The sequence below is a fragment of the Tamandua tetradactyla genome, chromosome 20 (assembly GCF_023851605.1).
Source record: "Tamandua tetradactyla isolate mTamTet1 chromosome 20, mTamTet1.pri, whole genome shotgun sequence".
NCBI lineage: Eukaryota > Metazoa > Chordata > Mammalia > Pilosa > Myrmecophagidae > Tamandua > Tamandua tetradactyla.
The window spans coordinates 19500540-19569193 of NC_135346.1; the positions used below are offsets into that span (position 1 = coordinate 19500540).

The window sequence follows — 68654 nt, forward strand, 5'->3', positions numbered from 1 at the left end:
GGGCGCCGCACGCTGCGCCCTCCGCCAGCCGCACCGCGCTCCGCTCGGGGGTTGATTAGTTGCTTTTTGTTGTTTTTTAATTTGGGCCGCGGGGAGGGGGAGGAGGGGCAGGTGCTGTAGGCTCCCCCCCCCCTCCCCGCCTCCGGCCAGCGGCGGCGGCGCGACTCGGGCTCCGGACCCGGGCACCGCGGACGGCGCGGCGGGAGCTGAGCGCACGGCGGCGGCGGTGCCCAGAGCGGAGCGCAGCTCCGGGTGCAGCCCCTCCCCCTCGGCCTCGCAGCGGCGGCGGCAGTGGCGGCTTGGACGACTCGAGGAGCCGGTAGGTGTCGGGCCACGGCCCTCCCCCGAACCCCCCCGGAGGCCGGCCCCCTCCCCTTCCCCGCCTACCTCCCTCTCCTCCCCCGGGGCCCGGTGCGCGGCCGGTGCCGGAGTTCGCTGCAAGTCGGCGGAAAGTTTGGCGGCGCCGGCTCCCCCGAAGTTCAGGTGCGGAGAGCCGGGGACGGGAAATGAGGGGTCCGTATCTGGGAGGGGCGGAGGACACCCGCAGCCTGAGCCGCGGAGCCGTGCAGGCGGGGAGCCCTAGCGCGGGTGATCGCTCGGTGGCCGCAGTTATCCCCAAGCCTCCCCAAGCCGCAGTCTGCTCGGTCGCAGATCACTGAGTTCAGACAAAAAGAGGGGTTTTAGGGTCGGGGACGACGGGTTGGGCGCGGTGAAGTAGGGCTGGGGTTCTCCCCGCGGGGTGCCGCCCCCTCCCCAATTACCGAGCTCGCGGGCGCTGGGCTGGCGGGAGCCCGGGGTCGTCACCTCCGGGTGTTGGGCGGGTGCTCCGCCTGCGGGGGCGAGTGCCTGGAGCTCTCCCGCGCGCACTCCCCCCATCTGAACCCCGCTCGCAGCCGGGTGTTTTAGGGGCAACGATAACTGCTTTGAGCGCCCTCAACCTCCTGGAGGGGGCGGCGGCCACTTCTGCATTTCCCCTCCACCTCCTCGCCCCCGCTGCCCATGGGGTTCCTGGCGGGCTGATCAAGTTTGACCTTTTTTTCCATCAAAGTATCACGCCCCCCCCCCCCCAATCGCGGCCCTGCCTTTCCCTTCCTCCCCCTGCCTGAGGGAGTCTTTCGGGCAGTCTCCCGATCCTCGCGTGGGCCAAGCAGCGTGCACAGCCACAGAGCGAGGATTGGGGTGTCCCCCTAGGTGAGAACGGGTGGCGGGGTCCCAGGCGCCTGCCACGTTGCCCTGGCCCTACATTTACCCCTGAAGTTCGGCCCCAGTTCCCCTCCCTTTCGCTTCCCCGGAGCGAGGGACTGAGCCGCCGCGAGAGGAATGTGTTAATTTTCTTACTGGGGGAAGTTGTTCTCGCTCGGAATGGGCTGCTTTCCGGCGGGGAGCGCGAGGTGCGCCTGGCTTTGTTTATTTGTAGGATGGACAGAAAATTAGTGACCCCAGTTTTTAAATGGGGGAGCATCTACTGTACCTGTCAGAAGAACTGAAGCGTCCAATGAGGGCGCAAGATCGCAAATCACACCCCCCCCCCGGGAACTGAAGGGGTGCACGGAGTTGGGCTGGTGCCACCGGCTGCACGGAGACACCCGCAGATTTGGGGGGGCTCTGTAGTGACTCATCCCAAGAGACCCGCGCGCCCTCTTCACGTCCCTTGCGACAGGGGTCTGAAGGCTTGGCAGCCGCGCCGTACTTTGCCCCTGGCCCCTGGGTGGTCTGAGCGCTGCGTGCTGGGATTTTAGGGGTGGGGGGCACAGAAGGGGGTCCGGCGGCCCAATTTCTCGACCCCCGCCTTTCCCTGCGCCGCGAGCGCTGTTTGGGGCCCTCGGTTTAGTGGTGGGCGCCGCAGCCCCCTCTCCCCCCACTCCCCGCCCGCGATTGCCCAGGAAGTGCTGGGGAGGGGGACGTGTGTGATCGCTCGGCCCTCGCCCCCGCCGGAGCCGCCTCGGGGCCGCCAGCAAACAGAGTCCCTTTCAAGTTTTCCGCTGGGGCCGCCTGGCGGGGGCCGCGAGCGCGGTGGCTGCGGACTTGTTTGGAGCGCGATTTGAACGCCCGGCGCCACCTCAGCTGCCCCGGCCCGCGGGGGCGGGGGCCGCCAGTCCCTGCAACCAGGACGGTTTTTAGAGGGCTTATTGGCCTAAGCTTGACCTGAGCTCCCTCGCGGAAGACCCCTGTAACCCCGGAGTCCAACCGCCACTGAAAATCCACGAACTGGGACCCGGAGCCCCATCCCAGACCCCTTTTTGAGAGCGGTGCGATGAGACCGACGCCGGCGCTGCCGGTAACTGCGTAGTGTTGATATAGCAGTTTCTCTGGATGAGACTCCAGCAGAAGCCTGGGGGGGCGGGGGGAGTGGCCCGCTCTGCAGCTGTCACCCCCCTCCCAGAACGGAAATTGTCCTCTCTCCTTGGGGAGGAGGGAGGTGGTGTCCGTTTGATTTTTGCCCTGGAAAGGGGTGGTAACAGCTGAAGGAGGTTGGCCTCTGAGTTCTCAAGTCTGCCCCTGGGACTGAGTAGAAACCCTGGGGGGAACACCCCTCCCCATCGTGACAGGAGCTGGGTATCTCCCACAGACCCCTAGCCTCCCTCTCTCCTGGAAGCCCCCTTCCAAGGTGGGGGCAGAGGTTCCTCTGCAGAAGACAGACCCTTGGCTGGCTGGGCTGGCTGGACTGGCTGTCGGCAGTCACCTTATTTATGTGTGTATTTGGGCCAGGCTGTTTTCCTGGCTCAGCAGGTGACCCTGGCCTGGGCCTCCTATCTCTCCCCTACCAGAGCCTGTTGACTTACCCATGGGCCAGCGGCCTCGTCTTTATCACGTGAGGCCTGGAATGTCCACCCAGCTGGGCTGAACTGGGGTGTTTGGGGGAAGGGGAGGGAGGATTCCGCATCCAAGACCCAAGCCAGCAAATGCCCGTGCTCCATGGGTTCCCACTAGGACCCCCAACTACTTGCTGCTTCTTTCTACCTTTTTTCCTACCTTCTACCCATTTGGCAAGTGTGGAACTGAGGTCCACAGGGGTGAGGAATCAAGTCCCTGGGAACTAAAAACTCCACCTTCTTCAGGACCCCACCTAGTTATTTATATGGGAGGGAGGAATGTACCTGTAAAGCTTATTGGAGATGAAGACTCCTGAGGAGGGAGGGAGGGAGGGAGGGGTGTAGCCTGGGCCAAAGACAGTTGACTGTCCAGGGTGTTGGATGGCATGAGGGCCTGTGGGTTGGGGAGGGGTGGTTACAGGTGAACCCAGCCTCTTTCTCCAGAGGCTCCCATCTGGTAGGTGACCATTAAGTGAGGACTAACCCTGGAGTGACTACCCACTCTGCCCTTTGATCCTCTCCCCAGCAGCAGGCCTTAATTGGCAAAGGATAGGGAGCTCACTTTTGTTATTACTTTTATTATTTTTTTCCCACTGTTTATATATAATTCGCTTATTCATTCATTGGTCCAGTGTGTATTTATTTATTGAACACCTTCTGTGTGGCCAGGCCCCACCCTTTTGGGGGTGCAGAAATGACTCACTCTCTTTCTCTCTCTGCTCTGGAGGCAGGCCCTGGGTGGAAACTCCACCCCCTGGACCCTGATTGGGGCTTTCCCATTTTTCTGGGGTTCTCCCTCTCTTACACCCACCACCTGGCCACGTCCTAGCCTGGGTGTGTGGGTGTGAAGTGTCCTTGATTAAGTGTATTAATAGTTAAACTCTCGCTCATAGCTGGAGCTCAGCAGACCACAAAAAGCCTCCCCAGTTACTCACGCACTACTGCCCAACAAGAATATCCCACTAAAGTTTTTTCTGCTTTCCCTCTTACTTCCCCCTCATCTCCGCACAACTCTGAGCCCACCCTCCCAGGCTGTGGGCAAGGGAAAACGTCTGTCCCCTCAAAGATCTGTGAACCTCCAACCTTTACATTGCCCCTTAAAGTCGAATGCAGTGTCATCTGACAGAGACGGGCTGTGTGTGGGTACTAGTCTGTTAGCCTGGAATGTGGGAATCTGGGTGATGTGTGCTTATGACTCAGGGCATGTGTTTATCTATGAATCTGTGCAGTATGTGTGTGTGAGTCTGAGAATATGGGAATCTGAGCATGTGTGTGTTTCAGAGTCAGGACATGTGAATCTGTGGACCCAGGAATATATGTATCTATGTGTTGTGTTTGTACATGTGTGTTTGTGAATCTGGGAGTATATATCTGAAAGTCATATATGTCCCTGTGAATCCGGGAATGTGTCTATTCTCTGAGTTGTGTTTGCTTGGAATTTTGGGGTGCATGTGTTCATGGTCTGTGTGTATCTGTGTGTTTTGTGTATGCTTATGAGTCTGTGAGTCTCTGACTCCCTGAGTGTATCTGAATTGTGCCTGTGTGTACACATCTGGGAGTGGACATATCTGAGCTGTGTGGGCATTCATCTGTGTTAGTCTGTCTTTGGTGACTGGTGTTTGTGTGTTTCTTTCTCTCTCTGTATCTCTGTCTGCCATTCTGTCTTTGAATCTCTCCCTGGTTCTTTGAGGCCCCGTGTGTGTGTGTGTGTGTGTGTGTGTGTGTGTGTGTGTGTGTGTGTGTGTGTGTGTGTGTGAGAGAGAGAGTGTGTCTAGCATAGAATCTCTACCCCCCCACCTTGGATCCCCCCCTCCCTGCTTCCCGCCATGGCAGTAACTGGGCAGCCTCCTGGTCTGCCTGCCCGCCTGCCAGGAGTTTTGGAAGCCGCGGAGGGAGACAGGCTGGGGCCGGGGTGACAGCGCGTATCCACGGCGATGGCAGCCTGTGATTACAGGAATAAAAGGATTTTAAGGTCATGGATTTTTTGTTTTGTGTTGTGTTGTATTTCCCCCTTTTGGTGGAGCCAGTGGCAGCAAAGAGCCAGGGCTGTGTGTCTGCAGGTTGGGAAGTCTGTCTCCATGCAATGCGCATGGGCATGTGGGGCTCACCTGGGAGTGTGAGCATATGCGTGTATACCCATGAGCAGAACCTAGGACAGGGCCTGTGCCTGTCTGCTTGTCCCCATGTGAGCGTCTACAGAGCTCTTCCCTGGGGGAGAAAATCTTGCTTCTGAGTGTCATGTGGTACTGAAACCCTGCAGTCCTGTGTGTGTGGAGGAGAGGTCTGGCTCTGTTCCTTACTAAACCATCACCAGCCCTCTCCATGCACGCACATACACACACACATATGCTCCCTGGCTAAGTACCTCTGGCCACAGACTGGCTGGGCCAGGTCACCTGGGCCAGACCACATCTCGGGGTGTCAGCCCCTGTAATTGCATTCTGCCGCCTAAACGCACCCCCCCCCATCAGTTCAATTAGATCGCAAATTCTTCTTCATTTCCTGCCTCTCATGCTGACCTCCCTTGGGGCTCACAGGGCCTGGGAGGGAGGGGATCCCACCCTCCTTCCGCCAGCACCAGGGACTTTGTGGAGGTGATTAGTTCCTGATGGTCAGGTTTTGGGGTGCAGGGTGGAACCCTGGGGGCCAAGGGGACAGGACCCCACTGGCACATTCCAAGGAAAGGAGCTTGTATCATCTGGTTGGGGGCTCTGGTCAAGCCCCTGGACAGCACCCTCTCCCCAGACCCCCGCAGGCTCCGCCTACCTCCTGCTCCCAGAGCCCCTGCTGGCCACCACCAGGCACAGAGCCTTGTGTCTGCCCTCTGCATGGTGTCTGTTTTGGGGTTCAGTTAGACCACTGTGTTCCCCTCCTACTGGGTCCTCCCACCACTCTTACCCTCACCCCCAAGTGTGTGAGCACTGGTTTTGGAGTCTATCAGATTGGGCTCTAATCCTGGCCGCCTTGCCCTCTAGCTGGCTGTATGACCTTTGGACAAGTTGTGTTCTCTCTTAACCTCAATTTCCTCATCCCTAAAGTGGTACAATAAGAGTGCGTGCCTCATGAGGCTGTTTTCAGATGGGCATGGGAAAGGTGGCGCAGTGCCCAGCAGCTGGCATTCAGTAGAAGTGTGCTTTTATGGTGACAAGTACATCCTATCCCCCTGGGTGAATAGGAAAGGAGGCATATGTGGCTTATACTTAACGTTTCTGTCTCCACTTTGCCCCTCTGAGTTTCTCTTTTCCCATCTGTAAAATGGGTATGATAACAGGACTGACCTGATAGGTTCCTGGTTGGATTATCTGGGATAACACATGCAGATGCTTGGCTCCAGCCACCCATAGTAGGTTTTCAGCATGTGTTTGCTCTTTTCTTTCTTTCCTCACACCTAGCCTGGGAGCAGGGCAGGGCCAGTGAAGACACAGGTTCCGGGATGAAAGGACAGGCCAAGGTCATGAGGCTGGTATTGGGCCCAGGATAGGGTGAGAGGGCTAGGAGATGACCTGCTAGCTTGCTTGTTGATTTACCCAGCAGCTCAGCTGAGCCTTGAGGCACAGCCTTCCCTCCTGGTGGTGGCCTGGCTGTTTTTTTTCTGGGAAGGTGAGACTTGGTGTCGCCCCCCTCCTCCCTTGGAGGCACTGGTGGCAGCAGCTATGCTGACGGGCCTCCTGGCCTTGCTCGGGTGGCTGGCAACTCTGGAAGGCCGCTGCGCACAGATCAGCCAGAGCGAAGAGGAAGCCACAAAGGTCTCCCTCCCGTCGCTAATCCCCACAGCCCCCACCCTTTCAGCCTGTCCTCTCTGTCGATGGAAAGACAGGAGTCACAGCAGGAGGAGAGCTGGGGAGACTGGCTGTGGTGGAGATGGGGGGTGGTGGGCAGCCCTCCGCCTCAGGGTCCCCATTGCTCCCTGGCTAGTCACCTGCTGTCTCTGACCTCTGTCACTCACTGGCCTGGGCTCTTTAATATTTCATGGTCCTTGGAGTCAGCCCCCTGCCCTAGCCCACACGGCCCCCTTTGTCTGCCTGCTGCCCCTCAGGGGCTTCCCTTTTGCTGAGTTGCTGATACCGAGGCCGCCTCGGCCTTCCCCCAACGCGGCCCCTGCCGCGCCCACCCCTGGCACCTTCCGGACCCTCCTGGCCCGCCCCCTCCCGCACCTCCACTTCCCCAGCCCTCGCCCTCTCCCTTCTCTGGCACCTCTGACCATCTCCCTGTCCTTTTCCTCCATTTTCCTCTTTTGTTGGCCTCCTCCTTCCCAGCGGAACAGAAACCGCGGCCACCAGTCGGCCTCCCTGTCCGCCTCTCGGGCCCACCCCTTCCTGCCGCCCCCACCCCCACCCCCAGGCCGCGCCGGTCGTGAGAGCTGGTTTTATTTTTCTGTTTGTTTGGGAAGAGGGCAGTGGCGGCTCGGCCTGGCTGCTGCGCTCTGCCTGGAGCAGCGGGCAGGCGGGCCGTTCTGGCCTCCCAGGAATGTGGCCGGGACGCCCCGTGCTATATTTACTCCCCTCGAGCCGCTGGCCCCAGCAGGGCAGAGCCAGGCCTGCCCGGTGGCCCCCGGAGAGCCCGATACCCACCCTCCCTGTCCAGCAGACCCCATATGGCCCTTGGGCCCACCGCCCCCTCCCTTGCCCGTGACCTCCTCCGACCTCCTCGTACTTTCCTGGGCTGCCAGCAGAAGCACATGTGTGCCATGCAAGTTCAGGCATAACGTGCGGGCACCGGGGCCTGGTTCGGGTAGGACAGCACCTGGCGTCCCCCTCCACAGCCCCCACCCAAGGACCTAGCCTCAGCCTGTAATCTGGTGGCCAGAACTATGCAAAGCATCTTTGTGGGCCTCTCCCCACTGGGCCTGGTCCCTGTTCTTGCCACAATCCCTCGGCTCCACTGTGATGGCGGGAGTGGGTGGGGTAGGGTCCGAGCAGACCTGAGCAGCTGTTCCCTGCGTCACCGCCCCTCCCCACCCCCAGTAACTCCCCTTTTTGCTGGGCTCCCCATCCGAGCCATGGCCTCCTGTCATTCATTCCCTTGTTCATCAGATGCTTATGGGTTTGTTTGTTTATTTAATCCTTGGGATGTGACAGTGATTCCTTACCATACCCCCAGTGCCTGGCACCAAGTAAGTGTTTGAAGAGCTTTAGTTGTTGCCATCGTCAGTTGCTGTCCCCCAGATATCCTAATTGTAATGATAATAGTTTGCAGCAATAGTGATGGCAATGGCTAACACCTCCTAAGCCCTTCCTGGGGCCCGGCCCTGTGTTACTGGCTTTCTGGCCTTCACCTCCTTAGATCCCAGGGTAGCCCAGCGAGCAGGGTGCTGTTAGCATCCCCATATACAGGCGAGAAAACTGAGGCTTGGAGAGTTTGTGACTTGCCCCTGTCAAGTGGGCTGGAACAGGCTGTGAGCACCGCCAGGCGGCCCGGGCTGGGTCTGTGTGTGGCGTTCCTGTACTTGCCACATTTCCGGGCACACAGAAGGGACTCCCTAAATGCCTGCTGAATGCAGGCCTTGCTCTGCTTAAGCTCCAGGCTCCCCAGAGGTCCTGGCACTGGGGAGATGGGCTGTTTGGCCATAGAGTGAATGAAGGAATTAATGAACGAATGACCACATAGCTGAGTGTGGGAATGTGTGCTCTCAGTCTGGGATGTGCTAGTGGACAGACTGTGTGTGGAAACCTACTGGCCCTCTGGAGGACTCTGGAAACTGAGGCGGGGAGCAGGGCTGAGAGATATGATCAGAGACCAACAGGCTGCTGGAACTAAGCTCTTGGGGCAAACCACGTTTCTTCCTTGGACCTCAGTTTTTCTATCTGTCAAGTGGGCCTGAGAGCCTTTGCCTTGGCTGGCTCCCAGCTGGCCTGAGCTAGGCCTGGTCTGAGAGTCTGGGAGGTGAGGGGACTGCGGCGGGAAGGAGGAAGTGGTGGGTGGTAAAGGCAGGAAGATGAAGCGTGGAGCTTGGCTTGGAACCTGAGAAGCAGGGAGACCGGCCCTGACCTGACGCCTGCCTTCCCTCTGAGCCACAGAGTTGGGGACACAAGCTCGCATCCCCCCAGCCACCCACTCTTGCTCTCCTAGGGCAGGGTGGGGGCTGGGCTTCTTGACATCTGTGGCGTCAGTGGCTGGATGTGCCAGGAAGAGGTGGCTTGACCCCAAGGTCCAGACCAGCTCCCTTCTCAGGCCCACAGGCCCCGCCCACAGCCCCACGTCCAGATGGGAGAGATCCAGCCCTTCTGCCTCCCCCAAGGCTAAATGGGGAATTGGTGAACTGGGCCAATAGTCAATCATGGCCCCCAGCGGGCTGGGGTGGGCATGGCCCCCTTTCTTCCTGGGACTGTCAAATCTTGATGACCCAGGGTTTTGAGTTACAGGATTCTAGAATCATAGAATGTTTAGGGCAGAGGGATTCTCAAGTTATAATTCTTGGCATGGTGGAATGCTAAATCACAGTATCTGGGTTTTACTGCTGGAAGGCAGCGTGAATGGGCATGGTTCAGTCTCCTTGTTTGACGCTGGGAGACCCTGAGGCTCTGAGGGGAGGGGCCTCCTTGAGGTCACAGAGCCAGCCTGGAGCCCTCAGGTGACGCGAGCATGGACCTGGGGCAGAAACACCAGTTCTGCCTCTAGTCTGCCCCTCTCTGGAGATCCAGCCGGGGTGGGGAGTGAGCCGTGGGCCCAGTCAGGCGGCAGGGGGCTGCGGCTGGCCTGCAGGCACGGAAGGGTCCTCAGGGTGCGGCCACCCGCCCGCTGCCCACGCTTCCCGAGGCACCGTGTGAGGAGGACGTGCAGGCTCTAGCTTCCAGCAACAGCCGGCAGGGCCGGGCGGCTTCCCAGCTCCCCCTCTGACTCACAGCCGTCAGCAGCTCCCCCTCTCCTGGGGGCCTCAGCAGCCCCATCTGTGCAATGGGGAGAGGAGGCTCTATCGCACAGTCTAGCGTCACAAAAACCGAACAGTTGGGGGATCCTTTTTTCAAGGCCGCTGTTAGACTGCAGGAGAGCTGGGGGAGGAGCCCCGAGTCGCCCGCTGGCACTGGCCCCAGAGCACTAAGCAGTGGTGTTTGGAGTCTGACCCTAATGCCTCCAGTAGCCTGGAGAGGCTGGATTGGTTGCTGGGACTGAAGGCGTGGTGGGAGGTGAAGGGACAGAAAGAGACAGCACCTGCCAGAAGAGTCTTCAGAAAGGGCCCTAGCTCTCTGGGCTCTCTTTTGACCCCAGTATATATACCCCTTTGCAAAATCGAGGGTATTATCCCACAAGGTCATTCATTCGGGTATACTGTGTGCCCGGACGTGTGCTGATGCTGGGGAGACTGGGGATGCTGAGGCGAGTGGCAGAGCAGCCAGGGGCGGGCGGGGGGAGGCTCCCTGCTACAGACATGAGGTGGGGGTGTGATTTGGCCGAAGGAGTGACGCTGGGAGCAAGGAATGGGGTGGGGGTGTATGGAGCCAGCCGGCCAGGCTGTGTCCAGCGGAAAATCCCAGCCACTCTCAGGAAGTGTTTCCTCCACTGGTCCCCGGGGAGGGAGGCAAGGCAAGCAGGAAGGAGAGCAGTTGGGGGCAGACAAGGCCCCCCAGCCAGAGCAAGCGGAGACATCCCAGGCCTGGCAGCTGGGCTGGTGTGCCCCTCACACTGCGGGAGGGCTGGAACGCGCACACAGACACACGCACACACGCACACATACACACACAAGCCATGCTGAGGCTGGGCCTGTGAGGAGGGGCCGGGCCATAGTCCAGATTTCAAAGCCTTCCCCAGGGGCCTTGCTGTGCCCTCCGCCCTGTCCTGAGCCACCACTGCCGCTGCCGGGGTGGCAGATGCTGTTTCATCGGCCCAGGCGAGTGGGAGGCCTCCGGAAGGTCCTCCTGGGAGGTTCCGGGGGGCAGCGGGGGCGTCGGCAGCTGCCGCCCAGCTGGGGCTGGCTCCCAGTGGCCTCCCAGGTCCCCGGGCCCCCCAGGTGGGTGGGGGGTGGCGCTTCTGAATTGGGGCTAGTGCCTCCTGCCCTCACCCCCCCCCCCATTCCACCGTGGCCCACGGAGCCTCTTGGCTCTGGCCCCCTCCTGTCCCTGGCTGCATGTGCAGAGCCCCCCTGGGGAAGGCAGGGGAGGAGGCGCAGCGGGCTCAGAACAGCGGGTGCCCGCGCAGCCAAGTATTTGCGCGAGCTGTCAGAGACAGACAGGCATGTGGGGAATTTGGTGCGTGCGGGGCTGGGGGAAGCAGCCGGGTGGGCAGGCAGCAGGCGGGAAGCTGGGACCGCCTCCCCCGCCTGTTGAACCCTGCAGAGACCATCACTCCCCACTCCACCCCCAACACCCCCGTCCAAAGGGACTGCATCTGGGCCCCTTCTTCCCGCCTGTACCAGTGCGGTGAGAAGGGGGACTGTGGTCCTGCCTGGCGATCTGGTGACAGTGCTGACTCTGGGGAAGGGGGCACCCTGCTGAGGGGCCAGGAGCCTGGGAGAAGCGCTGTGCACTGTCGGAGTACGTAGCCAGGCAGGAATCCAGGTTGTGCCCGACTGTGGCCTCCAGGAAATAGCAGTTGTCATTCCCTGCACCATCCCCCCCCACCCCGCGCCCCTCCCTCCCAGCCTGGCATAACTTGCTTCCTGGCCAGGGTCTGTCCGGCAGATTGGAGAAGCCTGGTGTTGCCCAGGCTGGGCAGGGAACAGGCAGGCTGGAGGAGGCCATGTTTATAAGCCAGTAGGCACTGGGGGTGCTGAGGAGGGGCTTCCCTAGCCATTCTTCCGAAGCAGGTGGTATCACTTGGGGGGCCCTGGACAGAGACCCCTACCTGGACACTTTTGTGGTCTGCTCCCCCATAGCGCAGGGCCCAGGACTGAGTAATCCTTTTCATAGCTGAGAGCCCAGAGAAGGGGATATACTAGCCCTAGGACACACTGTGATCTCCCCAGCCTGCCCTCTACCCTTATGTGGTGGTGCCAATGGGAAGAGGTGAACATTAGGGGGTTGCTGTCATGGGGGGGGGGGCTATATTTAGTCAATCCTGCCGAGCCAGGGGGCCCCTGGGACCAGCTGTTTGTGGAGGGGGGGGGTGCACAACCAGAGGCTTTGAGCTGCATTTAGTCTGGAGAGAACTATCTGCCCCCACCCTGCAACCCCACCCACTGGCTGGGCGGCCAGGCTGCAGGCTTGTCCCCTGAGGGGCAGCTTGCCTGGGCCTGGCGGCCGGCGGGACAGGCAAGATGACCCGATAGGCTTTTCCCAGCTCAGGTTTCGATGAAACAGGAACCTGAGTTGCAGCCCGGGGCCATGGGGGCCAGGGCAGCCAGAGCCTGGGGGGCCAGGGTTGCTCCCCCACCCCCACCCCCGCCCGCCCCACCTCCGCCTCTACCTCCTCCCCACGCAGCCCCCCCTTCTCAGAGGCCTGGGGGAAGCAGCAGGTTATTTATCAAGCCAGCCTCCCTGCCGCGTCTGCCCGCGCCACCCCCCCCCCCACCTCCTCGCACTGGCGGCCGTGAGCCCAGCCGAGCAGGGTGAGTGGGGCGGGCGGGCGGCAGGATTAGCTCAGGAGACGTGAGTCACCCCATCCCCAGCAGCCCCACGAGGCCCTGCGGCCTGGCAGGCAGGGCGCACACTCACGCACCCCACATGCTGCACACCCAGGGCACACACTTAGAACAGACGCAGTCAATCCTGGCCCGCCCCAGCACGCAGCTGACACACACACACACTCAGACTCAGCCTTGTATATTGTGTGCACACAGCTCCCCTGGGGCCGCTCGGGAAGCATACCCGCTGTTGTCCTCACGGCCCAGCCCCTGGAGGGCCCCACACCCTGCTCTGTCCTGTCACAGGCCAGGCTGTCACCTTCAGGCTGCAGTTCCCGCCCACGTGGTGCCAGAGTCAGGCCAGGAACACCGACAGCACGGCCTGGTGCACGCGCGCGCTCACACGCATGCACGCTCCGACATAGGCCCACACTCAGCCCTGTTGGGCTCACACAAAGGAAACCCTGCACCTCGGCCGTGAGCAGTCAGCCGAGGTCTGTAAGGTAGGGGTGGGAAGTGGGGTCGTTTTCCCCCCTCCCCCAGGCTTGGTTTGGCCCCACTTCCAGGCGGTGACCCGCTGTCAGGCATGGAAGCATTAAACCCACCTGCTCTCAGGTAGACTCTGGGCCAGGCAGTGGTGGGTTGGGAGAAGGGAGAAGGTGCAGAAGAGCTGGGAAGAGGAAAGGCTGGAGAAGGAACACCATGGAAAATCAATTTCCCGGGAGCGCCAAGTGACCAGCTGCTCTCCCCACTCAGGAGGCAAGGGGGCCAGAGGGTTGGGGGAGGGATAAGACTCCCTTTGATTGGGTGGACTGTGCCCTAGGAGCACCCATTTTTCTGTCTCCCTGGTTCCTAAGGCCCATGTTATCCTACCCCTACCCCTAACCCTTGTAACCAGTGTCCCTAGACTTAGCATTTGGCCTTAGCCCTTAGTTCTTAATCATCTGGTCTGCAGAATGGATACAGAGCCTACCTGAGCACGGGAGGGGCTGGGCTGTTGGGTTGGAGTGCTCTCTATGGGGCCTCCGGCTTCTGCTGCCCTTTGGGGCTGGGGCCTGCCCTCCCTGAACTGGGCAGAGCCAGGGACATGCTCATTTTTTTTAGATGAGAGAATTGAGTCTGGTGGACATGGCTTGACCATGGTCACAAAGGACTTTGGATGCAGTCACCTCTGACACCCAGACTGCAGATCATTCTGTGCCCACAGGGTTGAAATAACCCCGCCGGGGTCAAGGGACAGGTGGCTGTAAGGACGCAAGCCCAGGCGGGTCTCTAGTCCTGGCCACACAGGTCGCTTCTGTAAAGGGCCTGGACAGTCAGTGGTCGAGAAGGGAAGAGGGGTCTAAGTGTCCCAAAGAAAACCAGCCAGCAGTGGCTGGTCAAGAGGCCTGGACAGGCCTGGTAATCATGGGCCAGGCTGCCAACCTCTCTGACCTCACTTTTTTTTTTTTTAACATTTTTTATTGTGAAATATAACATATATACAAAAAAGCAATAAATTTCAAAGTATAATGTAACAAGTAATTATAGAACAGATTTCAGAGTTTGGTATGGGTTATAGTTCCATAATTTTAGGTTTTCCTTTCTAGCTGCTCCAAGACACTGGAGACTGAAAGAAATATCAATATAATGATTCAGCAGTCATATTTATTAAATCCTGTCTTCTGTTGGAACCCCTCCTTCTCCTTTGATCCTTCTCCCAATCTTCGGGGGTATTTGGGCTATGCCTGTTCTAACTTTTTCACGTTGGAAAGGGACTCTCTGACCTCACTTTTGCCACCTATAAAATGGGTGTGAGACTCATCTCTGTGTCTTAAAGCTGCAGGACTGAAGTAGATGACGGGGTGGGGGGTCTCACCCGTCTAACTGTGCCACAGCTGGATCTCCAGGTGAGTGCAGCCCTGCCCCACCTGTCTGCTCCACCAGAGCTGGCATTTTTCTGGGAGTAGGACCCCCACAACAAGGTCTCCTTAATTAGAATGTCTTGATTTGGTCTGCTCTGGGGCTGTTCTCGGATGGAATGCTGAGGTGCAGAAATGAAGAGGTTGATTTGGGACGCAGGATGGGAAACCAGGGTGATTTTCCAGGGGGCTACAGAGTGTGAGAGGAAGCAGCGAAAGCTACCCATAGTTCCCAGGCCTTCTCTGTTCCCCACACCCCCAGCACTCACACGGCGAGGCCATTACAGATTAGACTTGAGTACAGACTTCCAGGTGGCCTTTGTGGGTGGTGAGGGACATGGCACACATCTCTGTGGCAGGGCCAGCGGGAGACTGCAGGAGATCTGAGAAGTGCTGACGGAGCAGGCAGGGCTGGGGGGCCAGGGAAGTGGAAGGAAAGATTGGCAGGAAATGTAGGCACGTTCTTCCTGTGGCCAGAGGAGGGGGTGAGCCTGGCTAACAGGGTGCTGCCCTCCTTACAGCCTTTGGCTTCCCACCTGTGCTCATCTCCCCATGGTCCTGCAGATGAGAGGGCAGCAGAGATACTTTCCATTCGGTGCTGGTGAAACCGAGGCACAAGGGGTCGGCTCAGGTCATTGGCAGGACTGGGGTCACCACCTAGGTAGGCCTCCCATCCTCGACACTCTTTTGCTGGCTGATGATGACAGTAAAAGTAACACAGCTATCCTTTATTGAGTGTCTGCTGGGTGCCGGCCATCAATGAGTTTCACATATGTCCTCTCCTGGGCTGGACAGGTCTGGGGCTTCCACCATGTGCACTTCAGATGGGGGGGCGCTGAGCTCAGCAAGGTTGAATGCCAGTCTGAGGTCGTGTCCTAGGCTTAAGGCTGCAGGGCTGGGATAGGAACCTTGTCTCCAGAGCCTGCTTGGACCTTTTCATGGCTTGAGCCTGTGTCTCTTCAGGTGAGGGGGGCGGGGGGCTCCCATCCCCCCCTGTAATCACCCATGATGAGTAATGTTCCCAGTTGGGCCAGTCCCCAACCCACCTCTGCCCAGCCCCACAGCTGTCCCAGGGCCCTGCCATCTCAGGGCACTCCCCAGGTTTGGACCTAAGGGTCTTGGGACTCTTGACTCTTTAGGCCTCGGGAGAGAGACCCCACCGGCCTTGGCTTCTGCAGGGAAAGCGACTCACAGTGACTGGGGTGGGGGTGCCAGGGGTTACTCTGGGAAGCAGATCTCCCTGCAGACAAGTTCTGCGAAAGGAAACTGAGTTGCTGAGTTTGGGAGACCTGCTTAGGACCTGGCTGGGGTCACACACACATACACACACACCACCCCTTCCTGAGGGCTCCTTTCCCTTCTCCAAGGAGCTTTGTAGGGAATGGCTGAAAAAGTGCCTTTGGACTGGAGATCTCTGTTCTGTACCCCATCTCCCCCAACCCCGGGTCAGTGTGCAAGCTAGCCAGAGAGCACCAGGCAAGGCGTGGCCCTGGTTCAGTTGGAGGGACAGGATGATCTCAGGGTCTGGGGCCCTGTGCTGGGCAAGTCACTTCCCCTTTCTGGTCTCAGTTTCTTCATCTGTGAAATGGCTGTGGGAGAGTCTGCCCTGCACAAAGTTCATTCCCCACAGACAGACAGACAAGCCACATGCCTTGTGACTGGTGTTCCAGGTTTCCCGGGCCCTGGGCTCCTGCAGCCCTCACGTCAGACAGGGGGTCTGCGCAGGAGCAGGGGGTGCTCTAGAGCTGGACTGACTCCACCGTCCACAGCTTGGATGACTTTGATGGGTTACTGCCCCGGTCTCTGGATCCTTGGTGTCCTCATCTGTGGAATGGGAGCACCATGGTGCCTCCCTCCTCGGCCTGCTGTGAGGACCAGACAGGGTGGTGTGGGCGGAACACCCGGCACAGACAACAGATGGTGGTGACCTCGGAGCCCCCTCCCCCGGGCCAGCCTCACGGCCGCTTCCCCCCAGCCTTGGCCTCAGGGATTCTGGGAAGGAGATGGTGCCAGTCTGCTGGCTCAGCCGGCTTGGCCACTGACCTTCAGAGCACCCAGGCTGTCAAGGCCGCCTGCCTGCCGGGCGGGCGGGCAGGGGGAGCGCCAGCCGGCTCTTCGCCTGACGCTGCCCGCCCCTGCTCCCACTCTCCTCTCCCTCTCTGCGCCTGTGTGTGAGCTAATTAATCTCAGCCCCTTTGGGAAATTAGAACGCCGCAGTGGCGGCCTCCTCAACCTCACAGTGTCTGTGCTGCTACCAGGCCATGCCAAGACCTGCTGGGGTTTGGGGGGCACGGGGTGGGAGCTGGGGGACAGTAGGATGAGCTGGGCAGGCCATGGGTCTCCCTCAGCCTCCCACTTCCTGACAGGGGATTCTGGCTTCTTAGCCCCCTCCCCACCCAGACAGCATCCGTTTTTCCAGGAAGCTGGAAAAACGCCCTGCCATGGTGAAACCGAGCTCCCAGTGGCACCGCTAACCTGGTCCCAGGGCTGGTGTGAGCACTTCTTGGGGCTCTTCACCCCACTTCCATTTCATTGCAGGGTCCTCTTGTCTGCCCAGATCAAGCTGATGGAGACAGATGTAATTATGGAATTTTGCTTGGGAAATTAATTTGAAAGTTAATTAATTGATGATTCCAGAGGTGGCAGGCTCCACGCCCGACTGGTCCTGCTGACGTCAGTGCTGACCCGCTTGAGACATGCAGCTTCACGGGCAGGCTGGAGAGAGGGGCCCCGTGACCTGGCCGGGGCAGCCCTGGGACAGGCAGACAGGGCAAAGGGCAGCCCAGTGTCCCAGTGCAGACTAGGGACCTGGGGAGGGTTCACTTGACTACTGAGGGTGAACTCAGGATCCTGAGAACTCAGCCACTTGCTTGAATGTTCCAAAAGCCATTGTCCAGCACCTGTACACTGACCCCAGTGTCTCAGGTGCCCCAGCCAACGTCGGCTGCTGGCTGTTTTGTCCAGTTCTTCCAAACCTCTTTTCTTGGGGAACCTTAAACCTAATCCCAAAGCCTTTTCCAGAGTGCCCCAGGACATCACCTGTGGATGCAGTGGGCAAGGCTGAGAGAGAGGATGACTCGTCTGGGTCGTTGCGCTGTGTCCTCCAGGAGACTGGAGTAGGGGCTGAGTAGAGCCTAGGCTTCTTCCCAGGGGATAAATGCCCGAGCTGGTGGAGTCCCACCTGTGAGCCTTAAAGGTGATCCTCTGGTCCCTCAGCAGGGGGTCAGAGAACATGGCCAACCCCCTCTGTCCTGTCACCCCTGGCACCATCGTGTCTCCTTCCCCTGGACCTGTGTGTGCATGTGGGGTCTTCCCTCTCCTTCTCACCCAATCCCTTGGAAGACCAAGCTGGGGCTGCGGTAGGAAGCCCCATGCCCCAAGTCTCCCTGGGTTGCATAGGGACCTCCTGGGCCCCCTGCTCGGTCCTGACCACAAGCCTGAGCTTGGAGGATCACTGGCTCTGTTCCATGTTGGTATAGAGCAGAGAAGGGTCCATGTTTATACAAGAGGTGGCCAGGCCTGGAACAGGTCAGAGATACCCACAGGAGGCCAGGCCAGTGAGGTGGGGGACACGGGCTCTCAAAAGAGTCACAGTTGGATCTCTCCCCAAGCTGGATGGCCTTGAACAAGTCCCTTAGCCTCTCTGAGCTTCAGTTTTCCTCACCAGGGAAATGGGGATGATCACATGTCATTCAAAGGGCTCGGAGAGGAATAGTGGGTTATATCACCCTAAGTGCCTAGACCGAGCACCAGGCTACCTTGTTGTCTGTTGGAGGCAGGCTGGGTGAGAGAGCAGGGCGCCAACGACTGATGACGGGGACTGTGCTGGTGCCAGGGCCTTAGAGGGCCAGGCCAGCAGGATTTGGGAGGGGAACCCAGTGCATGTGGTTGGAACAGAGGAGCTGGAGGACACAAGAAGAAGTGATGTTTATGAGGCACTCAAGGTAAAACAGCAGTTCAGAGTCCAGTAATGCCCCCAAATTTGTTTGGTGCATTCCCTCACCTCTAGGATTCCCCCAGTGTCCAAGTGGGCTATGGAGTTAATTTCATAGTCCTCACCCCCCCACCCCATTTGTTCAGAATAAAAGTGTCATGGGTGGGCTGGGCTGGGCAATTTGCATCCCATATCACTCTGAGTTCAGGGTTTCTTCAGGGTCGGCAGGGAGAGCCCCAGTTTTGAGTTTCACTGTGCCACTCCCTGAGCATTCCTCTGTGTGGGTGAGATTTGGAGCCAGAAAAGTGAGAGCCTTTGTCAGAGGGGCAAGGTTCCTCTACCCACCTCACCTCCTCCAAGAAGCCTTCCCTGGTAGTTCCTCCCAGCTTTTAGCTAGTGGCCGAGTACTCAACGGTTCTTTGCACAAACTGATAAACACTTCTTGTGCTTGTCTGTGTCTGTCCATCTCCCACCTAGACTGGGAGCCTCCTGAGGGTGGGGGGGTGCATTGCACCTGCTCTCTGTCCTGCAGCACCCAGTTTAGGATTAGCACTGAAGGGGTCAGGGGGCTGGTTCATAGGGCCGTTTTACAGGTAGGCCATTGGAGACCCAGTGAGGACATGTCTCACCAAGGTCACACAGCCAGCCCAGGGGTAGAGCCAGTACCCCATCCCCCACCCCCATCTTAGGGGACTGCTGTGCCTCAGGCCTTAGAGGCGGGAAAGAAGCAGGGTAAAGGGTGGATCCCTGCTAGGTGGATGTGGGGCCACTTGGTGCCCTCTGGGGCCTGGTGGGCAGAGCTCCTGGTGCCCAGCCTTGGGCCTTGTGCTTACTCCTGAGAGCTTGGGGAGTGAAACTTCCGGCATCAGTCAGAGGACAGGCCTTAGTCTCTCACAGCTTCAGATTCTTCATTGTTTAAAAGGGGAACCCTGGTACCCATCCCTGCAGTGCCTGGGAGAGGAGGGGGTTAAATGAGACAGTGCGTATGTTGTTCTTCGCTCCATGGTTGAAACTCACGAAGTGCTCCCTAAGTGTTCACCAAGTGTTCACCATCATCATCATCATTATTATTACTGACACTTACTTTGTTATCGTTACGTTATTATTCATGCTCCCGGGGCCCCAGCAGCGCGGTGGCTCTGGGCTTGGATGCAGAGCTCTGGTCTGCAGAGGAGTTGCAGTTCCTAATTAGTCAATGCTGCAAGGAGAGGGCCGGGTTTTTAAAATTTTCACTGGAGGCACCCACCTGCCCAAGGTTTTCCCCAACCCCTCACATCCAGCAGGCTGGGGCCGCCGTCCCCTCCCCGGCCTCAGGTATGGGGTCTGGCTCCCCCTAAGCCTCCCCAAATTTCCCCTGCCACTCCCTCCGCCTCCCAGACCTCCGGGGCCATGAATCATTTATGAGGCAAAAATGAAACCAATTAAGGACAAACTTTGAAAGCCTCTAATTGCTGCGCCTGGTGGCAACCGAGGAATGAGGGGAGGCAGGCCTGCTCGGCGTGGAATCTCCTTGGCCCCGGCCTTCCCAGGCCGCCGGTCCCGCCGCGGCTTGCGCGCCTGGGCCTCCCGGCCCCCCGCCGCCTCCCGGGCCGGCCGCGGACGTGCCTGCGCGGCTCCGGCGGCGGCGGCGGCGGCGGCGGCGGCTCGCGGCGCCCGCCCGGGTCCCAGGCCGGCTAATTAGGCGCTGCGCGCTGCCCGCTGCAGACCCGAAGTGATGGCGGCTGTTCCCGACGTTCTGAGGCCTATGCCCCCGAGCTGGCTGCATTTCCCCTGGCCGGGGCCAGCTTGCCTCGCCTGGCTTAACCCAGACGTGCCCGGGACACCCTGTCCCCAAACTGGAAGGCTGGAGAGGCACGCACACCCACCCCTCCACGCACACAAGGCAGGATCGGTTTGCGTGGGCCCTGAGATGCTGGGACAGTCCCATTGGTCGGAGAGAGCAAGAGAGAGTTCATATCCCAAGGGGGAGTGAAAAAGGGCCCGGGGAGATGACAGATAAAGGAGAGGAGCTGGCGGGGGCGGGGAGGTCGCCGAGCTCCTGAGGTGTTGCATTGCTGCGGCAGGATCCAACGCTTTTGTCTCAGCTCTGCCAGACAGGGCAACCTTATGTGGAGTTCTTAGCCTCAGTTTCCCCATTTGTAAAATGTCAGGACCGGCTAGTTTTCTCCTGGGTTTGGGATTTGGGGAGCAGGGCTTTATGTGCCCCCGCACTCCCATCTGTTGGGGTTTCTGAGGGGATGGAGGTGAGGGTCTGCAGTGGGAACTCAGCAGGGCCTGCCACGAGCCCCAGGTGCAGTGGCCTTGCCCGCTCTCTGTGTTGAGGGCCAGGCCGGCCCTGGGCATCAGGCACGTTGTTTGCTGAAACCGAATTTCCGTGCTTGTGTTTTTCCATAATTATATTAGCAGGTGGGATTTTTCCTCAGGGAAGCAGTGGGAGGGGGAGCGCCGTGGCAGTGTCCCCGCCCGCTCTGAGCGTGAGCTCACACTCGGCTCTGCCCGCCTGCCTGCCGTAATGATTTTTTAATTATGCAGCCAGTGCTCGGAATTGCTAATCTGCCTCCAGCCCAGCATCCCCTCCTGCAGCTCGCACCTCAGCCCCTCGCTGAGGTCCCCAGACTGGTGGTGGCCAGTGCTGTGCCCAGTGCCAAGTGGCGGAGGGCAGCCTCCACAGCGGGAGAGTGCACAGGTCAAGGAGGGCCCCGGGGGCGGCTCCCCCTAATCTGCAAGGAACAGGACTTGGTGGGGGGCCCTGTGGCTCTCTGTCCCCCGCCCCAGCATGGCTGGCACCCGCCAGGACAGCTGTGGCTCTTGAAGAGGGAAGGGGGAAGGCTTCATCGGGGCCTTTGGGGGTGGAGTGACCAGTGCCCCCACCCCAGTGCTGTGGCCACCCCCATTTCAGGGGCATCAGCCATCTCTCCAGCCTCGAGTGACCCCAGGGACACACATGCACACAAGTACAATCTTTGTCTCTGTCACACCCGCACTCACACTTTGTTTCCTTTCCCCACACGTCCGCAGCCTCACAGCTCTGGCAGCACAATGGCACAGTGTGTGCACCTTACACACGTGGACCCACACCTGAGGGCTGGGCACACTTACTAGACCCCATGGCTGCCCCCCATGCCCTGCCCATTCTCCCTGGCCTCACCCCCACCCCCACCCCCGCCTGGGAGGTGCTCTGAGGTCTCCCCATTCCGGTCGGGGGTGGGGGGGGTGGCCGCCTGTGGCTGGGCCCGACCGAGTCTCCATCGACCCCAACCCGGGGGAGGTGGGGGCGGCTCTGCGGCACGGCGCGGCAGCCCCTCTCCAGGCGCCCAGCTGTGGCATCTGTCAAGGTCAGATAGCGACTCCGGAACCAGCCGGCTTGGCCCCACGGCCCCTCTCGCCTCATTATTTTTGTGTTCCGGGGCTGCGGCGACACCTCCCTCCCTCCTCCTCAGCCTCCCACCTCTCGCCTGCCTCCCCTGTGCCTCTGCAGGGAGGGCCTGCGGTCTGGGGGCTTTTGTTTTCCAGTTTTTTCCACGCCCAGGCCAGGCGGGCAGACAGACGCTGGCCAGAGCTGTTAGGCCTTGAAGGGCAGACAAGGTAGGTCCCTCCCTCTGCAGGCCCATGGCTGGGACTGGGACAGGTTCTTGGCTAGGGAACCATGGCTTGGTTTCTCAGGGGGACAGACTGAACCTGGGCGAGCCCAGCCCCCACCACATCCCCATGCACCTGTGGGCAGCTTCCTGTTTCCATAGGGGCCCCGGCACCTGGCACCAGTTCCTGTCTGCTGCACCCTCCCCATCCCAGAATCCCTCAGGGGCCCTGACACAACTCGGCATGCATGCACACCAGTACACATGTAGCAGGGATGCACCGAACCTCACAGCCAGAGGAACCCCTACATCCAGCCTCCGCCTAAACCTCTGTGCTTGTGCAGAGCGCACACTTGGGCATTCGCATACACTCAAAGATTCAGATAACACCCACCTCCCTTGTATGCACAGGGCAGTCCCAGCCATAGCCTTCCACTTCCACTCACATGTAAGCCTTATGTCTACATCTAGGCTCAGACTCTCAGGAATGACATCTGAGACTGTGCCCCCCTCCCCTGGAACACCCTTAGCCCACCAGACACACGTGCACACAGCATGCACAGTCGTGTGACACAAATGTATCTATACATAATGCCACTCATCGTGATACATGCTGTGGCCCACAGGCTCACTCCCCGTTACTCAGAGCTCCTTGAGTAAACTGCCCCAAGGGGCTTTTGTCCCCTGAAATGCTGGGAAACCAGGCTTGGGGCCTCCCCTTGGTGAAGAGGTGTGTCCAGGGAGCCCCCTACCCCCCAAGAGTAGGGAATGGTGGTGTGACAGATGGACTGCCCTCCCCACCTGACCAGCCCCATCGCGTGCCCCACCCTGACCTCAAGAGCATGAGGAGGTGGCAGGGGTGGGGGGCTTTCGGGTAGGTCCCGGTGGGCTTGGCAGCTGGCTCAGGCAGGCTCAGGGACTAGCCTTTGAGGCTCTGTCTCTGGGTCCCTCTTTCCACCTCCAGCCCCTGATTTCCACCTCTAGGATGTAGGGAATGGGATATAGGCAGACCCCAGGCCCCACAGGGTCTCTGGGGTAGCCCTGGCTGTCCGCTCACTTCTGCCGCCAGCTGTGGACTGCTGTGGCTGCCCCCAGAGGGGGAGGTAGCTGGAGGCTCAGCGGAGGCTGGGCTCCCACCCCCCAGGAAACTCAAAACCCCGGGCCAGCCGCGGGTGGCGGGTTGGGGCAGGCACAAAGAGGGCCTCTGTGTGGCCCGACTGGGCTGCCCACAGGATTCTGGGGGAGGAGGCAGGAGCCGGTTTCCGTCCCGTTCTGCTTCCTGCGGAGGCCGCCGGAATGCCCGGAGCTCTGGCCCAGCCTGGTCCGTCCGGCTCACCCGCAACCCCTTCCCCTGTCTTTTCCTGGGCCTTCTGGTACAGCTACAGAATTCCGGGCAACAGTGCCCCCTAACCTGTTTGCCTGGGGCCTGAGATCCATCCCCCAGGACCCATAGGAAACCTAGGGGGTTCCCCTAACCTAAGAGCCAAACTGGACCTCATTGTCCAACTGAAAAGCCCTTCCCTCCATGTGCCTCAGAGCCCTTGACACGTGCTGGAGTCACTGAGACGTGAGTTCAAATCCTGGTTCTGCCACTTATCAACGTTAGGCAAGTAACTTCACTTCCCTGAGCCTCTGTTGCCTTGTCTACAAACTGAGGGCAATAATAAAGAGTTGTGGTGAGGATCCAGTGAGAAAATGTGAAACGCTTGGCACACTGCCTGGCAGAGAGTGAGCGAGTGTTCACCGTGAGGACCCGCTGTCAGCCGTCCTCGGGTCGGGGGCATCTCTGGGGTCTTTCTTCCCAACTCTCCATCCCCCGCCCCAGAGGGCCCGCTGGGTCACTCCCTGCAGTTGGGAGTGAGGAATGAGGAACAAGGTTCACTCTCTTCCATTTTACAGATGGGAAACTGAGGCTCGGTGTGGGGGAAAGGCCTGGTGGAAGTCGGCAGGCAGGAAAGCACAGAGTAGAGCCACCAGCTGGACCTCAGGACCCCAGTCCCCCCGCCCATCCTGCTGGCACTCCCCCACACACACACCCAGTGGTTTTCCTTGGAAGGACAGATTCCCCTGTCCCCGCCCCGTGCCTTGGCTCCTGTATCTCTGAACTAGGTTCTCGGGCCCCAGCTGTGTCGCGGCGCTGGGAGGCGGCCCTGCGTAGGTCTGTGAGCGCCGATGCCAGGGTGGGCTCAGCTCAGGCATCATGTTTGGTGACTTAGGGATCATGTTCAGTCCAGGATCCAGGGGCCCCAAGTGGAGAGGACAGGGTTTTTGCTGTACATCACAAGTGTTTATCAGATCACCGGTTCTCAGCGGGGCAGTCCCAGCCCTTCAGGGCTGGTGTGCGGATTAACTGAGTGGAAAGGTCCCGTACATGTACGCGTTAGCTCTTACCATCCTGGTCCTGCATTACAGACGGGGCAACTGGCCGAGACATGTGCTAAGGTCACACGGCAAGGGAGGGCTCCTGATCCTTTGGTCCTTCCGGGGAAGGAAGCAGGCCTGAGGGAGGAGCCTGCTAAGAAAGACCAGGCGGTGTCCGAACCAGAGGTACCCAGGCACTCCGTCTCACTCCCCAGAGCCCCAGGATGGGACGTTATCTCCTGCCTGGGGCTTCCGTGTTCCTGACCAGGAAATGAACTGATCCCTTTCTCCAGCTGTTTCTGGGACTTCTAAGGGAGTTTCCTCAAAACCGTCGGGTGGGCCAGCGGTAGAATGCTCGCCTGCCATGCAGGAGACCTGAGTTTAATTCCCGTACCATGCACCAAAAAAAACCCTTGGGTCTCACATGTTTCAATCCTCAGACACGGTGGAGTGTAGAAGCCGGGAAATGTAGATGTGCCCTTGGCAGTCAGTCTTGAGACCCTAGAGGTGTTGAGGACACGTCCACCTCAGGCCACCTGCTGGCTCCTCCCGTGGTCACGTGCGTCTGTCCGTAGCTGGGCATGTGCCCTGTGCTACCCGCCAGGGCCCCCTTCTCGCTGCCTTCAAGACCACTGGCCCTTGTGCAGCTCCCCAGACCTGCGTGGGGCCTTTTTTCCCCCTCTGGAAACTCCCCAGGCTGAATCACGGCCATCAGAGATGGAAACCCCCAGCCCCCCACCCTGTTGCTCAGCCCAGCCCAGCCACCACAGTCCGTGGTCTGTCCACCCTCAGTCTGTCTGTCCATGTCGCCTCCCTTGGAGGTCAAGGAGACCAGCCCACCAAGGTGGGTGGAGAAGTATGAGCCGGGTGTCAGGGGCATGTGTGAAGGCGTGGGGAGGGGTGCCTTGAGTCAGGCGTGCAAGTCTGCACACTGGCGTGCCCAGATGATGCCGGCTGTGCAGGGCAGAGCCTCTGGGTCCAGCCTAACTGCAGTCCCCTTCCCCTCCTACTGCCGCCCCCCCATCCCATCCTCCAGCCGACAAAGGGGTGGAGGAGGCTGGCACCGTGCTCAAATCCTGTTCTTGGTTGTGTTTGCTGGTTGCACAACTCTGTCAACTTAACTGAAAATTGTTGAGTTGTACACTTAAAAATGAGTGAATTTTATAGTATGTAAATTATACCACACTAAAGCTGCTGGGGGAAAAAACTCTTGCCCTTGACTTCAAAGTTCTGCCTGGTTGGGATGGTGCCAACCTCATTCCCACACCTCGTGTCCACTCCCCTCACTTCTTTACGATGCCCTCTTTCTAGCCTGGGCTTCCTACCTCTCTGGTAGCCTCTCCTTATCCTTAACTCCCAGCTCTGCCTCGCCTTCCAGCTCAGCCCCCATCCAGCTCTCATTTCACATGGCTTTATCTGACCACCACCCAGCTCCTGTGCCCTCCTCGAGGGCAGTGTGAGGTCTGCATTCTCTGCCATCTCCCCAAAACCACACGGGCCCTCCCTGGAACCACTGCTGGGGCAGGCAGCGGGGGGCTGTGTGCAGCCGAGTGTCTAGCCGTGGACCTATGTATGTGTCTGCCTGCAGACAGCACCAGGCCCTCCCATAGTGCCCCCCAAGGCATCCGGCCCTGGTGGCGCTGAGGGTGGGGGGAAGGCACTGCCACCACCTCTGGTGACCTCATTGCAGCTGGCATTATAACATCACCCAGCATTCCGGGTTCCTGCCTGGGCATCTCCAAGCCCTCCAGGAGGGGCTGCTCCCCTGGGGCCTGTGACAGCTCGGCCCCACGCATACACCATGGAGAGGTGACAAGCACGGTAACGACTCCGGGGGGCGGGGCAGGGGACAGCCTCCAGGGCAGCTGGGTCATCTTGCCCTGGGACATTGTGCCAGTTGCCCAGGTAGAACAAAGGAGGCCATAGAGCAGGCTGACCAACACTTGGACTCCTGGTTCAAATCCTGTCCCATGTCGACACCCGTTGTTTGACCTCGGGCTGATGGTGGCTTGACCTTCTCTGAGCCTGTTTCCTCAAACTGGTTAACAGTTCCCATCTCACTGAGTTCCGGGGAGGAGTCAATGAAAAAAGGCATATAAAGCAAAGGTGCATGGGCCTGGGCACAGGAAGCGCTCAGTAGATGCTCGCTGGTAGGATTAGGGAGCCAGTTACAGCAGCGGGAATGTCACCCTTGGAAGTGGGCTGCCCAGAGGGGGCGAGGTCTGTGCCTCCTGGGGCCGACCAGGCCTTGGGGGTGACCAGGAGTACCACCCCCTGCGGGAAGGGAGGCTCCTGCTTTGACTCTCCCTCTTCCCAGCTCAGCCAGCGAGCTTGAGCCCACGGGGCGACTCTGAGCTCACGAGCCCATGGCCCCCCAGCTCCCTCCCAACCTGCTTCCCCCTCTCCTGTGGACATGCCCATCCTCAGGTCACTGAGACCTCAGGGTTGTTTCCACGTCTCAGACTCTCATGCCTTGGAGTCTGGGCTAGGTGTCCTGGGTCCCTGGGTCTGTTTGAGCCCCTTTGCTCCAGTCCTGTTCCCCATGACACATTCTGTCCTCTGGCCTTGACCCTTTGCCCCGTCCTCCCCAGGCCCCCCTTTCTCTGACCCACCCCTCAAGTTGTCCGTTTCAGGGTCCCCACCACCTGTCTCTGTCCCGCCTCATGTTCCCCTCTGCCCCCCGGCTCTCCACGACTGGCTCCCTCTCCTCCCCCCACCCCACCCCCTGGGCTCTGTCCCCGCCCTTCAGCCCCTGGTCCCAGCTCCCGGCCGGCCCGGCTCCTGCATGGACAAAGGGGTCCTTTGTGGGCTGACCGCGGCTGGCGGGGCGGCGGGGCGCTGGCTCCGCATTGCTGATGAAACGGAGCCCTTTGTTGTCCCTCCTCAGGCGCAGTATTTCTTTTTGGGGGCTGGATGCGTTCCTGGCAGGGCCGATGATGGATGCGCCCGCCGCCGCCGCCCGCCTGCCCGCCAGCTTTCCCTCCCGCTCGTTCCCGCTCCGCTTCAACGCAGCCCCAGCTCCTCCCCTGCTGCCTGGGCACTGCCAGGCCCTGCCTGGCCTGGGAGTGGGTAGCTATATACCCTGTAATAGAAGGTGGGGGCTTGGGAGGATGTCTGTGTCCTTCCCTGTGGTCAGGGATCCACTGGGACCAGGGCATCAGCTTTTCCCAGGGTCTGAAGGAAAAAGTGAGCCAGATACAGAGATAGAGTTAGGACAAGCTAGGGGACCAGGTCTGGAGGACTAAATGCAGGTGTCTGCCTACTCCAGGGTTTGAGGACAGAGTTAGTCCCCCTTACACTACCACCACCCCCCCCTTTCATTTACTGTGCCTGACAAACCACGATATTTTTGCCTGCAGCACCTGTTCAGCAACATATCGCGTCCTCTGGTCCCAAGCTCAGCATGTCTGAAGGCTGGGGGAGTGTAGTCTCTGAGGAAGGACAGAAAAGCACAGGATTGGAGAGATTCAAAGAGAGGGCCAGAGATAAACAGGTTCATTCCCCACCCAGAGAGACTCAGGACGAAGACAAAAGCAGAGCGCCTCAGCCAGAGATCCAGCCCTGAAGGCAGGCCTGGTGGTGTCAGAGGGAGCTGACTTCTAAGTGACCTGCCCTCCCCGCATGCAGAGCTGGATCCTGGAGCCGGGGGGAGGGAGGGAGCAAGCAGAGCAGGAGAGACGTTAATGCAGCCATCGATTTCTGCCACCAGCTAGGAGGCTGCAGAGGCGGGGGACACACACAGGGGCTGGGGCCCAGGCTGCTCCCCTCCCCGCCTCGCCAACCTGCAGGCGTCTGCCTTCTCCTGTCTGCTCCCCTCACCCTGTATCTGGGGCTGCTGGGGTTGAATCCAGGGTGAGGGTGTTGAGCTTGGCAGGGAGGGGTCTATCTCCGGCCTGATCTCACTGGCCCTCGTGAGTCACCTAGCCAGGGTCACTGATGCCCAGAGGTCACCAGCCTCTGAGGGGAGGGGCCCAAGAGTGGGCCTTGGTGTGGGCCTGGGAAGGTGGGACAGACCACAGCCAGCCTCGGTCACACTTGACCTCCTTCCCTTAGCACAACTCTGGCTTCTCTGCTGTCACCCGCTCAGCCTGACCCCCTAGGGCCCTCTGGGTTGTGTCCTGTCAGCTCACCCCACTCTGCCCTCACCACTCAGCTCCCCTCACTGGGAAAGGGCCCCAGGTGGGGTCATGCCTGCTGGGGAGGGCCAGGGAGTGGCTGGCTTGGTGGGTGCCTGCCCTTCTTCCCATCCTGGAGATGGAGCTCATCCCTTTCCTGCACCCCCTCCTCTTTGCACCCACTCCTTAGCAGTCCTGGGGCAGAAGCCTTGCCTGCCCAGGGCCTCAGTTTCCCCCTCTGTAAATGCAGAGGGCTGAGCTGGATGATATCCTGGGTCAGGCCAAGTCCTGTGACTAGGGGATGGTGGGGTTGCCTGGGGACAAAGATCCAGTGTGTGCCGCCCTAAGGCCCAAGGCAGGCCAGGCCCAGCCAGATGTGTTCCTCCCCCTTGGGCCACCAGCTGCTCAGAGGCTGGGCCCTGGCCTCCACCCCTCTCCGGGTGTGCTGGACTGCAGCGGGCTCACCAGGGAAGGGGTGCTAGAGAGCTCACCCCAATCCATCCAGACCTTGGTTCCTTCTGGAGCTCCTGGCCAAGGATACTGGCCACTCAAGTGCCTTAGCCATGGGCGTGGGTTGAGCAGGCCCTGTCCTGGGAAGTGGTGCCTGAGAAACATGGCGTGGTACAGGGACAGCTCCCCACCAGGCTTTGTTCCCTGGAGGGTCACACCTACACCCTCAGTCCCAGCCTGGGCCAGCCAGAGACCCCTCCTGCCCGCTCACTGCAGCACCCAGCCCCGGCCCCTCTCTGCAGGCCTTGTAAGGCCCCTGCTTCCTCCCCAATCTCTGGGATTCCAGCCAGAGCACAGCAGTGAGGCCTGAGCAGAGACAGAGGTGGGGTCTGACAGGACACTGACTGTGTTTTGGGGGCTGAGGAGGAGGTGGGCACAAGCCTGTCCTCCATTCTTGCAGGAGAGGCGGGCCTCTGCCCCGTGCTGCCTGCCCTACGGTGACCCCCTAAAATGAGTCTGTTCTGTTGGGCAAACTGGGCTAAACAAAGTCAAAGAGGGCCTTTTACCTGCAGGACTTAAACAGAGTCTTGAAATAACAGAGCGATTAGGGATCTCCCCAGGGGAAGCCAGGGGCAGTGTCCTGGACTTTGAGGCTATCTGTACCTTATAGCCCTTCCAAGGCTGTTCGGACTCATCCTTGGATGGGTCAGGGGAGCAAGATAACTCTTAAGTTTGTGGGTTCCTAAATACCTCCAACTCTCTCCCACCTCCAGGACCGCCTGCCGGCATCAGGTCTCCCCAGACAGCACAGGGCAGCTTGGGGCTGTGGAGAGCTGGGCTGAGCCTCCACCGTGCCCTCTGCGGCTGTGTCCACAGATTGGACAATTCTCCTCTACCTAGGCTTTGTCATCTGTAAAACAGACTCTTGCTAGCCACTGCTTCAGAGTATTCTTGTGACTCTTAAATGATGTAGCTACAAACACCGCATTCTTAGCCAGGGCGGGCCTGGTACTTCGTGCCACCCGTGTGAAGGCGACACCGGCGTGATGCCGAGGAGAAGGTGTTCACCGCTGCCCTGACTCTGTGTCCTCTTGTCCCGGCAGAGTGAAGACGCTTCCACGTGGGCATCTGACCATGTGCCTGCCCTGAGTGTCGACGCCCAGCAGGCACCCCCCGTCTCAGGCGGCAGGGCCGGGAGCGCTCTCTCCCCTGCAGACCCCCGGCAGTCGGCAGGCGCCCCTGGTGGCGGGGTCCGGGCCCCGGCCCCACCATGTCAAGCCTCAGTGGTGGTTCACAGGACGCCGGCGGTAGCAGCGGCAGCGGCAGCGGCAGCAGCAGCAGCAGCAGCAGCAGCAGCAATGGCAGCGGCAGCAGTGGCCCGAAGGCGGGAACGGCCGACAAGAGCGCGACGGCAGCCACCGTGGCACCGGCCTCGGTGGCGGATGACGCCCCACCGCCGGAGCGCCGCAACAAGAGCGGCATCATCAGCGAACCCCTCAACAAGAGCCTGCGCCGCTCCCGCCCGCTCTCCCACTACTCTTCCTTCGGGGGCGGCAGCATGATGGCCGGGGAGGCTGCCGACAAGGCTGCCGCAGCCGCGGCCGCCGCCTCCCTGTTAGCCAATGGGCACGACCTGGCGGCGGCCATGGTGGTGGACAAAAGCAACCCTACCTCAAAGCACAAAAGCGGTGCTGTGGCCGGTCTGCTGAGCAAGGCCGAGCGGGCCACGGAGCTGGCAGCCGAGGGACAGCTGACGCTGCAGCAGTTCGCGCAGTCCACGGAGATGCTGAAGCGCGTGGTGCAGGAGCACCTGCCGCTCATGAGCGAGGCGGGCGCCGGGCTGCCCGACATGGAGGCCGTGGCGGGGGCCGAAGCCCTCAACGGCCAGTCCGACTTCCCCTACCTGGGTGCCTTTCCCATCAACCCAGGCCTCTTCATCATGACCCCGGCGGGCGTGTTCCTGGCCGAGAGCGCGCTGCACATGGCCGGCCTGGCCGAGTACCCCATGCAGGGAGAGCTGGCCTCCGCCATCAGCTCGGGCAAGAAGAAGCGGAAACGCTGCGGCATGTGCGCGCCCTGTCGGCGGCGCATCAACTGCGAGCAGTGCAGCAGTTGTAGGAACCGAAAGACTGGCCATCAGATTTGCAAATTCAGAAAATGTGAGGAACTCAAAAAGAAGCCTTCCGCCGCTTTGGAGGTAACGACGCCTTAGAGGGAGGTGTGTGGGCTCTTGCGTTTGTCCATCCGAACCGACCCCACCCCTCACCCCCGGCCCCACCTTCCCTTACCGGAGTGTCTGAGGGATGCCCAAGCCAGTTCTTGGGCCCTGGGGTTCTGAGCCAGGTTCCAAGATACCAGTTCACTGCCCCAACAGTCACACAAGATCCCTTCAGGTTATAGTTTGCATGGCAAGCCTAAAGTCCCAGGCCAGGGCCTGGCATTCCCCACCGGGGCCCAGATTCTGATTTCCCTCCTGGGATTCTGGGTCAGGTGTTGATTCCCTATATATTTCTGATTCTCAGACGCTTCCTAAAGCTTCTGGTCCTTGACCTAAGATTCTAGAACTCTCTGCCCTGACGCTTTTGAGGGTTCTGTCCAGTGGCCTTGAGGCCCCACTACTTGCCCTTCCAGAGCCCAGCCTTGCCCTAAAGTGCCCCCGAGGGTAGAGCTAGAGCAGTGCTGCCTGCCTTGCTCTGGGGCCTGGAAGAGCCCTGGGTCTGGGCACTCAGTTGATGGGGTACCTTGGGGCCCCAGAGTGCAGTCTAGCTGCACAGCTAATGGCCAGGGGTCCTGTGGCCCTGTGGTTTGTGGGCAAGGCCTGTCCACTGTGGAACTGCTTTAGAGAAGCCAGAGGGGTTACCATGCTGCTTTCTCGCCACCACCATGGCAGGTCCTACCCCTGTGCTCCCAGCCGTGGCAGCCCTGGCTGGGATGACCAGCCTGGATACAAAAGCTTCTTTTCAGCCAACTGTCCCTGCCCCAATACAAGTAGGCTTGATGCAAATGTCCAGAATAGTTGGAAAACAACGATGGTATCCCCAGAATGGCCTTCTGGCCAACTCCCCTCACCCCGCAACCACCCGCCCTCCCAAAACCCCTGACTTCATGTATCTGCTCTCCCACCCAGAAAACACACCTGTGTGTCTGCACACACTCTCATCCAGTGTAGACGCATGTACACACACACACACACACCCTTGCCCCAATACACATTCTCTTATTACAGACCTGGCTTCTTGGTAAACACACCAAGTATCCCTCCCTATACACACACCCAGCTCAGTACACACTGCACACTGTAGCATAGCGCAAGGCACACAGCCGTGTACACAGGCCGTGCACACGTTTACACGCTCGTTGGACAGAAACGTGCACACAACTCCCAGGTGCACCACAGCCTCCTGGCGCCCGTTGCCTGTGGGCCAGGGGCAGGGGTCTTCCCGCCTGGAAGGAGAGCTCCTGGGCGCAGTGACTCGGGAGGCCCTCCCGCGGCTCAGCGGGACGGGCAGGAGCTCCACACGGGTGGCTGCGTTCACTCTGTGCCCGTCCCTCCGCCACGAGGCCATCCACGGGGGAGCGTCTTTGCACCAGGCCCACCCGGACCCTGACGGAACTCTCTCCTTGTTTTTGTCTCCCGCCCCCGCCAGAAGGTGATGCTTCCGACGGGAGCCGCCTTCCGGTGGTTTCAGTGACGGCGGTGGGAACCCAAAGCTGCCCTCTCCGTGCAATGTCACTGCTCGCGTGGTCTCCAGCAAGGGATTCGGGCGAAGACAAATGGATGCACCCGTCTTTAGAACCAAAAATATTCTCTCACAGATTTCATTCCTGTTTTTATATATATATTTTTTGTTGTCGTTTAACATCTCCACGTCCCTAGCATAAAAAGAGAAAGACAAGGAAAAAAAAAAGTTTACTGCTTTTTCGGAAAAACAGCAGCAACAACAACAACAAAAAGAGGTAAAGACGAATCTATAAAGTTACCGAGACTTCCTGGGCAAAGAATGGACAATCAGTTTCCTTCCTGTGTCGATGTTGATGTTGTCTGTGCAGGAGATGCAGTTTTTGTGTAGAGAATGTAAATTTTCTGTAACCTTTTGAAATCTAGTTACTAATAAGCACTACTGTAATTTAGCACAGTTTAACTCCACCCTCATTTAAACTTCCTTTGATTCTTGCCGACCATGAAATAGTGCATAGTTTGCCTGGAGAATCCACTCAAGTTTATAAAGAGAATGTTGATGGCGCCGTGTAGAAGCCCCTTTCCACCCATCCACGCGTGCAGAGCTGCTGGCGAGGTGCTCCTGAGGGAGGGGGAGCACCCCCGCAATCCCCTGGCCCGAGCCAGCTGTGCTGCACCCACAGTCCCCCAGAATGGGATCCCCCACCCCAACAGTGATGATTTTGGAAAAAATGAAAGTTCTGTTTGCTTATCCACTGAGATCTGGGGAGCCCATGTCTCGATATTGCCGATCCTGGCTACTTCCCTTAGAGAAAATAAGTCCTTTTTTTTCTGGCCTTGCTGGTGGTGACAGAAGAAAGGGCTTCTTTGCGTGCCCCCCTCCCCCGACCCCGCCGGTGGGCATGGGTGCCCTGCGGGCTCCCTGCAGCCCAGGCCCCCTGCCCGGCGCCGGCTTCCTGCTGATGAACATGCTGTTTGTATTGTTTTAGGAAACCAGGCTGTTTTGTGAATAAAACGAATGCATGTTTGTGTCACGAAGCACCACTGGCTTCTTGCTCTCCGGTTTTGGGGGCTGGTGTGGGGGCTGTTGCTGGGCAGGGGTCATCTGGGACTGCTTGGCAGAGGAAGAAGATGATGGCTCAGGGATGGCTAGAGCGGGGGTCTCTTGGAGAAGAGAGGCCCTTCCAGGCCCGGACACGGGAGCAGGAGCAGCCAGCCTGGCACGTGGGGTGGAGGAGCTCTTCACCTGGGGGTGGCTGGTGCTGGGAATCCTCATCAGCCTGACTGCACCCCACCCCTCAGAGCCCAGCCCCCCACGATCTCCACTCACCTGGGCCTCCTTTAACACCTAAATCTACCATGGCCTGATCAGGGCAAAGCAGCCACAGTACTGGGTTGAGGTCTGAGCCACTGAATCAGTTCTTCTTTCTCTTCTCACATGGAAGGGACCTGGCACTACCCCAGCCACCAATGTGATTTCCCAGGAGCACGTCCAGCCCAGGGTCATGGGGACCCGGCTGTGCCCGGTACACACACACCACTACCCTCTCTGGGTCTGAGGGCTGCTGGGCTGGGGTTGCCCCTTGGCTTTGACTCTGGCCCGACTGCCCCCACCCCACAAGGTTGTCTGAGCCTCAGAGGCCATTGCCTGGGGAAATCACTACGTGGCCACATGATCTGGCCAGGAGGAGGTGCAGTGTGTCCCCTCCTTACGCACATGCGGGGACCAGCCTGGAGGGTGAGGCCCACCGTCCACCCACCTGGGGGCGCGGCGGCTTTGGGCCTGGCCTGAGGGGGTTCAGCTAGACTTGAACTTCCTGGTACGGTTGGGTTCTGCCTCCACACCGGGGTGAGGGGTGAGGGCTCTCAGGAAGGGGGCAGCTCCCGAAGCTGAGTGGTGTGGGAGGTGGGAGAGACAAGGCGTCCCTGCCATTGTTCCTGTGGGGGTGGGGGGGCAGCCACGTCGGGGCGGGGCCTCTGACCCCCAACCCCTCCCGGGTGTCACAGGCTCCCTTTGAGCACCAGGGGCTCAGCAGCCAGGCCTGGCGCAGCGGGGGCGGGTGGGGGCGGTGGGAGGCGGCTTTCACCTTCATCTCTGCCTGGGAAAAATTCCCTTTCATGTGGCTGCCTGTGATCTCTCCAGGCAGCTCTGCCGAGGTGGGGGGGCGGGGGGGGCGGCATCCAGCGGGTGGTAGGAGGAGGCGTTACAGCCGGGGGCACCCTCATCCCCAGCTCGAGGCAAACTGCAGCACCTCCAGAACCTTGGGGGACCACGAGGATTCTGGGGAAAGGGTGGCGGAGGGGGTAGCCTGGCCGGCAGGGGGCGCCCGGGCAGGAGGCCCGGCCTGCCCCCGCCGGGCTGCTGGCAGCACTGGGGCGGCAGATGGCCTCGGCCGGCCCTCTTTGGCACACCTGCAGGTGTGGGGTGGACGGCTCCAGTGCCAGCCTTGAGGGGGGTGCCGTGACTCAGCCTGCCTGTACCTGTTAGTGTGCCAACCCGCAGCCCAGCCAGGGCTTCTGGGCCCACCCCCTACCTCAGAGACACCCAGGGCTCAGAGCCCCTTCCAGCTTCGGCCTCTGGGGCTGCGCCATGTAGCGGCTGCAGCCTGCCCTTCTCCCTGCACCTCTGTGTCTGGGGGAGCCCTCAGGCAGGGGGAAGGAGAGCTGCAAGGCCTGGGCAGCTGTCAAGGCCTCAGTTGCCTCATCTGGGAAATGGGGACAATGACTGTTCCCCATAAAGTTGCCGGTTGATGGGATGAGGTCACACTAAGGAAGAGCCAGTGCTCAGTCAATGGCAGCTGGTGTTGCTATTTTAAAACTATTATTCACCTAAATCTCACCAAGCTGTCCCCCCCAACCCTGCCGCCCGCCACACACACATCTCTTGCCTGGGTGTGTGTCCTCCCCGCAGCCCTAGCTGCCCAGCCTCCTCCACGGGGGGGCCCAGCTGCCCCCACCCTGCCCTGCACCAGCCTGCCTGCCTCTGGCTTGGTGTCTGGGGCTGTCTCTGCCTCCATTTCTCCATCTGGCTCACTGTCTGTGCATCTCTGTCCTGACGCCTCTGTCGGTCTCTCTGACTCTCTTTTCTGTCTGTCTCTTCGTCTTCACTCGTCTCTTGAGTCCCCATGTGTCTCTGGGCCTCTGTCATGTCTCTGCATCTCTATATCTGGCTCTCGCCACTGTCTTTCTGTTGCTGGCTCACCTCCCTTCCCTCCCCTCTGAAGGAAAAGCACTTAGAGGTAGGCTCCTCGATGGAGTTGTATGCCCAAGTCCTCTCCCCGCCGGGGCACCCTCAGCTCCCCTCTGCTGCAGCTGGGAGCCTGACCTCCTGGGGCATTCCTTCACCTCAGGCACCCCGACCCCCCACCTGAGGGATCTGGCATTCAGGACATGCTCGGGGGGGCAGGTCAGGGGGAGCTCAAGAGGCTGGGGGTGCATACTGCCCAGCCTCTGTGCAGACCCTGAGCGGACCAGTGTGTGTGTGTGTGTGTGGTGTGCACACACGTGTATGAGCATATGTGCTTCAAGGCCCTGCCACCACATGAGGCCTCGTGCAGCAGTATGGCTATGTGTGACACACGATGTGACATGAAATGAGTCTGGGACAGTGCATGGGAGACTGCTGTGAGCCCTCGCGTGGCCATGGGTCGGTATGTAAAGTCAGCAGCCACGTTATTTTGGGATGTTCCTTGAGATTATGTGTGTGCGCCTGTGACATTGTACAACCCTGTACAGACCCAGTGTGGTACTGGGTTGTGCAACTCACTGTGACATTGGATGATTCTGTGTGCGAGTGTGTGATGTTGGATATGCAACACTGTCGCATGGAATTAGGTGACCCTGTGACAGACACTGGGTGGTTGTGTGTGTGTATGTGACATTGGGTCTGTGTGACCACCATGAATGTGGCTTGGGGCTCGCCCCAGGTGATTCTGTGTGTGTGCTGTAGCTGTGTGATGCTCGCTGTGTTACCCTGGTATGTGTGTTATGACATTGTATGGCACTGTGAACCTGCGACCCCTCAGTGATTCTGACACTGAACCATGTGCATCTTCGCCCACAGCATTTCCTGGGTCTCTGTCCTGACAGCCATGCAACTCTGGGAAGAGAGTGGGGGCCCTGGCAGCCCCTCTTACCGCCGCCTGGCCCCGAGGCCAGTCTGGACGAGGGAGCTGGCCTGGGGGCAGCAGGCGCATTTCCCACGGCCATCATCGGGGCCCCTCTCCCAGCCCCAGCGCCGGCTTCAGCTCCACAGAATATCCTGGCAACCCCAGCCTCTTTGTTCTCTGCGGCCGCCAAAGGCCTCCCCCCAGCCCAGCCTGCCCAGTGCCTGCCAGGCGCCCCCTCCCCCCCACGGCAGCCGGGCTCGCCCTAACCTGGTCCCCTCACTGCTCTCATGCCTCCACCCAAGACTGGGGGCCTGTCCCACACCCTGGGCCTGACTCCAGACTCTAGCCTGGGCCTTTGACCCTGCTCTGTGGACTTCCTGTGGCCATGCTGTGTAGGAAGGAGGAAGCAGAGTAGCTCCTGCAGCTGTGGTGGGGGACTGCGGACCCAGAGCTGGGCTCCCTACAGGGGCCTTTCCCCTTGACCCAAGGCTGGTTGAAGGCTCAGTCTTCAGTCTGGACACTCTCAGTTCGTTGAGTAAGTTTGCTCCTTTGACTCCAGGAAATTATTGTTACCCGTTTTATAGATGAGAAACCGAGGCCCAGGGAGAGTATATCACATGCCCAAGTTACAGAGCAAGATGCTGGCAGGGCCCTGATTAGGTCCCGAGCCCCTGGCTGCCAGTCCCCTGCCCCAGGCTGCTCTGGGAGAGAGACCAGCTGCCTCCCAAAGAAGGGAGGAGGCCAGGGGGGCTGGGAGTCTGGACACGTGGGTCCCTCATCTCTCGGTTACCATGTGAGAAGGCCATGTTGGATATGTGTGTGCCCTTGCTGGATGACCTTGGCCGAGTGCCCCTGCATAGCCAGGAACTGTGGGGTGGGGGTGAATGACAGGGTTGCTTTGCAGAGCAGCGAGCTCACCTCACAGTTAGTGTCAAGACCCACAGCGTCCCCAGTGGGGACACGGGGCAGGGGGCCCAGCCTTTCTCTCCAGGCTCAGCCCAGCTCTGGGCTGCCACAAAGAAGGGAGTGGGATGGTGGCGTGGTTCCGCTGCAGTCAATGCCGCTGGGGCCTGAGCTGATTGCATTGACTTCCACCCCCTCCCAGGTGCCAGAGATGGAGGGATGGAGGTCATCACACAGCCCACTCCGCTCCCCCACTGCCCACCCGTGGCCCTGGGCCGACAGGCACTGATGGTGACAGTGAGAGCTGGGGAGAGGGACAGGCTGCCACTGGCATGTTAACTCTCTGTAGGCAGGGCACAGAGAGGCCCAGCTGCCCCCAAGGTTACACAGCCCTGCAGCAAGTCCTGTCCCCAGAGGCCCCCATCTCCCCTGAGGGCCCCTTGAGGGCTCTTCCTGCCGCATCACATCGGCAATGGCTGGGGAGGCTGATGGGGCTGCGGGAGGGTCTCCCGCAGCTGCAGGCCCGGCTGCCAGAGCGGACACTTTCATCTCTCTCCGCCTGTCGACCTGCCATCTCTCAGCGGCATTAAATTCCCCTCCTGCCAGAGAACAAGGGCTGCCTCAGATTCCAGGCAGCAGGGCGTGAAGATGGGGCGGGCCCAGGGGAGGTGATCCGGGTCCTCCGGGGCTCCAGGCTTGGGTGCAGAGTGGCAGGGCTTGGGGGGCTTGGGCTGGGGGCTCAGGGGGCCGGCCACCCTAGTCCCTCAGTGCTTGGTCAGATGCAACCGGTTTGTTTCCTGCTGCCGTCTCCCTCCTGCCTGATGCCTTCCCCTCCTTTGGGGCCCTGCTCAGGGCGTGCCTCCTGGAAACCTTCCCAACCCACTGCGGGCTAGAGCAGGGGTCCCTGTGCCGCCCCCATCACAGCACTAATTGCTTTGGGTGACGATCCCCTGGCTACAGGTACTGGTCTGCAGCTTGTTGAGGGCACCGGGCACACGGGAGGGGTAGAAAACATTTGCCTGCTGAAGAAACACATTATCTCCTCTTTTGGGCATTTTCCCCTCTTGTGTATGTCCAACCCCAATTGGAATACTGTGAGGGAAACTTACTAGAAAGAGTCCCCTTTCCCCAGCCCCCCAGAAGCCCCTCATACCTGCATCTCTACCCCTTGGTCAGAGGTGCAGGAATATCCTCCTGCCTGACAAGGCACAGAGTTCCTGGCCCATGCTAGCCAACTTAACCCCCACAACCCTGCGAGGAGGGCACCGATCAGTTATCCCCATTTTATAGATGAGGAAGTTGAGGTTCAGAGAGGTGGAGAGAGAAGCACAAGGTCACACGGCTAGGTTCCTCTGGTTTCAGATGCTCGCCCTTCACGCCTGGTTATGCTTCTGGATCTGGCTGAAAGGAACCACCCCCTCCCCTCTGCCTGTGAGCGTGCCCAGATGTGGGATTAGGGGTGACTATTACTTCTGCAAACTTTTCTGCATTTTTTGATTTTTTGTGGGGCGGGGTGGGGGGGTTACATATTTTTTGCAGTGAACATATATTGCTCTTCAAATCATAAAACCCAATTCAGCTCTCTAACCAACTGTTATCAAAGCCAGGAAGGTTTGGAAACGAAGAGCGCTGTGTGGCTGGAGGTGGGTCGGGCAGGCCAGGAGCTCCGACTCCTCCCCTGGAATGACAGGCTACGGGTATTTTGGGGGCCCGAAGTGGATGCAGGCTGAATCTAGAGACCCCCCCCAACTCTCCTCTTCCCTGGGGTCTCCCAGCCCCTCGCCCAGCTCTGAGGCCTCCCCCAGGCGGGCACTGCCTGTGAGTAACTTTTGACTCCGCTGCAGTGGGATCGACAGGCAGCTGCTGGGGGGCTGGGGGGGGGCGGCGGCGAGGGCAAGGGCAAGGGCAGTGCCCGCTGTCGATAAGGCGCCGGAACCCTCGGGGGCCGGGGCTCAGCGAAGCCATGGAAACGCGGCTGAGGTGTGAGGCTGGCTCAGCCACCTCCCCAGGTGGCTGCCTCCCAGCCTGGCGGGGGCCCAGCAAGCCCTGTCCAGCCGCCGGCCGCGCCGCCCCGTGCCCTCCTGGGGGCCAGGTCAGGGCGGGTGGTTAGGTGGGCTTCGTGCGACCCCAACCCACTTGCCCCAGGGCCAGGCTGGGGCTAAGCCGTGAGTCTGAGTGGGGAGGCCTGCCCCTCAGCTCCCACCCTCCAACTCACTGACCCCATTGCTCCCCTCTTCCTACTCCCGTCCCCTTTCTCGCCTCTAAATATGTGTGCATTATTTACCTTAAGCATTTTGATAAATCATAATAGCAGAGACATCTGCTGTCAAAACTGCAAACTGCATGAGGCTCAGCTGGTGGACCAGGGCTGGAGGCCAGGGGGTGAGGGGGTCTGCTGGTCTGCAGGGCACAGCAGGGTGCCTCCCACCCCACCCCCACCTCATCCGGGGCTGGACCTGGAAGGAGACCCAGGGCTCATCCTTTGGGACCCCCTCCTCACCAGCTGCTGACCACAAAACCTTTCCAAGGAGGCTATCCACACACACACATACCCACCCCTTGCAGCTGTGCTCCCTCCTTCCCGCTTCCCTCTGCCTTGGAATTAATGCAGCCGTGACAGCGACTGAGAAGTCCCCCGAGCAGAGATTAACTCCCCGGGCAGGCGGGTGGGGTTGGCCGTGGGAGGCTGGGGCGGGAGGGGGCTGACGCAGAGTCCTCACAAGATTAATCGCCCAGCAGCCGGCCTCGTCACGAGGGCACCCAGCTCTCTGACTCCCCCTCCCCCCCACCCCAGGAGGGGCGTCAGGAGGCTACCCTGCCCCCCACAGCCCTCAGAGTCCCGAGTCCAACTGGTGGGAGGATTTTGGGAACTGAGACCGAGTTCCTTTCTCATTTTGTCTTCCCTTCCTTGTGGCCCTGGGGGACCCTGAGGACCAAGCAGCAATCCCGAGGCCGCTTTCCCTCCCCACCTCCTGGCCTCGCTCATCAGCCCTGGGAGGGGAGGCTCTCACTCTGGCCTGCTTACCTACCTCCCGCTGGTCCCCATTGACCTACTGGTTCCCCAAAACAGAGGTGGGACGTGCTACAGGAAGTCCCTGGGCCTGCAATGTGTTTATGGGGGTTTTGAAGTGGAGCACGGTGAGTTGGTTTTCTATGGGCCTGACAGGTCTGCCATCTAGCAGTCCTCCCTCTAACCATCCTAGGGTCATCTAGTGTAGGTGGAGAGAAAGGGTCCCAAGGAGACTTAGAGTGAGGTTGCTGGTTGATAAAGCACTGGGGTCAGAGACCTGGGTACTGGCCCTCTCTCAGCCAATCATCCACTTAACAAGTCCTATAAGGGTTGCAGCGAGTGGCATGGAGGCTCGACATGAGAGCACAGTTCCCCAGGCAGGCAGAACCTAAGGGAGGCTGAACTGTGGATGGAGGCTGCCCTGACTCTGCAAGTCTGGCTGAGGTCCCTCTGCTGCACATCCACTGTCCTCAGACCCCCCCCCCCCCCCCCCCCCCCCCCCCCCCGTCACAGCTTTGCTGGGATCATACTAAGTGAACTTGCCTGTTCACTTGCTGGTCTCTCCAGCTAACAGGAGAGCACCAGGGGGAAGGGACTTGTCTGCAAAAGTAGAATGTTCAGCCTATGTTGAGTAAATGAATGAGTTGGAGGTAGAGGATATGGAAAAAGGGCTGTACTTGAAAGGCTAGGAAAAGGATGGTTGGGACTGAACTTGAAGATCCCAACTGCAGTGTCACAGTCTGGTGACTGCCAAGAGGGGGCCCCAAGGAGACCAAGAGGAGAGGGGGCCTGGAGCTGGACTCCAAGTCAACACTCAGAGACAATATGACCTTCTACAAGTGACTTCCCTTTCGAAGCCTCAGTTTGCCCATCAACAACTAACACCACTTCTCAGAGATACTGTGCAGGTGAAGTGAGAAGCCTTGTGTGAAAGGTCCTTGTGAACTTTCAAGCCTTGTGCCCTTTAGTGAACAAGAGATCTGAGTGGGTAGGAACAGCCAAGGTGGAGCCTTGAAGGACCATGCCACTTACCAACAAGCCTGGAGACTGAAATCTCTGGGACAGTGAGGAGACCACTCCAGAGGGAGGCTAGTGTGCTGGGATCAACCTCAAGCTCCAGAAGAAGTGAATATATTTTGTCCTGGGGACAGTGGGAGCCAATGATTACTCTGGAACCTGTGCAGCAAGGGGCTAAAGTCTGGGATGAAGCCTTTGGTCAACCTGGGCATGAGGAGACAACTTCCTAGCCTCACTCTGGGCCCCTGCAGAGGAGACAGCAGGAGACCATGATCCCTGCCATGTATCCTCCAGAAGAACCAAATCATATCCCAGGTTAGGAGGTGGGGGTCACGATTGGTGAGAAGTGACCTGGCTGTCCTCTCTCAGCGTGGGGTCCTTGACACAATGCATTAGAGTTACAGAATGGCCTGGCTGGGTGGAGGGCTTTGGGAACTGTTGACTTCCTGCAGTGAAGGTGACAGGACTCCTTACCCCTCAAGACCCTAACCCAGAGGCAAAAGTCCTGAGCTGGGAGGCATGGGGCTAGGAGTTCCATACAAGCTCTACCCCTAGCTGGCTTCCTGATCACATGATCAAAGTCACAGCCAGGCCCTTCCTGTGCCTAGCTTTCCCAGTCAGTGCAGTGGGGTCCCTTCTAGCATGAATCAGCCAGTTTCCAGGCCTCTCCTTGGTGTTCAAGGAACTGTGATTTCGGGGGCCTTCACTCCAGCCACCCCTCCCCTATCCCTGTGCTGGGCCTCCCTCCCCTCTTCTGCTCCTCCACCCACAACCCCCTCACCCCTGACCCTGTGGCAGGCAGCCTCCGCTGCTGTCATCCGTTGTCATGGGAACCTCGCAGTTCTGACCTGGCGCAGGCGAGAGCTGGCCCGGAGCTCCTAGCAGGGGAAGTGGAGAGTAGCGGGGGCGAGATGGGGGCGCCTGTCCCTGCCAAGCGGGCGTTGACAAACCCCTGCAGGGAGGGGGATATTTGAAGAATGACCCAGATGGGAGGGGGCTGGGGTGCAGGGACTCAGGGTCTGACTGCCTCCGGTCCCTGGGGTCTCTGTCCCTTTCCAGGTCCCCCCCCCACACATACACTATAACCGGCTCCAGGCTGGCGGTGGTAGGAGGGGCGGCAGGGACCTTCCCATTTCCCTCACTACCGATGGGAGTTCAGAACCCTGAGCTCAGCTCATTCTGGCAGCTAAAAATACCAGGGAGGCGGCAGCAGCCGCTCCCCCGACACCCTGTCCGCACCCCCCACCCCTAACACACACCCGCCCAGCCTGGACCAGGTGCCAAGGTGCCACTTAACCCACATAGTGCCGTGGTCCCCGGATGTTCCCAAAGTACCGCCCCTGTCAGACACCCAGATCTGGATTCCACCTCTTTGCTGTGTGATCTTGGGATAGTCCTTTGGCCTCTCTGGGTCTTGGTTTCCATTTTTGTGTAATAAAGGTGCTGTGTGGAGGAGGCAGGGGCTTAGGAGATATTCAAGGCCCTGGCTGTCCCCTCTTATTTAATTTTCATGGCAGCCCTGAGGGCATGCTGGGCACGCCCTGGCTCGTAATCTCCCTTTTCTAGATAAGTACTCTGAGTTTGGAGAGATAGGGGATAATAATCCAGGCCTTTGGGTTCCAGGTTGGCTCTCTGAGCTTCTGGGACCCCAGAAGCATTGTTGAAGACTCGCTCTGTGATCCACCCCCCACGGGGGCAGGGGCTGGCTGTGTGGAATCTCCGAGTCCCGGTTCTGTGAGCACGACTCTGCATAGAGGGCTCTGCCCTGGCCTCTCTCGGGGGCTGGCTGAGGCTTGAAGTGCATGCCCACACTGCCTGCCGGCTTGGGGTCTGGCCGAGGCGGGGGCGAGGACCCACACGGCCTACCCAGGGCGTGGTTGAGGCTCAGGTGAGTGGCCACACTGTCCCTTCACCCAAGATGTGGCCCAGGCGTGCAGTGAATGTACGGCTGCCTGTGCGCACAGTCCTGGCGGAGGCTGGGCAAGGGCGTGTGGTCCCCCAGAGCGGAGGCCAAGGTGAGTGTGGGCGTTGAGTCTTCCTTCCACCAGCCCTGGGCCCAGGGCTTTGGTGCAGATTTCACAGCCTCTCCTGGAAACCAGAGTCTTGGCTCATCTTCTCTGCTTTAGAGGAGGCCCAGTTTCCTCTGGAAGCCGGTGGGGAAAATAAAGGTGGGTACCTCCTACCACCTCCAGGACCCTGCTGCAGCTAGCAGGGAAAATCTACCATGGAAGTCATGGCCACTGGGCACTGGGAGGCCTGGAAAGCCAGACACAGGCCTCAGGGACCCTGGGGGACCACTGCTGTGCGGCCACAACGGCTTCAAAGCAGGCAGGAGGGAAGGGCTCACCTTCCCCGCTTTGGTCCTGGGCATTGGCCTCAACACCCATGCGGAGAGGGAGAAGCAGAGACCCTGGGCCCAGAGAGCCCGTGACATGAGAGGTAACTCCGACCTCGGGAAGGCCACGAGTCCCCAGGTTTCCACACTCCACCCTGCTTGCCCCGCCACCTCAGGACACACTTCCCTACAGACCCAAGGCCCCACAGTTTGGAACTGGTGTCTGCAAGAGCAGGGCACAGATTTTCTGAAGGGGCCACGCAGTCCTGTGGCACAGAGAGTTGGCTTCGAATCATGCACCTGAGATTTGCATGTCAGCACTTCCCTTTGGTTGCTGGGTGACCATGGGCAAGACACTTCATCTCTCTGGGTTTCAGTTTTTCCATCTGTAAAGCAGATGTTTAATAGCACCTGTCTATAAGGGTTGGCACAGGGATTAAATGAGTTACTCCTGTGAAGTGTCTGGCAGAGTAAGCATTCAATAAGAATTATTTCTGGAGGATGACAGGAAAGGGGCCTGTTCTGAAAGGATTCTGGGGCCTCTGTTCCTTAAATTTTCCAGAGATGCGGTTTGGGCACTGAGCTGTGCTGGGGACTGTGCTGGTTGCTGGGTCTTGGGGCCTAAGACCCCAGTTAGAGTCTCTCACCCTGAACTGGAGTGGGGTCTCCAAAAGAAGCAATGCCCATTAGTTCTATGAACATGTTTTCAGTCCATAACTGGATGCACTTAGGTAAAACATTAATATACTGCATCACGTTGGTGGGGAAAATTAAATGTAAATTAGATAATTAAAAACTGAGCCGATGCCCGCTGCTTAGTGTTATTATGTCTTATTAAAAGTTATGAGAGGTGGGCCGGGGTGGAGGGCTGGTTACAGGGTTCCCGCGGGGGTGGGGCTGCGAGGGGCCGCCTACTGGAGCCCCATGTGGTCTCTGCAAGAAGCAGACCCAGGGAATGCTCCTCTATGGGCTCTGGAGAGTTCTGGGGAGGGGGGTGGGAGCTGGGACCAGAGCCCTGGGTGTGGGTCCAGGTTCTGTCAACGCACCGTGGGTCCCGGGGTCAGAGCCGTCCCCTCACCAAGTGTCAGCGTTTCCTCACCTGTGAAAGGGGGAGAAAAATAGGAGCTACCTTAGCAGGACTGAGGTAGGGATTAGATGAGAGAATGTCTGGAAGTCCTCAGCCTGGGGCCTGGCACATAGTAGGTGCTCATTAAATAGCTACATTTACTAGTAATATGTCCTGTCCCCATGAGGACCAGGCCTTGAGTGGCACCAGCTGCCGTGTAGTTTCTTGGGTCAGTACGTGGGGTGGGTACTATTAGCCCCATCCCATAAGACCAGGTAAACAGGGCTCCGACAAGGAGAATAAGGATTCAAGGTCACACACCCTCTGAGATAGAGGGCCTTGTTTTATTCTTCCAAGTTCACAGAGGCATAGCCCAAGCTCCCTACGCAGTGCTTTACTTCCCAGGCTGGAGAGACCGCACTGACTCTTCTCTTTGTCCTGCACCTGCACTGAGCTCTAGGGCCTGGCAGGGTGTGCGAGCGCCCCGAGGTGAATCACCTTCCCCTGTTAAGTCCCAAGGGAACCTTCTAACCAGGGTGAGAATCCAGGGAATAGATAGGCCCTGTGGGGCTGGGGGGACCGCTGAGGGCTCCCCAGGAAGCACCATACAGCTCAGTATTATAAGGGACTGACAGCTCACAGCAGCTGGGCAGGGAGGCAGGTAGCAGGACCAGCAGGAACCAAGGCAAGGAGGCAGAAGAGGCCCGGCCAGGCCCGTGGTGGGCCGCGGAGGGCGCACGACGAGGGGGTGGGAACACGAGCGGGTGAGTCACCGTTTCTGGGCCGGGCAGGCGGCGGCTGCGGAGCGGGGGGCGCATTCCTGGCTGGCAGGGCGGCCGGCACTAATGTCTTTCCCACATGGCCCCGAATTCCCGGCTCGGCACGATCACACGGGCAAGACGCTCCCGCGGCCACCCCCGCCCCAGCTGCCTCCTTCCCACAGAGAGGGGAAGGGTGGGGGGAAGGGAGCGCGGCGGCGGCAGGCGGCACCGGCCGCTCCTGGGGCGAGCTGGGGGTCTCTGGTGTGGCCTCCCAGGGGCCTGCGCGCGGGGCGTCCCGCAAGCCATGAGCCAAACGGGGCAGCTGCCGTCAACATAAGAGCAGGGCTTGGCCTGGGACCAGGGAAGAGGAAGAAGGCTCCGAATGGCCCTGGGTCCTTAGCCACGTCTCCGTCTCCGCTTGTCTGGCTCCCAGCCCTCTGCCCCCGCCCCGTGTAAGGCCCTTGCGGGGAGAGAGAGGGTTGCTGGAGCGCACCCGGGCAGGCCTGGCCGCCGAGATCCCGCAGCTTCTGCAGCCGTAGGTCCAGTGCCCTCTGACAGTCTCCCTTTCTTCCCCACCTCTGGACCCTGCTAGGGGCATCTGTCTGAGGCCAGAGCACATCGAGCCAGGGACTCGGTTGGGGGGGCTTCCTGGAAGAGGCTACACCCAGGTCCCCATTCCATGGGGCAGAGGACTGCCCTAGCTCAGGCAAAGGGGACTTTGAATGCTGCTCTCCCATGCAGCCCCTGTTGCTGGGTCAGGTCCCTAGGGGGAAATTGAGGCTGTGGGGGTGGCCCACCCAGAGCTCCCTGTCTGCTGGGGGAAGTTGGCGGTTGTCCCTCCCAGCTGGGCTCAGAGGCGCTAATGAGAGTTAAATGTGCGGTGTGAGTCACCTCGGAGAGAGGGCCAGGACCACCCCCAGATGTGGATCACGGGGTGGAATGGAGGTGGGTCCTAACTGCCCATCCCCCTGCACTGCAGCCCCCACCCCCACCCCTTGGCCAGGCAGGGTATGGATTCCCAACCTAGGAGACCAGGCCCTGTCACCCCGGGCCAACCACACCCAGTGGCTGGCTGCCCCAGGAATGGGAACCAGTGGGGGACCCCAAATGCCAGGATGGGATCCAGAGTACCCCAAGGACTTGGAGGATGGACCAACACCTGGGAGTGTCTCATGGCTCTGAGCCCTGGGGTATGGTCAAAAGGGCCCAGGCCACCCTGAAGTTCCCCCACCCCCTACCGCCTGTATGGCTTCGCTCAGGCCACCAGGCTCTGGCCACACAGGGTGCCTGCCCCCCCGACCCCACCCTCTCTGACCTCCAGCCAGCACAGGGACTTCGGTCTGCAGTCCTCATGGCCCGGCCAGCAGCATGTGTGCGTGTCTGTGACTGGGTTTATTTGTGCCGCAGTACGTATTTGTGACCAAATGTACAACTGTGTATATTTAGGTGTGATTGGCTGTCTCTGTATAGGGCTCAGTGTTGCAGGGGGCTTGAGAGGGAATGTGTGTCTCTACAGGTCTGTATCTATGTGTCCCTCTATGTCTCTGTGTGGGTCCTTCTGTGTGATCTTTAGCGTCTGTGTCAGCCCCGCCTTGTCCACAGGGTCCCTGGCTCCCCCTGGAGCACCCCACCACCGCCAGCAGCAGGAACCTCAGGGCAGGGAAATGGGTTTAGAAGGGATTGACCGGGGTCGAAGTGCCTGCTGTTCCCGGAATGGAATGGCCCTGTGGGGTGGGCAGCACCAGGGGGTGGATATGGGCAGCCGTGGGAGAGAAAGAAAAAGGGGGGCAGAGAAGGATCTAGCAATCCCCTCCCTGCCTCCTTCTCTCCCGCCCTGTGCCTCCTGGCAAGAGCTTATTTGCATGGTATTTACATTTCATTTGCATTGCGTTCAATTAAAAACCTGACCAGTCCCCGCCTGCCCTGTGCTGCCTGCCCAGTGCCGCCCGCCCAGCCTGATGAAAACATTGGTTGGGCACTGCTGCTTTCTCACCCCCCATGGACTGACCATGTGGGAGGGAGTCCTCCCCTCAGTGAGGTCATCCAAGTCACTCACCCACCTAAGAGTGAGAAGGCTGGAACTACAAATGGGGAAATCGAGGTCCAGAGAGGGCTGCCTTGGGTCCCGAGCCAAGGACCAGTCCTGGACGGTGTTAGAAGAACCTTAATAACAGCTGACTCCGTATGGAACAGTCGCTGTGTGCCCACAGTGGTGCCAGCACCTGGTGTGCAACATCTCATTTGAGCTTCACTTATCTCTTTAGGTCAGGCTTTCCGTTATCCCCATTTTACAGATGAGGAAACCAAGGCTCAAGAGGGTAAGTAGCAAGCCCAGGGTCACTCAGCTGACCCAGGGTTCAAATCTGTGTCAGTATGGCTTCCAAGACCATGCTCCAAGCCATTGGGCATAACTACTATAAGCCTAGTGCCTCCTGCCAGGTCTCACCTGTGAGTGTGCCTCCCCTCACCCCCCATCCTCCCCTGGTGAAGTGACTTCTTTGTTCCTAGGATTATTAACACTAGAAAAGCAGTCTCCCTGTCTGACCTGGGGACCTGGGGTCTGGCTGGGCTGCTGCCTGTCCGCTCCTGAGGCTGAGAGCCCATCCCTGGCTACCGAGTGGAGCACTATCCCTTGTGGAAGTCCTTGCTGGTACCTGGTCATAGTCTTTCCTGCAGCAAGTCTGTCATTCTTGAGCTACAGGCAGAGCTGCTGAATTTGTAAAAGGCAAGTAAAGACCCAAATTATGAGGAAAACTCTACAGGAAAGGCCCAGCCAGGCTTAGGATCGGGAGAAGTGAAGAGAACATCAAGCAGGCCCATGGAGACACCCAAGGCATGAGAACAAGCTCAGACAGAGAAGACCCTCAAAGCCCCTCCTGTCCTGGGTGAGGGACCCTCCTGGAGTCCCCTCTTACCTAGCCAGTGGTGGGCTGATGGATGCCATTTATATGGCTGGGAACTCTTGGAATTGGAGAGAAAGTGTGGGGTGTGGTGGTCCTCAGAGTGCCTACGAAAGATCTTTCAGAGGCCAGAACCCAGCCCTGGGATTGGGGAGCCCAGGGTCACACCCACCTCCCTCTAAAGGAGTTACCATTTCCTTCCACCAGGAGCCTTAGGGCTCTGGAGGGACTAACAACCGGCCCAGCTACCCGGGACCTGGCCAATCAGCAGACTCCTCCTCCCTGATTGGGTCAGGGTTGAGCATGTGACCCGGGCCTGGCCAATCAGACTGAATCCCAGGGTTTGATTGGAATTTTGAGGAAGGGGTGTATGAGCCATCTGGTAGTATGACATTTGGGGCCACACTCACATGGGGAGAGCCATGAAAGAAGCCAGCACAGGGAAACTGATCCCCTTGTACTTGAAGCCAAATACCCTTGGACTCAGGCCTCAGAAGGAGCCAATAGGTTCCAATGTTGTGTAAGCCAGTGTGTGTTGAGTTTCTGCCACTTGCACCCAGAAGTCCCGACCAGTTTTTAATGCATACTTTGCCCATTTCTGCCTTCAAGCCTTTGTCCATGCAGTTCTCTGCCTGAAATGTCTTCCTCTTGTCCTCCACTGACCAGTCATATCTGCGTTTAGAGACCCAGCTCACCTCCTCTCCTCCAGGGGACTTGCCTCCTTTCTGAGCTCATCTCTCCTGGTCTCATTCTCCTGGGGAAGTGACCTGACACTTCTGACCCTCAGTCTGGTGCTCGGTGCCTATGCCCAGAACTGCTGTGTCAATTCTCTTTCCCAGGGCTTGTGTCTCATTCCCCCAAAGTGGATGGCAAATTCCTAAATAGCATGGGCTGAGCTTTCTCCTCAAGAGGGGAGTGATATGGGATAATGGTTAGAAGCTTGGGTTTGGTATCAGGCAACCTCAGTTCCAATTCTAGCCCAGCCATGTGGTTTTTGAACCAGTCCTTCCACCTCGGAGCCCTAGTTTCCTGTTTTTTAAAATGGGGACGTTGTGAGGATTGCATGAGTGATTGTGAAAAGTACTTAGCACTGTTAGTCCACAGATATTTACTGGGCACTCATGCTGTGCCCAGGACTGAGGTCTCAGCTGGGAACACACCCATAGGTGTTGTCCCTGCCCTCAGAGGGGCTAAGGGTGGAAGTTGGGGCAGCGTCTCCAGCTCAGAGCAGCTGTTCAGGAGAGTGGGGGGTGGTCCTCCCCATCCTACCAGCGCTCCTGGGGCCCCTCCATCCCCCCTTCTTCTCCACGCACTGAGGGGGTGTGGCTTTGGTGGGGGGAGATCTGGTCAAACAGTCCCCCTCCCTCCCCTCCTTGTCACCCCCCCCCCAGCGTGGCTCTGAGTTAATCTCCTTGCCCATCAGGGGGTGACAGGAGGTGTCTGTCATTCAGAGCTGAGGCCCGTCAGCCTCGCTGGCTAATTGGGGCGCAGGCCCTGGGAGCACGGGAAATGGCCGGAGGGAAGGGAGCCAGAATGAGAGAAGGGAGGCTGCCCTCACCTTCTTCCTGCCAGGCTGGGGACTGGTCCACAGGGCTCCTTAGGGGAGGGGGAGACCAAATAGGGAAGGAAGGGGCTGTGCGATGGGGAATCTGCGAACTTGGGCAAATTGCTCTTCCTCTCTGAGCTTCATATTATTATTATTATTATTCATAATGATAACAGCAAGCCTTTATTGAGCAATTACTGTGTAAATCAGATTCCGGCATCCTTTGCTAAAAACTTCCAATGGTTTCCTAACCTTGGAATTAAGGCCAGATTTCTTCCAAGCTCCTTAAAGACCTCCAGTATCCCTGTCTCTGGCCTCCCAGTTACCCCTGCTCTAGTCACACCAGCCTCCCCACAGTGCAAGCTCTTCCTGCCTCAGGGCCTTTGCACTTGTTTTTTCCCCTGGGAATATACTTTCTTTGACTCAGCGTGGCTGATTCCCTCTCATCCTTTAAGTCTCTACTCACAGGGTACCTTGGAGATGCAGACCCTTCCCACCTTATCCAAAATCACCCTCCCCACCTCTGGTGACCCTGTTACATGATCCTATTTATACTTTCACAGCATTTGTCATCATGTGAAATTCTCTCATTTGCATATTTGTGGTTTATATTCATTCTCTATCTCTCGAATGGAATGGAAGCCCCTGAGGACAGGGGACCGTGTCTGTGATTTACTGCTGAATCCCCAGTGCCTAAAACAGTACCTGGCTTGAGGAAGGCACTCAGTAGATACAGAATAATTTAAAAAATGAAATTCAGGTATTCTGTTAAGTACTCCATCCAAGAACCTAAGGAAGTTGGCACTAACTCCATTTTGAGGTGAAGAAACAGATTATGGGACTATAAATTATAGGAACTGGAATTCAGCCCCAGGACTGCATGACCTGGAGATGCAGGGGCTGTGGGGATGGCTGCGAAAGTCTCTGCCAGCCTGGCCATCAGCTGAGCATCGCGAGGGCGCCTCCTACAGGCGGACCCGCAGCAGGACGGAAGGTTTCTCTGGAAGCTCAGCTGAGAGCGGCCTGCAGAGCCCCTCCCGGGCTGGGCTTGGAGACAGTACCCAACATGTGTGCTGAAGAGGTATCCAGGGTCGATGGTGCACGGGGGACTGTCACACAGGCCTGGCACTGTCCCTGACTGGGCACAGGGGTCAAGGTGTGACTGTTAGTGGCAGGCTGGGAATCAGAACCTCTTCCTCCAGTCTGCACCCACCCTCATGCCCCTTCTGCGGTCAGGGTGCTAACGCCCGGACCCACCACCCAAGGCCTGGAACATCCCAACTCCTGCCTACTCTTCCCTTCTTTCCCTCTCCATCTCCCTACGCTCCAGAGCATTCCCTACGCTCCAGAGCATTCCCTGTCCTTGCTTCTTCAGTCACATGTCTTGTCACTGTCCTACCCATCCTTGGAGGTCCAGCCTCAGTTCCATCTCTTCCAGGAAGGGCTCTCAGGGCAGGGCGCGGGGGCAGTGGTTGTCTACAGGACCGATGATTCCTGCCAGGCTATCAGCACCCTGTGCCACCCTCAGCACCCATCCATGGCTGGCACAGCCACTCTGCAAGGATCCCGCTGCCTTCCATCCATCTGTGGGCCCTAGGTGAGCCCGCCATGTTGAGTTCCTGGGTCTCTGGTTCCTACTCGGCTTCTGGGTGCCTCCCCAGCCTAGACCCTCAACCAAGAGTACGGGAAGGAGGAGATGTGGGCTGCAGGATGCCTCTGCCAACCGTGGTCCTCAATAGCTGACTTCCCATGACCAACTGGACTCCAAGCCTCTCATTACAATGATGTCTGGGTCCAATTGGACAGATTATTGGCCGGGACAGGTGCCTCACATGGGTCACACCTCAACAGCCAACCCCAGGAACTCCCTCCTCCTACGTTCTCATGTCAGGCTCCCTTGGGAGGCTCTGGCCTGGTTAAAGATCCAGGCTGGACCAGGCTGTGCACACTCTCCTGTTCTGACCCCAGGGATACTGAGCCATCATTTCTTTCCAGTCCTGGCTACCGTCTCAGTACTGGGATGTCCACTCCTTCTTGTCCTTCCCCTCTCTTTCCTTCCAGCCCAAGCAGCCACATTAGAAAGGCATGTAGGCTTGAGGTCCGCTGCGGGAGACACACCGGCCCTGTGGGAAGAGAGGCTGGGGTGCAAGGGTCCTACTGGGGGGCACCCCAGCCATCCCCACCACTTAGTAGCAGCAACAACTGCAGCAACACCTCCTCTTCTCCTTACTCCCCGGCTTCTGTTAGGGGTGACAGGCACCCAGTCCCCAGACGTTTCCTGCTGCACTGCCATGTGTGTATGTGTATGTATGTGCATGCCTCCTGTCTGCTGGCCAGCTCCCCTGCCCTGACCCACCACATTTCCCCCAGGAAGGGATAGAGGGGAGGAGGGAATAGGGCAGGCAGGAGTCCTCCCATCTCCTTCCCCATAACATAGGAAGTAGACAAGCTTAGGTGGAGCCCAAACGGCTACCCCCTAAAACCCTACCCCCTGCTCAGTGGTCAGTGGTGGGGCCAGGAGATGAGGAATAGGGTGCCAGGGCAGGCCTCTGTGCATTTTGATGTTATGTGAACAGCATGCAAAGCAGATGCAAATATTATGCAAACGAGAACTTTTCTTTCTCTAGTCAATGGCTCTGACATGTTCTGAAATGGGCTATAGGGAGGTTCAGAACCCCAGGCGAGGCATGGAAGTAAGGGCAGGTGTCATCATTGCTTCGTCAAAAGAATGGCACATTCAGGCAGTACTTGAGCACCTACTGTGTACCTGTACCATGTTGGGTGCCTGAGGAGTCACATGAAGCCTCTGTCCTTAAAGACTCAGGTACACAGTTGCTGAGTGCCCAGGAAGTCAGGGGCAGACCGAAGTCCATAGACTCTGGTTAGGGCCAGTCATGTGTCAGGCCCTTTCTGAGGCACCTGTCCATTTAATCGCATATGACACTGGACAACAGAATGGTTAGATTCTGCGGTTCTGGCCTCAGCCACACCTGGTTTGATTCCCAGCTCTCCCATTCACTCCGTGTGTGATCGTGGGCAAGACACTTCTCTGGAAGCTTCTGCTTATTTGTTTATAGATAAAGAACAGTAACAGGACCGACCTCATGGGGTGGATGTAAGGACTCGGTGACGTCATATGTCTGGACCAGCACACAGTGTCTGGACTTGGGTGAGGGCCGAGAAACGCAAACTGTAATTATAGTAGTTGCCGCCTATGTTCATCTTCTAGGGCTGCTGCAACACACTGCTACAAACTGGGTGGTTTACAACAGATATTTATTCACTCAGAGATCTGGAGGCCAGAATTCAGAACTCAAGGTGTCAGGAGGGGCGTGTCCTCTCTCAGGTTCCCAGGGAAGAATCCGCTCCATGCCTCTCCCCTAACTTCTGGAGGCTGTAGGAAATCCTTGGCTCATACATACATCACTCCACTCTGTCTCCATCTTCACCAGGCTGGTTTCCCTCCGTATCTGTGTCTTCTCTCCTAAGGACACCAGTCATATTGGATTAACGTCCCCCCTAAGCCAGTGTGACCTCATCTTACATCCCCAAAGACTATTTCTAAATAAGGTCACGTTCACAGGTTCGAGGGGGGTTAGGACTTCAACGTGTTTTTTGGAGGAGACAGCACCCCAAGGCAACCCCTCTGGCCCACACCTCTCCTGCCCTGCTCTGAGCAACTAGAGCACAAAATGCCCAACTAACAGCAGGAACAGTTGTCAGGCATCTGCCTGAGGACAGGGCCTGGCTATGCTCTTTTCTTCCCCCACCACAGCCCCGCCAAAGGGTTAGTCAACTTGATGACTGAAGATGGAACGTTCTTAACTCCTCTGGCAGGCGGGGAGGGCAGGGCCCACGCTGAGACCATGAGTGAGGAATGAGGGGCTCTTAGGCCCCAGGATGGTGACTTGGGGTCCTGGGATGAGAAGGGATCCTGGTAACCTGTTTAGTGAACAGGCACTGGGGGGCAGGTGTGGTTTCTTCCCAATGATCCCCCACCTCTGGTGTGGGGCTGAGTGCAATAGGTCCCGGGTGCCCTCCACAGGGGTGGGGGATGAGTGGGAGGCAGCAAGCGAAAATAATGTCCGAGGCGCGCACGGGAGGGCCAGGCAGTGTGAAGGTGGTTCTGGTACAGAGAGGCAGGTGTGTGTGTGGGGGGGTGAGCGGAGCAGCATTAACACCCACAACAGTAGCCAAAATGTATTGAGCACCTACACTTTCCCAGACTCTATACTAAACGCTTTCCAGTGTTATATTCAGACTTTACCCTGACAATCTCCATTATGACCCCTTTCTTTTTCTTTTTATCACCTCTTTTAAATGCTTGAGGAAATTAAGAAAGATGCTTGCCCAAGTCACGCGGCTGATGGACACCAGAACAGTACTGGAACCTTGGCATGCTTGCTCAGAGCAAGAGATCTATGTCCCCGAGTTCAAATCTTACCTCTTCCACTCATGGAATTTCTCCCCTCTCCCCTCCATGGTTTCCCTGCTTGTACCTCTGCCTCTCCCTGATCAATATGGTAGCCAGAGAGATCTTTTAAAAATAGCAGCCAGCTATGTCACTCCTGGCTTAAAACCCACCAAAGGCTCCCACTGCACTTTGCATAAACCTTGAGCCCTGACCTGGCCCGCAAGGCCCCACCCAATCTGCTTCCCCTTCAGGCTTAGGATCCTGCCACTATGGCCTTCCTCCCCCCTTCAACAAGGCGCATTCTTTCCAGCCTGGGCCTTTGCTGTGGCTGTGCCGCGCACCTGGTATGCTTCACTTTCTTTGCTTGGCTGGCTCCACCTGGTCTTTCAGGCCTTGCTCAGAGAACTTCCCAGACTACCAGTGGTGCGACGGTCCCCTCCCTGATGTCAGCCTCACATGATCCATTTTGATGTCTTCGTGACTCTTTAGATTTTCTGAAATGGTCTTGTTCAACTGTCTACTTGATTATGGCCTGCCTCCCTGAATCAGAATGTAAGCTCTTTGAGGCTGGACACAAGGGTATTTGTTCCCTGGTGTCCCAGAGTCTATAAACAGTGCCCAGCACTTAGTAGGGACTCAATGAACATCCAGAAGAATGTTGTGGTTGGTGTGACCTGGACCAGAAAGCCCCAGCCTCATTCTTCCTCAGTTTCCTTTTTCTGTGGTGCCCTCCCTCCTTCTCCCAGCCTCCCAGGGCTTGCTCTGAATGAGATCAGAGATGGCAAAACGCTCCCTCCAGGGAGGGAGGGCCCGATGCCCGCCTGGGGATGAGGTCAGCGCGGCAGGCGCCTCTCCGCAGTGCAGGAGGCATGCAGAGCCGCAAAGCTCATCCTGGCCAGTCCCCTGCCCCGGCACGGGATCCCGACCGCAGGGAAAAAGGGCGCTCAACCCCTTTCTCGGGTGGGAAGCTCCTCCCTGCGGGGCCTCCTCTTACCCCCTCCCCGGGGAGGCAGGTGGAGCCGCGTCCTCATCTTTGTTCCCATCTGGAGCGCGTTTGGCGCGGCGTGGCGGGGGCGGGGCTGCGCCCCCGCGGTGCCCGGAGAGTCGGGCCCGCCCGCTTATCTGATCTGCGGCTAATTGAAACTCCCTGCTCGCGAAGGTCAGCTCGGTCCCCTGACAGCTGCCGAGCCGAGCCGGGCCGGATGGAAAACCCGGGCTGTGAAGGGCCGACGGGGCGCGGGGGTGGGGGGCTGCTTCTGCGGCAAAGTAGACAAAGGCAGCCCCTCCCTCCGTGTGCACTCTGCTGGGGGTCGCCAGAGGTAGCAACCTTAGCCCTCACCCAGCGGGGCGCTCTGGCCAGGGTCACATGGTCTAAGGCTGCAGGGATGGGGGGCGCCCTTAATCCCTACGTGCCCGCCCACCCCGCTCCCACGCCGGGGCCCCGTCTGGGGTCTCTGGGAGAGTCACCCCCAACTTCCTGCCCCCACCCCGCCTCCACGCCCCGGCTCTGAGACTTCCTGCCTCCCCCGCTCCGGGCAGCTCAGGCTGTGGGAAGCTGGCGGGGCGGGGGCGGCCCGGCCCCCTCCCCCCCGCGCACTCCACGGGGCGCTGGGGGGCCGGGAGGAAGTGTGCGCGGTGGGGCGCACGGCCCGGCCCCCCCGGCCGCCATCCGGTGGGGCAGGTGCGGCCTCAGTCCTGGGAGTGAGGGCAGGCGGGCAGGCCTTTTGCTAATGGGGCTGGGGGGGGGGGGGTGCGCACCGCGGGGAGCCGCGTTTCCAGGGTTCCGAGTGCGGAAGTGGCGAGCTGGGGAGACTAACCCCGCCCGCCGCGCCCCAGGCGGGCTCAGGCCTTGCCCCACCCGCCCGTGTCCGCTTACTTCCCGCCCGTGCGCCTAGGCTGAGGTGCTGGGGAGCAACCCGGGCGTCACGCCAGGCCTTCTCGGCTGAGTGTGCACCCTTGGGCAAAGCCGTTAGGGCCTCGATTTTCTCAGCCCGAAAAAAGCAACCACAACCCCAGCCACCATTTCTGACAACCATGTGCCAAACACCGTGTTAAGCGTTTAACGTGCTTTTGTCTCAATTTAGCCCCAAGACAACTCCATTTTGCTGATGAGCAAGCTGAGGCGCCGAGAGGCGGGACTTGCCCGAAGACTCGCAGCCAGTGAAGTTACCGAGGCGGCCTCGGCTCTGACTCCAGAGCCCGCGTTCTTAACCACGGGTGGGCTCCTCTTGGCAAGAACTTCGGAGTTGAGCGCCAATATAGGTCGATTCCCCGGGGCATCAACAAGTGCTGAGAGCCCCTTCGCGGCGTCTTACCGCACATGTCCTAGTCTCCGGGCTGGGCACGTGTTTTGTGGCGCAGTCCCGCGTGCCAGCGCCCGGGGACAGAAGCATAGCCTGCGCACTGGTGCCCAGGTGCGCCGTTCCTGACTGGGACCCGGCAGAGTCATATCGCTGGGACCTGAGGCGCGGCTGGGTGGAGCGGGGGCGGGAGGCTCGGAGCCGAGTCCACGCAGGCCGCGGCGCCTGGGAGGCCGCAATCCCGGCGCCTGCAGCCGGCGAGGCGCGGGGTGACGCGCGGGGGCCCAGCTACCGTGACCTCCTCCGCGGTTGCCATGGAGACGGTGCACTATAAATAAAAAAAAAAAAAGGAGGAGGAATTTCAAACCCGTTTTCTACGGCGCTTGGCGGGGGGGGGGGGGGGGGGGGGGGTAGGAAAGCTCTCTTTGAATCGAGTTTCCCATTTCACCTTCCCAGGCGGCGGGAGCGCTTCCCCCGCAGCCCAGCCGGAAAATTACCGCCCCTTACGCCGCGTGGCGCCCCCCGAGGAAGCTAATTAGCGCAGCCCCAGGAGCTGGGGACTGGGGACCTGGCCCCGGGGGGGGGCTAGGGATGCCTCTTGGGGGAGATCTGCACCTATATGTTGCCCCCCCCAATCTCTCTAGGAGCGCGCGCAGCGAGGACCGGGTCGGGGCACCGGGCGCAGGCGGGAGGTCGCATCTGCAGCTTTGGCGCAATGAATCAGGCGCGGCCGCCGCCGCCGCCGCCGAGCGCGTCTGGCATCCGGAGTCTCCCGGGATCGAAAATAATTTGGGCAAAGCGGTGGGAGGTGTGTGCGCGCGCGCTCCGAGGGGAGGGCGGGGGAGCTGGCCGGGCGGGGTGCGCGGGGCGGGGGGAGGTGCCATCCGCCAGCCCCGCTGTGGTGAGAACAGAGTTGACACTTCTTTCCTTTCCACTTACTGCGGCATGTACCGCGAGGAAGCTTAACCCTGTCGTTGCTCGGTTGCTTAGAGGCGCCGCGAGCGCCCTCATGAGGGCGCGCCAGGGCCGGGGGCCAGGTGTGCTGACTCTTTTGGGATGGGTCATTGTGATGGGCGAGATTCCGCTCTCGGGCTCCTCAGGCGGGTGAACCCACCGGGACATGCCTCAAAGTCATCCTCGTTGGACTTTTCCTGACCCTCCTTCAGCGCTCACGCGGGTCTGGACCATGTCAGCGCTGTGGCCTCAGTTTCCCTCCCCATACAACTGGCGTGGATTCTTCTGTAGTAGCTTCTCCTTTCTGTCTGGCGGGCCCTGGGCCTGGGTGGGGGTGGGTGGTCAGGGCGGGGAGCGCAGGAGCCGGAACCTGACCCTCTTAGGTCTCCCGCCTGCGCTCTGGGCGACCTTCATCAAAATGGCCGAGTTCCTGTTTTTGCCTTTGACGGCAGAAATGTCACCGCGGCTGCATTAAGCACGCTCGGCGGGAACTTGGGTTGGAGCGAGTTGCTGGCGCTCAGCCCTGCCAGGCTGCCTGCCGCAGGCGTGGGAGTGGGGGTGCTGGCTGGCCGGCCTGGCTGGGTCAGCCTTTGTCTGCCCGGGCTCCTGACTTCCTGCCACTCCTGTGCCCTCTTCCCACCCCTCAGCTGTGCCGGCTGCGTCCCCTCCACTCAAGTTTGGGGGGCTCTTCTCAGACTCTTGTGCCTACCTAGATCAGGGATGGCAGAGGGAGGTAATCTTCTGCCTCAATCCCCATAACAGGGGGCACCTCTGGAATTCATGGATCTCCTCCCTATTATTGACGCTCAAGAGGGGTAGTAGCGGGTCTCAGAGCACTGATGGACTTGGTGACAGTGGTGGGGAGTTCTTTCCACCTTCCTTCTAGCTTCCTTCTGGCCAGGGGAATTCCACCATTCTAGGAATTCTGAAACCTTGGAGCCCAGCAGCCCACTTGACCTTCTGAGCATGCAGATGGTGGTGGTGGGGGGGGGGGGGTACATTGTGTGGATAGCCTCATTCAGTGGATCTGCGATGGGCCTGCCGCTGCATGCCACACCAGACCCCGGGGGAGGGGCCCTGGCCTTACTTTGAGGAGCTTGCCTTCTTCCCAAGGGTCAGAGTTGGAAGTCCTGCAGAGGTCAGAGGTCAAGGGGTCTAGCATTCCCACTGCTCAGACATGGGAGAAGGGATGAAGAGAAGAGACTGCCTGGGCTCAGTGAGTAAGGTAGGAGCAGAATCAGAGCCCCATGGTTAAGAGTGTGGGCTCTGGGTTCTGAAATTGCTTCAGTCCTAGCTCTGCCACTAAGCGACTGCATGTTGGAAGGCAGGTGATCTAAACTGTTGGCACCTTGGTTTCCTCAACTGTGAAATGGGGATAACACAGATAGCCCCTAGCTCCACTGAACAAAGTGTGGTTTCAGTGAGATAATGCCTAGATAAGCACCAAGTGCAGGGCCAGGCGCTTAGTAATGGCATCATAAATGTGAGCTTTTATTATTAGTATTAGAACCAGAACTGGAATTCACATCTGGTCAGACATAGTTTTGTGGGCGTAGGAGAGCCTGGCCCAGCAATGTGGTTCCCCAAATCTGGTCCTTTGGGGGCTCTGTCAGGTCCTGAGCAGGGAAGTGGGGGGTGTGGGGATGATGTCATCTGTGGGTTTTCACTGTCTCTCCCCCAGCCCTGGGACCTTAGGCCTCTGTCACCCTTGAGTTAAGTATTGCTGCCCCATAGCTCCAACTTGGAGTTGCAAATGCCCATAGGCCTGGTTAGTCCTTTTAGGTTTGACCCTCCTAGACTCATGTCCAGCCTCACTTCTTTGTCAAGCATCAGATCCTGGGATTTGGGGCATTTGGGAGGAGGGCAGAAATAGGATGCCCAAATTGGAGAGACCATTGGGAATGTGGGACTCCTGGTTTCTGAAGTGTCACCTCAGGATTGTGGTCAGAATACAGGAAGAACTTCCTGAAAACTAGGGATTAGGCTCTGGGGAGGATTCCCCAAAACCAACTTCTAGTAGCAACACCAATAATAACAGCTGGCATGAATCACTTTATGTCAAACATGGTGCCAGCTCTGAGAACTGGTTATCTACCTAAGTAAGGAAGCTAGGAAGTAAGTTTGAAGTAAGTTTGGCAAGATTTGAACCCAGGTCTGGGGTGCCAGAGCTCACAATATCACCCTGTTCTGTATGTGTATATGTCCGTCCTGGTGGCTCCCCATGTCCTGCCAGCACATGGGAATCTAGTGCCTGTCTGCATGAAGGAGTTAGTCCCTTGGGGCCTGGGGAGGCAGCTTGCTCACTGGCATGCTGGCAGCTCTAATGCTTCTTTTGCCATGGCACTGGCACCTAGAACCATCCCCCAGGATCCTGGCAGCCAACATCGCCTGACCAGCTAACATTGACAGGAGTGCCTGGAGATGCACACCGGGGGCCAGGAGCCTGGGGCCTGCCTGACTCCCCCTACCAGCTGCCATCTCCAGTGCTCAGAGGGTGCTGACTTTGAAGTGCTCTGCCCAGTCAGGCGGGGAGCCAGGGCCAGTGTGGGGACAGGGGTGGCAGTCACGAGGTCTCCCTGCATCAGCTGGGGCAGCTAAGACCAGTTAGGCCCCGTGTTGACCTCTGTTCACTACTAAACCTCCCCTTGGGCCTCACCCTGGGCTGGCAGGAAGCAGGGTGACTGGACCCTACTCTCTCCCTCTTCTCCCAGGCCAGGCTCTGGGCAGTGGTTTGATGATACTGCTGACTCTGGGGCAGGGAGGGCTGAAACAGACCTAGCCCCTGTACCTAGGAGGCAGACAAAACCCCCGGTCTCATGGGGGAGGCATAGTCTCAGACCTAGCGGGAGCCCAGGCTTAAGAGGCAGGGCCTCAGCTTTCAGGGAGTTTTCAGTCTGAAAAATCCTGGGCTTCTCTGAGCCTCATTTTTGCCCATCCAAAAAGTGGGGATGATGATCTAATCTGCTGAGAGGGCTCCAGAAGTTAGCATGGTGTGGAAGGACTGGGCGTGTCAGCCTGGGCGTCTTATCCTCTGCATAGCTGCTGCATTCAGTGGGATGATGGTGATGATGATTATAATAATAATGGGCAATATTCTCTGAGCACTTACTGGAGCTCAAGCTGAATGCTATGTCCATCCTTTACCCACATGATCTCATTTAATCTTTCTAGGAAATCTGGAAGGCAGCTACTGTTATCATTGCCATTTTATAAATGAAGAAACGGAGGTTCAGAGAAGTGGACTTGGCCAGGGTCACACATGTGGAGAGTGAGGGAGTTAAGGTTTGATTCTGCTCTTCAAGTTTCACAGCAGATCCTACAATTGTATGAAGATGGGGGTCTTAGTTGGGAGGCCTTGGCCAGTGATGGCTCTGCGGTCCCCACCCCCGAGGCCATACCTTGACCTTGGCGGCAGGCTCAGAGCATTGTTGATGATGGGTCTTCATCAAGGTGAATCGAGTGTCTGCCTCCACACTTTTGAATTTGGTCCTCACAGCAGCCCTGTGAGGTCAGCAGGGTGGAAATTATTCCCATTTTACAGATGAGGATACTGAGGCCCAGAAAGTTGGAGTCAGTCCCTTAAGTGAGTCAGCCGGGTCTCATACTCGGGTCTCAAACTCCGATCTTTCTACTAGAGGCAGGTAAGGGTCTTTGGGTCATCTCAGAACGAAAGCCCTCTTTGAGTCCCTTCCCCATTCCTGGGGTTGCTGGCACTGTCACTAGGGGTAGAGACAGGTAAGGGGAGGGAGGGTACAGATTCCCAAAAAATAACTCCCAGTAGCAACACCAACAGTAACAGCTGACATGATTCACTTTGTGCCAGACCTGGTGCTTATGTGTGTTTGTGCAGCCTCAGAATCCTTCTTAACACAATGCTAGATGACATGAATAGGCATAGGAAGTCGGTTCAAATGAGTCAGTGCTTAGTGAACACCTGCTATGAGCCGGGTCCTGGCTTAGGCCCCAGAGCTGCAGGGGAGAACAAGGCCAATGACTGGGAGGCAGATGTGAGTGATCAGTTGTGGTAATGTGGAAGAACTGGTCGACTGTGGGGACACAGACTATAGCCATAATGGCAAATTGAGGGGCTAGGAAAGGTTTTTCTGAGAAAGTGATATTTCAGCCAAGGGCTGAGTGTTTAGATATTACTAAACACTCCTTTAGCCAGACAAAAAGGAAGGAGGGCCGGGGAAGAGTTCTAGGCTAGGAGAAGAACATTGCAAAAGCACGGAGGTGGGAGGGTCACAGCCTCTCTGAGAAACTTGAGGATGTGATCCTGTGACTGAGGGTGGAGTGGGAGGGGGCAGTGGGGAGGCAGGGCAGGTCATCCGTTCAGGGCACTGCAGGCCAAGATAGGAGGTCTGGGCTGCACCCTGCGGCCCGGACATCTACTGATCCCTGCTTCTGGAATGTACCACAAAGGTACCCTTCTACGTGATACTTTCCTTCGTGAGATCCTCTCACGTCAATCAGATTCTTCCAGCATTTCTGGGCAGTGGTTGAAGCAGGGGTCATCATGTCCATTTTACAGATGAGAAAACTGAGTCTCAGAGGTTCCAAGACTGCTCCATTTTATCTGAGTGGTAAGAGGGAGCGCGGGCTTGGGCCCCAGACCTCTCCGGACCAGCACAGAGCTTAGGGCCTGGACTGTTTGCAGGACAGTCAGTGCAGCTTCTTGGATGAAGGCACAGTGTGGGAGTGGGGCACAGTCTGGTTTGGGATTCTCCAGGAGGAGCAGCCTGAGGGTGAGGTCTCCACCACCCCCATACCCGGAGCACCAAGCGGTAGAGTGCTGCTGCCCCCCTCTCGCAGTCCCTCCCCAGTGGCTGGCTGGGGTGACTCAGACTGGATGAAGTCACCGGCTTCCCTGCAGCCTTTCCCTGCAGCCCGCGGCCCCTGACCCAGGAGGCGCCTGCCAGGGGCACCCGTCGAACCTGGGGACGGGCTGGGCAGCGCTCCCGGCCACTCCATCACAGCTGATTTAGAGGGGCTGGGGGTGTCCGGAGCCATCCGAAGCAGCTGGGCGTCTGGGGCCGTGAGCCCATAAGTCATGTGGCCACCTGCCGTTCCCTGCCATGCTCCCCGAGAGGGCTGTGATGAATCGCTGGGGCCTGGGCTCATCAAAATCAGTTTATGCCAAAGGGAAATTAATTTCTGTCTCTCTGAGATGGGGTGTGGGGTCGGGAGCGGTGGCCCCACAGGCAGGCCTGTGACAGCACTGGGGAGGGGTCGGAGTCCCACGGTGTGGCCACTGCTAGCCCGGGGCCTGCCCCTTCTCCAGAGGGGGTGACCAAGGCTCAGAGCACCCTCCTAACCTTGAGGACAGGAACCTAGATTTTGTTCCTTTAATAATTCCTTCTCCCTTCCCTCTCTCGCTCTTGGTATTTACTGAGCGCCTGCTATGTGCCAGGCAGTGTCCTGTGTGGCGGGTGCACCATGGCGCTCACGTCCTGGTTGGATGAGACGCACAGACCGATAGGGGCTAAACGAGAACATATCAGATGGGGAAGAGTGCCAGGCGAGGACTCTTAAATGCGGGACGATGCGGGAGAGAAACCTCGTTGTTCACCCAGCCAGGGGTCGGCGGGGAAGAACACACAGGGATTTCAAGAAGGAAGCCCTTTTTGTTGGGAAGCAGATTTTCTGAAAACCAAGCCCAGTTGTGGCTGGACTGGGGGTAGGGGGAGAGTGCGTCCCAGGCCTGGTGACAGGCAATGTAAAGGTGGAGCCCTCCCAGCTGCGGGCACCCGTCTCAGACCGGGCTCCCACCTGAGAGTCTCCGCGGGGCACTGGGCTGTGCAGGGGGCCAGGGACAGACTGGGGTGAATGGATCCTCTTCCTGGAATGTCTGTCTCACTGAGGGGAGAGCTCCGTAATTTGTTTATTTATTTATTTATTTATTTATTTATTTATTTATTTATTGACAAACCAAAACTACATACAGACACAAACATTCTTATCATATGATCATTCCATTCTTGCTATAGAATCAGTAACTCACAATATTATCACATAGTGGTATATTCATCACCATGATCATTTTTTAGAGAGTTCCGTAATTTAAGACCTTATTTTTATTAGAAGCAATCGTGGATTGATTATAAGGAATTTCACAAGCCTCTTTAAAGATAAAACAGGTGATGTCAAATAAATTTTGGGTGGGGGGCAGCTTGTGCCCAGGCCCAGGTCAGAGCATCTGTTTTCACTCTTCTCGAGCCCAAGAGGCTCCTTTTAACTGAGGGCTGAGCGGCTGGGTCAGTCCTTTCCCAGTCCAGCTTTGCTCGTGTCCCTCTCTCTGTCAGGAGGCCTCTGTGGCTCCCCAGTGCCCAGTACAAGAGCAACAGCTCTGTTCTTGAGTGATGGCTTAGGCTGGGTACAGTGCCATTCTGTGATCCTCAGAGCAACCCTGCTAAGTGGATACTATTGTTATTTCCATTTTATATACGAAGAAACCAAGGCTTGGCAAGAAGAGAATTTTTCAAGGTCTCACAGCCAGTCAGAAGCAAAGGCAGGATTCACACTCACATTCTGAGCCCTTAACCACCTCTGCTGCTGATGGCACGAAGTTTCGATGCCTCCCGCACAGTTGCGTCCCCACCCTGACGTGCTCGGCACCCACTCTCCTGTCGTCCTGTGTGCTGCAGGCCCTTCCTTTTCCACTGACATGCGGCACAGGTTCCCATTTCGAGCCTTGGCGGATGCTGTCCCTTCTAACCAAAGACCCCACCTCCTCATCCCTGTTGGCCGAAATCCTAACCATTCCTCATCGTTCTGTTCTGCGTTTTCCTCTTCAGGAAGTCATGTGCTGATTTCCTCAAACAAGGGACTGCCTTTTATCTTTGAAGCCCTCACAGTTCTATTTGCGCTGCTCTTTGGACCCTTATCATACACATTTTGTGTGCCCAAGGATTGGATTGTGACAGACCGGGATTCAGGTTAGAGTCTTGCTCGTGTCATGTATTGGCTCTGTGATCTTGGGAAGTTGATAACCTCTGTAAGCCTCGGTTTCTTCATCAGTAAAGCGGGGAGCACGTTAGATGATCAGATAGAAACATTTAGCATAGGGTCGAGTTTGTGCTCCCTAGGTGGTGGTAGTTGTCACCCAACCTCTCTGAGCCTCAGTTTCTTCAATTGTAAAATAAGGGGAATGCAGTAAATCAGTGCACCCTCATGGGTGCTCATAAGGATGGAGAAAGTCATCCCAACCCCTGAGGGCAGATCTGGAGATTCATCGCCTCTCTCTATATATGGCTTGGAGCATTTTTTTTTTTCAGTTGAAGTTGAGGTGTTTTTACATTTCCAAGGGATATGATCTCATTTGGTCCTGGAAGCCCTTGCATCCAAGCTGGTGCAGAAATGGGGAATGACTCCGAGGTCTTTGGTGCCCACAAAATCTGTCATTATCATAATAACAGTAATTAATTTTTTGATATAGGTAACTCGCATTTTCTTCATTTTACTTAAAGCATTTTGAGAAAACTTCCCTTTTGGTTGTTGTTGGTCTGTAACCTGCTATTTAAGTACAAATGGTGGCTGCACCCACAGCTTCACACAGGGCTTCTGGTACTTTCCACACAGCTGCCCGAGTCCCTCCCGGGTAGAAATCCTTATGCTGCTTTCTGTCCAGCCATTCCCTCCTCCCGCAACCCCTTGGCTATGGAGAGAATTCTCTGGAAACCTCTCCCCATAGTGGCTGGTGCTGGGGCAGGAAGAGACCCGGGAAGACCCCACCTCCTTTCATGGAGTGCTGTTTTCAGGCACCTTCCCTGGGGAGACCAAGTCTGAAGAAATGTGGGTGATCCTGGGCGGGGTGGAATCTGTTTTGACAGAGGGAAGAGGGTTTCCTCAAAAGGCAGTAAGAAATAATAAGGGGAACAAATGTTAAAATAAATTTAGTTTGAAATGCTAATGATCAATGAAAGGGAGGGGTAAGGGGTAAGGTATGTACAGTTTTTTTTTCCTGTTTTCGTTTTATTTCTTTTTCTGAATAGATGCAAATGTTCCAAGAAATGGTCATGATGATGAATATGCAACTATGTGATAATATTGTGAATTACTGATAATATATGTAGAACGGAATGATCAAAATAGGAATTTTGTGTTCATTTGGTGTTTTTTTGGTATTTAAAAAAATAAAATAAAAAAATTATAAAAAAATAAAAAATAAAAATATATATACTTTAAAAAAAAGGCAATAAGGGCCCATCCATGTGACCTGCAGCCTTTCCCACCTGTTCTGCAGAGCACTTTCTCAGCCCACTTTCAGGGGTGGGAAGACTGAGACCCAGGTGCCAGTGGCCCCCAACATGGGGCTATTTCTCCTGGAGGGAGACTGGCCCTGCCTTAGAAGTGCAGCGATAGCTCACGGGAGGCCGGGCACAGCTTCCTAGAGGAAGGGGCCCTGTCTAGAGGACAGCTTCGGGTGTGTGGTCCTGTGGCCTGGCCAGTCCGCTGGGCCCACAGGTGTCCCCTAGACCCAGGTGTCACTGCTTGAGCAGCAGTTTGGGTCTGAGCAGCAGTTTGGAAATATTGGATGGAAGCTGAGGAAACTAGTCAGTAGGCTGGAAAATTGGGTATAAGAAGAGAGAAATGGGGCAGCAAACGCTAAGAAGGCCCTGTAATTTGGGCTCACAGTGCCTAAGCATTGCAAGAGGCGCTTTGCCTGGAAGGGCCTGGAGACTGGGGAGCAGTGGGGCCGCCAGGGATCCCTCTGGGGACTGGTGACCTCTTCCTGCCTCCCCAGCTTTCCACGGGCCCACGTTCCAGGGACAACAGAGGCCTCACAGCACATGACAAGGCACATGGTGCATGGCGCAGGGAAGGGGGAGAACTCTGGGACTTTTTGGGACCATCTAACCTCCTCCAGCCTTGGGTATTGGGTGTCCAGCCATCCTTTTTGTGTGTTCAGTCATTTAGTCAATACTGTTTCTTGAGAGCCCTCGTGACTGGTCCCCTGGGACTCAGAAATAAATGCCCCCATGGGAGCCCTCCAGGGGCTCACCATCAAGAGAGGGGAGCCAAACCAGTGTTTGACCGATTATATCTCAGACTGATTTGAGGTTGGGGTACTTGCCATACAATCCCGTGATCTGGTCTGAGAGGCCAGGGAAGGAAGGCTGTCTGAAGGAAATCACTTTCTGGATTCCCTTATAGCTTCAACACTTACTAGCTGTGTGACCTTAGGTAAGTTATTTCACATCTCTGTGCTTTGCTTTCGTCATCATTAGAATGGGAATAATTATAGTACCTACCTCAAAGGGTTGTTGTGAAGATTCAACAAGTTAATACGTCTAAACCCCTTTAAATGGTTTTTGGCTGCAGTAAGTGCAAGAGTAAGTGCTCTCTGAGTGTTAAATAAAAATTTAAAATAGTTCCACTTGGATGAGTAGGACTTAGCCAGCAGATGAATGGGAAAGCGCGCCCCAGGCAAAGAGAGTAAAGGTCTGGGTGTGAGAAAGCAGGCTCCTCCGAGGAGCTCCCCTTTGTCCTTGTCCCCTGATGGGGGAGCTCCTCTTTGTCCTTGTCCCCTGGTGGGGGTGACTTCTGACGGTCAATGATTTGGGTGTTCTGGTGACTCCACCCTCCTTTCCTACCACCCTGTGGCCCTGGGGCTGGTGAGGTCTTGGCCTGAGATGCCACTAAGTCCCACGGCTCAGGCCCACTTGTCCATTCTGCCACCATGAGCTGGGCCCGGGCGGGGCAATGCTGGGGGTGCTCCTGGGAGTATGGCAGCCCCCCACCTCCTGAGCTCCCTGGGATCAGGAGGCCTTCTCAGGGAAGGTGCTGTCAGAGCATCGTCCTAAAGGAAAATAAAAGTTCCCCAGACAGGGGGAGGGGAGAAAGTTCAGGCAGAGGAAGCAACCTGTGCAAATGTCAGGAGGGAGAGAGAGACTGACTCAGAGGAGGAACAGAAAGACCTTTGGCGGGGTTTAAGCTCTGGGTTTGGGAAGCTGTCTTCGGGCAGGTTTTATCGAGGGATTTGGCTCTGCCCTCACCTTGCCCTCCAGCCCCAGCACTGGTAGTGGCCTAAGAGGTTAAAGCCCAGTCTTGTTCCGGGGCCAACTTGGGAGCTAGGGGTAGGGGTGCCAGTTACCCGGGTCCCTCCCTCCCACTCCAGAGCCTGGAGGGTTTGGCGAGGCAACAAGGCGGCCTTTGTGTCCCTCTGTGGGTCTAGGCACGTCTGGCCCAGCCTGGGCAGCTGCTGGTTTCGGTGCCCTGTGATCCCCGCCAGGCGCTGCAGGGCGGGGCAGGCAGGGCTACCTCGGGGCCCCAGCGTGGCTGCCTTGTGGCCCCTGCATCCCCGCTGAGGCTCCCCAGGTGGAGATGCCTGTGCCAGGGAAGACGTAGGTGTGTGTGTGTTTGTGTGTGTGTGTGGGGTGCTGGCAGGGAGGGCCCAGGGTGGGTCGTGGGTGGGTGCGGCGAGCATGGAGGTGAGGGGTGGTAGCCGGGTGCTCCCGAGGGCACCTCAGGGTGAGTCTGAGAGCATGCATTTGGATGAGGGTGTGATTCGGGGTGTGAGGGGTCCGGGCTGGAGCACATGAGCAGTCCCTAGCCCGCTCAGAACAGAGCAGCGCTGTCTTGGCCGTGCCAACAACAAGGCCTCTCTTTCGGTGCATAATGTCCCCTCTGTATTGTCTGCTGCCCTGTGGTGACGATTTTAAGGCCCAAATCCTTTTTGCGGGTGGTGGGGAAGGGGGGAGGATAGGAGCCCCCGGGGGGAAGGCTGAGCTTCAGGGGCCAGGCTTCAGTCCTGGGCAGGGGGAGGGCTGTTGTGTGTTTGGCTCCTACCCTCTCCCCTCCCCCCAGCCCCCCACCATGGGCACAGCCTCCTCCTTCCGCTGCTCGGGGGGGGGGGGGGGGGGGGGGGGCAGCAGAGGGAAGTTGGGAACTCCCAGAAACCTCTGTGTGTGTGTTGCGGGGGGCCTACCCCAAGGGCATGCTATCCCGCCCCTGGCTGCAAGCCCTCCTCCCTCCCCAAGCCCAGACTTCAAGCCTGGGATCTGGGGTGTCTT

General features: G+C 58.4%; 1 protein-coding gene and 4 long non-coding RNA genes across 8 annotated transcripts; 2 read left to right on the plus strand and 3 right to left on the minus strand.

The window, feature by feature from the left end:
• Positions 1 to 212: 212 nt before the first annotated feature.
• On the plus strand, positions 213 to 33365 carry CXXC5 (CXXC finger protein 5). Of its 4 annotated transcripts, none has more exons than XM_077138645.1 (3): positions 213 to 319; positions 29752 to 30845; positions 32296 to 33365. In XM_077138645.1, exons 2-3 carry the CDS (start codon positions 29919 to 29921, stop codon positions 32338 to 32340), a joined length of 972 nt encoding a protein of 323 aa, XP_076994760.1. In that variant the 5' UTR covers positions 213 to 319; positions 29752 to 29918; the 3' UTR covers positions 32341 to 33365. The 4 variants fall into 4 exon arrangements, with proteins under 4 accessions (XP_076994760.1, XP_076994759.1, XP_076994758.1 ...); XM_077138644.1 differs by lacking the exon at positions 213 to 319 and adding an exon at positions 407 to 483; XM_077138643.1 differs by lacking the exon at positions 213 to 319 and adding an exon at positions 25775 to 25904.
• Positions 13795 to 19658, minus strand: LOC143665047 (uncharacterized). The gene is made up of 4 exons (XR_013166724.1): positions 19578 to 19658; positions 19229 to 19342; positions 16686 to 16773; positions 13795 to 16075 (listed from the first exon to the last, which is right to left on the minus strand). It is a non-coding gene; the product is annotated as an uncharacterized LOC143665047 (long non-coding RNA).
• On the minus strand, positions 23967 to 25734 carry LOC143665049 (uncharacterized). The gene is made up of 3 exons (XR_013166725.1): positions 25409 to 25734; positions 24508 to 24584; positions 23967 to 24234 (listed from the first exon to the last, which is right to left on the minus strand). It is a non-coding gene; the product is annotated as an uncharacterized LOC143665049 (long non-coding RNA).
• An 11965-nt stretch (positions 33366 to 45330) lies between the features above and the next one.
• On the plus strand, positions 45331 to 56875 carry LOC143664469 (uncharacterized). The gene is made up of 3 exons (XR_013166433.1): positions 45331 to 45531; positions 47793 to 47846; positions 56473 to 56875. It is a non-coding gene; the product is annotated as an uncharacterized LOC143664469 (long non-coding RNA).
• Positions 53234 to 54519, minus strand: LOC143664468 (uncharacterized). Its single transcript, XR_013166432.1, has 2 exons — positions 54419 to 54519; positions 53234 to 53458 (listed from the first exon to the last, which is right to left on the minus strand). It is a non-coding gene; the product is annotated as an uncharacterized LOC143664468 (long non-coding RNA).
• Positions 56876 to 68654: the final 11779 nt, after the last annotated feature.

Bases quoted from the DNA above. Each gene is read 5' to 3' on its own strand.
- CXXC5 (XM_077138645.1), top strand. From the start codon at position 29,919: ATGTCAAGCCTCAGTGGTGGTTCACAGGACGCCGGCGGTAGCAGCGGC. The intron at 30,846-32,295 runs GTAACGACGCCT...CGCCCCCGCCAG, and splicing joins AGCCTTCCGCCGCTTTGGAG to AAGGTGATGCTTCCGACGGG.